At 48.2% G+C, this 56,356-nt stretch overlaps 2 protein-coding genes across 8 annotated transcripts in view; one reads left to right on the forward strand and one right to left on the reverse strand.

Annotated features, from left to right (window-relative positions):
- Positions 1-641, forward strand: part of LOC142498689 (uncharacterized) — a 73,234-nt gene extending 72,593 nt beyond the window's left edge. The window contains exon 6 of the mRNA XM_075606966.1: positions 170-641. Within this exon, the coding sequence (XP_075463081.1) occupies positions 170-307 (138 nt within the window). The 3' untranslated portion in view covers positions 308-641. The remainder of the gene's footprint in view (positions 1-169) is intronic.
- A 23,420-nt stretch (positions 642-24,061) lies between these two features.
- LOC142498690 (SERTA domain-containing protein 1-like) lies at positions 24,062-31,247 on the reverse strand. 7 transcript variants are annotated; one of them, XM_075606972.1, is made up of 2 exons: positions 31,098-31,247; positions 24,062-27,924 (listed from the first exon to the last, which is right to left on the reverse strand). In XM_075606972.1, the coding sequence occupies exon 2, from the start codon at positions 27,918-27,920 to the stop codon at positions 27,147-27,149; it is 774 nt and encodes a 257-aa protein (XP_075463087.1). In that variant the 5' UTR covers positions 27,921-27,924; positions 31,098-31,247; the 3' UTR covers positions 24,062-27,146. The 7 variants fall into 7 exon arrangements, with proteins under 7 accessions (XP_075463087.1, XP_075463091.1, XP_075463090.1 ...); XM_075606976.1 differs by lacking the exon at positions 31,098-31,247 and adding an exon at positions 30,760-31,072; XM_075606975.1 differs by lacking the exon at positions 31,098-31,247 and adding an exon at positions 30,543-31,072.
- Between the last annotated feature and the right edge of the window lie 25,109 nt (positions 31,248-56,356).

A 56,356-nucleotide genomic window follows, 5' to 3' on the forward strand; every position in this document is an offset into this window, starting at 1 on the left:
TTGCAGGCCTGTCTGAGACATGTAATGTGCTCCCAAGTGGTATTTTTATTTGCTGTACATGTATATAGTTACATGTGCATATGTACATAGGTGTGTATCTTCTGGGCGACGTATAAATGAGACACCAGCTCCATTCTCTCTCTCTGTCTCTCTCTGTCTCTCTCTGCAGGTTGCTGCTGTGTCAGTCCACGTGAGCGGATTCAGCCCCTCCCACCACCTGCAGTCGCTCTTCCAACACTGGACCCACCCCAATGGCAAGACACGGCTGAAAGTGGCCTATGACTTTAACCGCAGTTTGCTGGTCTGAGGAGTTTCTATTTTTAGAGAGGATAACAGAATATGGATTTTTGGTAATAATTGGTGTGCAGAGGTGGGGGTCTTTTTTCTTTTGTCACAGAAAAGTATATTTTCTACAATAAATGATAGTGGTCAATGAATGATCATCTTTCTTCTATCTATAGAATGCATCAAGCAGATCAATTAACTCACACAACACCCTAACCCTCCATACTACGTCACACACTGCCGTTCATTTGCTTGGCAACCCCGTTCTCTTAAGGCTGAGGACCCGCTGCGGTCGGCGACGCGTGTGGCCGCGTGCGCCACCAGCCCCTTACCTGCAATCTCTTGGTCCCCGCTGCCTCCTCCCTCCGCGGCTCACTACGTGCTGTGACGCGTCAGCCGGCCAGCGCTACCAGAAGAAGGTGTTCTGAAGCGTTGACGCGTCACGTGGTGCGCGAGTGAGCCAATGAGGAGGTAAGGAGGGGAGCAGGGAAGGAGCTACTGGAGGGAGGCGGGGGGAAGTGTGTGTGTGTATGTGTGTTGTGGGTGGAGGGAGACCGAGGGGGGGGGGGGGGGGCGGCCAGACCGACGGGGGACGGACGAACGGACCCTCCGCTCAAACCACGCCCCCCCGCTCCAGCTCCCGCTCCGTACAGACAGCAGGTAGCGGTCAATTGACTCTCAGCGCGCCACCTGCATGCAGTGCGGGCGCGCTGACTGAGGCAGCGGGGCCTCGGCCGAATTCATCTTCAGTCTTGTGGGCGGCGAGCAGCTTGGGCAGTGAGGGGGTTAAAAGCGCTGCAGGGGTTAAGCAAAAAGATCTGTGGACTGCCTCCCTCTAGTGGTTGCAAATTGAATTTCAATTCCCTTCCCATTAACATTACAGGCAGCAGAGGAGCGCGCTGCAAAATAAAGATCACTCTTTCGGTAATTACGAAAACATCTGGTTTGTTGAGGTGCAACATTCATATAGGGTGATGCGGAAGAGTTAGGGCGAGACACACCCAGGTGTTTGACTAATGCATACAGCTTTAAAGGCAGAAACCACTCTTGCACTTGTTCACAACATTTTGTATTTGCGGCACTCTGAACGGCGGGGGGTTTTTGTCACTTTTTTTTAACTTTTTTCCCCACCATAACGTTATTAATGTCTGGTTATTCCCACGTACCAGCGTCACTGTGCATAGCCAGTAACCAGCCTCGCACTGATGAGACCCAAAAGGCTGAAAAAGCTGTCTGTGATAAGGGTTACTGGCTTTGCACTTCTTTAACCCAGGCTGTGCTGGAAAGCTGTGTAAGGCCTCGGACACGCTTACCGCTGGCGCGCTGAGGCTCAGGGAAAGCGGGTGCTTTCCCTGGCCTTGCGGTTGCTTACCGCAAGCGCTCTCAGCAGGCCGTCAGGGGGCGGTCCGGGGGCGGGCGCGTCACTGGCCGGGGGCGGGCCAGTGACGTCACGGAGCTGGTTCGCCCTCATTGGGCGAACCGCTCACGTGACCGGCCTGTCTCGCCGGCACGCGGGGGAATTTTAAATTCCCCTAAGACCTGCGCTTCCGCAAGCGCGCGGAAGCGCAGGTGAGCCCCTACTAAAGCCGCTCTAATTGCGGCTGTAGGGGCTAGGTGCTGAGCGGGAGCACGCGTCAGCACGCTCCCGCCAGCAAGCACCTAACATGGCCGAGGCCTAACACGGCAGGCATAGGCTTATAGGGGTCCGTGTGCAAATGGTTGAGAAGTAAAGAGTGACACCTGTGCTCATTTGCATGTCATTACCCAGAATCCCTGGCTGCAGTGGAAGCGCTGTATGCTAAGAGATAATGGGGAAAGACAGGGTTACAGACATATCTGAGATATGAAAATGCACCCACAAGCGGTATATTTGTTTGCTTCACAAAATGATAAATATATGCTGTAATTAAAATGCTGCCTTTATAACTAAAAGCATGAAAACCTTCTGAATGAAACGTCATTTTCCAGGGGTTAAGTTAAAGATAAAATTGGAAATAGTTTTCTTTCTCCGTTATAAATGCCCTTATTTTTGCATCACACTGCCTGCTACGGCCGCTCGCTCCCATGCGCGCCTCCGCCGAGCGCTCCTGCACCCCAGCGATCTGTGCTTAAGCTGCAGGAGTAGGGCCGCGGCAGTTGTGGCAGACAGTTGCGGGTGCCGTCCCTCGTTCCCCCGGTGTCCCCGTCCCTCGTTCCCCCGGTGTCCCCGTCCCCCGTTCCCCCGGTGTCCCCGTCCCTCGTTCCCCCGGTGTCCCCGTCCCTCGTTCCCCCGGTGTCCCCGTCCCCCGTTCCCCCGGTGTCCCCGTCCCTCGTTCCCCCGGTGTCCCCGTCCCTCGTTCCTCCGGTGTCCCCGTCCCTCGTTCCCCCGGTGTCCCCGTCCCTCGTTCCCCCGGTGTCCCCGTCCCTCGTTCCCCCGGTGTCCCCGTCCCTCGTTCCCCCGGTGTCCCCGTCCCTCGTTCCCCCGGTGTCCCCGTCCCTCGTTCCCCCGGTGTCCCCGTCCCTCGTTCCCCCGGTGTCCCCGTCCCTCGTTCCCCCGGTGTCCCCGTCCCTAGTTCCCCCGGTGTCCCGTCCCTCGTTCCCCCGGTGTCCCCGTCCCTCGTTCCCCCGGTGTCCCCGTCCCTCGTTCCCCCGGTGTCCCCGTCCCTCTTTCCCCCGGTGTCCCCGTCCCTAGTTACCCCGGTGTCCCCGTCCCTCGTTCCCCCGGTGTCCCCGTCCCTCGTTCCTCCGGTGTCCCCGTCCCTCGTTCCCCCGGTGTCCCCGTCCCTCGTTCCCCCGGTGTCCCCGTCCCTCGTTCCCCCGGTGTCCCCGTCCCTCGTTCCCCCGGTGTCCCCGTCCCTCGTTCCCCCGGTGTCCCCGTCCCTCGTTCCCCCGGTGTCCCCGTCCCTCGTTCCCCCGGTGTCCCCGTCCCTCGTTCCCCCGGTGTCCCCGTCCCTCGTTCCCCCGGTGTCCCCGTCCCTCGTTCCCCCGGTGTCCCCGTCCCTCGTTCCCCCGGTGTCCCCGTCCCTAGTTCCCCCGGTGTCCCCGTCCCTCGTTCCCCCGGTGTCCCCGTCCCTCGTTCCCCCGGTGTCCCCGTCCCTCGTTCCCCCGGTGTCCCCGTCCCTCGTTCCCCCGGTGTCCCCGTCCCTCGTTCCCCCGGTGTCCCCGTCCCTCGTTCAACCGGTGTCCCCGTCCCTAGTTACCCCGGTGTCCCCGTCCCTCGTTCCCCCGGTGTCCCCGTCCCTCGTTCCTCCGGTGTCCCCGTCCCTCGTTCCCCCGGTGTCCCCGTCCCTCGTTCCCCCGGTGTCCCCGTCCCTCGTTCCCCCGGTGTCCCCGTCCCTCGTTCCCCCGGTGTCCCCATCCCTAGTTACCCCGGTGTCCCCGTCCCTCGTTCCCCCGGTGTCCCCGTCCCTCGTTCCTCCGGAGTCCCCGTCCCTCGTTCCCCCGGTGTCCCCGTCCCTCGTTCCCCCGGTGTCCCCGTCCCTCGTTCCCCCGGTGTCCCCGTCCCTCGTTCCTCCGGTGTCCCCGTCCCTCGTTCCCCCGGTGTCCCCGTCCCTCGTTCCCCCGGTGTCCCCGTCCCTCGTTCCCCCGGTGTCCCCGTCCCTCGTTCCCCCGGTGTCCCCGTCCCTCGTTCCCCCGGTGTCCCCGTCCCTAGTTCCCCCGGTGTCCCCGTCCCTCCCTTTTTTTTTATTATTATTATTATACTCTGTAGACCGAAGCCAAATTTTGGTGAATTTCATCGCTTGTGTGCGGGGACCGGAGAGCAGGGGGGGGGCATGTAGGACTAAACATAAACAAAAACGTGTGTGTGTGTGTGTGGCGTGTGGCGTGTGGCGTGTGGAGCAGGGAGCTGCCGAGTCTCTGGTCACAGCAGCCAATGCATTGATTGGCTGCTGAAACTGGCGTCACGCTGCTGCAGCCGGAGATCACAGATTGGATAGACTCCGGCGACTGCAGCAGCGGCGACGCCGCACTTTGCAGCCAATGGTAATTTCAATACTGAACACTACCATTGGCCGCCAGGAGTCTGTGACGAACACGCGCACGTAAGCGCTGCACGTCGTGTAGTGTGCTGTGTGAGCGGGGCCTTAAGCTGCCTGGTTCAAGAGTTTGGGGAAGGAGGTGGCAAATTCCAGTTCAACAGGTCAGGTTTTCAGGATATCCCTGCTTCAGCACAGGTGGCGCAAACTGTGGCTCAGTCAAAGGCTGAGTCACTGATTGAGGGAGTGATTGAGCCACCTGTGCTGAAGCAGGGACATCCTAAAAACCTGTCCTGTTGAGGGGGTCTTGAGAAGTGGAGTTTTCCACCCCCTGGTTTGGAGGATATTCACTAAGCAGCGACAGTGCAGGTCGGGAGGGCACAATGGCACGGAAACTCTTATAGAATTCCATGGGAGTTTCTGCGCGACAGTGACTTGGTCCGTGAGCTGCAGCGCATGTTATGTGTATGTGTACCCGTGAGCTGCAGCGCATGTTATGTGTATGTGTACCCGTGAGCTGCAGTGCATGTTATGTGTATGTGTACCCGTGAGCTGCAGCGCATGTTATGTGTATGTGTACCCGTGAGCTGCAGTGCATGTTATGTGTATGTGTACCCGTGAGCTGCAGCGCATGTTATTTGTATGTGTACCCGTGAGCTGCAGTGCATGTTATGTGTATGTGTACCCGTGAGCTGCAGCGCATGTTATTTGTATGTGTATCATTGAGCTGCAGCGCATGTTATTTGTATGTGTACCCGTGAGATGCAGCGCATGTTATGTGTATGTGTACCCGTGAGCTGCAGCGCATGTTATTTGTATGTGTACCCGTGAGCTGCAGCGCATGTTATGTGTATGTGTACCCGTGAGCTGCAGCGCATGTTATGTGTATGTGTACCCGTGAGCTGCAGCGCATGTTATTTTTATGTGTACCCGTGAGCTGCAGCGCATGTTATTTGTATGTGTACCCGTGAGCTGCAGCGCATGTTATTTGTATGTGTACCCGTGAGCTGCACCGCATGTTATTTGTATGTGTACCCGTGAGCTGCAGCGCATGTTATTTGTATGTGTACCCGTGAGCTGCAGCGCATGTTATTTGTATGTGTACCCGTGAGCTGCAGCGCATGTTATTTGTATGTGTACCCGTGAGCTGCAGCGCATGTTATTTGTATGTGTACCCGTGAGCTGCAGCGCATGTTATTTGTATGTGTACCCGTGAGCTGCAGCGCATGTTATTTGTATGTGTACCAGTGAGCTGCAGCGCATGTTATTTGTATGTGTACCCGTGAGCTGCAGCGCATGTTATTTGTATGTGTACCCGTGAGCTGCAGCGCATGTTATGTGTATGTGTACCCGTGAGCTGCAGCGCATGTTATGTGTATGTGTACCCGTGAGCTGCAGCGCATGTTATTTGTATGTGTACCCGTGAGCTGCAGCGCATGTTATTTGTATGTGTACCCGTGAGCTGCAGCGCATGTTATTTGTATGTGTACCAGTGAGCTGCAGCGCATGTTATTTGTATGTGTACCCGTGAGCTGCAGCGCATGTTATTTGTATGTGTACCCGTGAGCTGCAGCGCATGTTATTTGTATGTGTACCCGTGAGCTGCAGCGCATGTTATTTGTATGTGTACCCGTGAGCTGCAGCGCATGTTATTTGTATGTGTATCATTGAGCTGCTGCGCATGTTATTTGTATGTGTACCCGTGAGGTGCAGCGCATGTTATGTGTATGTGTACCCGTGGACTGCAGCGCATGTTATTTGTATGTGTACCCGTGAGCTGCAGCTCATGTTATTTGTATGTGTACCCGTGAGCTGCAGCGCATGTTATGTGTATGTGTACCCGTGGACTGCAGCGCATGTTATTTGTATGTGTACCCGTGAACTGCAGCGCATGTTATTTGTATGTGTACCTGTGAGCTGCAGCGCATGTTATGTGTATGTGTACCCGTGAACTGCAGCGCATGTTATTTGTATGTGTACCCGTGAGCTGCAGCGCATGTTATTTGTATGTGTACCCGTGAGCTGCAGCGAATGTTATTTGTATGTGTACCCGTGAGCTGCAGCGCATGTTATTTGTATATGTACCTGTGAGCTGCAGCGCATGTTATTTGTATGTGTACCTGTGAGCTGCAGCGCATGTTATGTGTATGTGTACCCGTGAGCTGCAGCGCATGTTATGTGTATGTGTACCCGTGAGCTGCAGCGCATGTTATTTGTATGTGTACCCGTGAACTGCAGTGCATCTTATTTGTATGTGTACCTGTGGGCTGCAGCGCATGTTATTTGTATGTGTACCCGTGAGCTGCAGCGCATGTTATTTGTATGTGTACCCGTGAGCTGCAGCGCATGTTATGTGTATGTGTACCCGTGAGCTGCAGCGCATGTTATGTGTATGTGTACCCGTGAGCTGCAGCGCATGTTATTTGTATGTGTACCAGTGAGCTGCAGCGCATGTTATTTGTATGTGTACCCGTGAGCTGCAGCGCATGTTATTTGTATGTGTACCAGTGAGCTGCAGCGCATGTTATGTGTATGTGTACCCGTGAACTGCAGCGCATGTTATTTGTATGTGTACCCGTGAACTGCAGCGCATGTTATTTGTATGTGTACCCGTGAGCTGCAGCGCATCTTATTTGTATGTGTACCTGTGAGCTGCAGCGCATGTTATTTGTATGTGTACCCGTGAGCTGCAGCGCATGTTATGTGTATGTGTACCCGTGAGCTGCAGCGCATGTTATTTGTATGTGTACCCGTGAGCTGCAGTGCATGTTATTTGTATGTGTACCCGTGAGCTGCAGTGCATTTTATTTGTATGTGTACCAGTGAGCTGCAGCGCATGTTATTTGTATGTGTACCCGTGAACTGCAGCGCATGTTATTTGTATGTGTACCCGTGAGCTGCAGCGCATGTTATTTGTATGTGTACCCGTGAGCTGCAGCGCATGTTATTTGTATGTGTACCCGTGAGCTGCAGCGCATGTTATTTGTATGTGTATCATTGAGCTGCAGCGCAAGTTATCTGTATGTGTACCCGTGAGCTGCAGCGCATGTTATTTGTATGTGTACCCGTGAGCTGCAGCGCATGTTATTTGTATGTGTACCCGTGAGCTGCAGCGCATGTTATTTGTATGTGTATCATTGAGCTGCTGCGCATGTTATTTGTATGTGTACCCGTGAGCTGCAGTGCATGTTATTTGTATGTGTACCCGTGAGCTGCAGCGCATGTTATGTGTATGTGTACCCGTGAGCTGCAGCGCATGTTATTTGTATGTGTACCCGTGAGCTGCAGCGCATGTTATTTGTATGTGTACCCGTGAGCTGCAGCGCATGTTATGTGTATGTGTACCCGTGAGCTGCAGCGCATGTTATTTGTATGTGTACCCGTGAGCTGCAGCGCATGTTATTTGTATGTGTACCCGTGAGCTGCAGCGCATGTTATTTGTATGTGTACCCGTGGGCTGCAGCGCATGTTATTTGTATGTGTACCCATGAGCTGCAGCGCATGTTATATGTATGTGTACCCGTGAGCTGCAGCGCATGTTATGTGTATGTGTACCAGTGAGCTGCAGCGCATGTTATTTGTATGTGTACCCGTGAGCTGCAACGCATGTTATTTGTATGTGTACCAGTGAGCTGCAGCGCATGTTATTTGTATGTGTACCCGTGAGCTGTAGCGCATGTTATTTGTATGTGTACCCGTGAACTGCAGCGCATGTTATTTGTATGTGTACCCGTGAACTGCAGTGCATCTTATTTGTATGTGTACCCGTGAGCTGCAGCGCATGTTATTTGTATGTGTACCGTGAGCTGCAGCGCATGTTATTTGTATGTGTACCTGTGAGCTGCAGCGCATGTTATGTGTATGTGTACCCGTGAGCTGCAGCGCATGTTATTTGTATGTGTACCCGTGAGCTGCAGCGCATTTTATTTGTATGTGTACCCGTGGGCTGCAGCGCATGTTATTTGTATGTGTACCCGTGAGCTGCAGCGCATGTTATGTGTATGTGTACCCGTGAGCTGCAGCGCATGTTATGTGTATGTGTACCAGTGAGCTGCAGCGCATGTTATTTGTATGTGTACCTGTGAGCTGCAGCGCATGTTATGTGTATGTGTACCCGTGAGCTGCAGCGCATGTTATTTGTATGTGTACCCGTGAGCTGCAACGCATGTTATTTGTATGTGTACCAGTGAGCTGCAGCGCATGTTATTTGTATGTGTACCCGTGAGCTGCAGCGCATGTTATTTGTATGTGTACCCGTGAACTGCAGCGCATGTTATTTGTATGTGTACCCGTGAACTGCAGTGCATCTTATTTGTATGTGTACCCGTGAGCTGCAGCGCATGTTATGTGTATGTGTACCCGTGAACTGCAGCGCATGTTATTTGTATGTGTATCATTGAGCTGCAGCGCATGTTATTTGTATGTGTACCCGTGAGCTGCAGCGCATGTTATTTGTATGTGTACCCGTGAACTGCAGCGCATGTTATTTGTATGTGTATCATTGAGCTGCAGCGCATGTTATTTGTATGTGTACCTGTGAGCTGCAGCGCATGTTATTTGTATGTGTACCCGTGAGCTGCAGCGCATGTTATTTGTATGTGTACCCGTGAGCTGCAGCGCATGTTATGTGTATGTGTACCCGTGAGCTGCAGCGCATGTTATTTGTATGTGTACCCGTGAGCTTCAGCGCATGTTATTTGTATGTGTACCAGTGAGCTGCAGCGCATGTTATTTGTATGTGTACCCGTGAGCTGCAGCGCATGTTATTTGTATGTGTACCCGTGAGCTGCAGCGCATGTTATGTGTATGTGTACCCGTGAGCTGCAGCGCATGTTATTTGTATGTGTACCCGTGGGCTGCAGCGCATGTTATGTGTATGTGTACCCGTGAGCTGCAGCGCATGTTATGTGTATGTGTATCATTGAGCTGCAGCGCATGTTATTTGTATGTGTACCCGTGAGCTGCAGTGCATGTTATTTGTATGTGTACCCGTGAGCTGCAGCGCATGTTATTTGTATGTGTACCCGTGAGCTGCAGCGCATGTTATTTGTATGTGTACCCGTGAGCTGCAGCGCATGTTATGTGTATGTGTACCCGTGAGCTGCAGCGCATGTTATTTGTATGTGTACCCGTGAGCTGCAGCGCATGTTATTTGTATGTGTACCCGTGAGCTGCAGCGCATGTTATTTGTATGTGTACCCGTGAGCTGCAGCGCATGTTTTGTATGTGTACCTGTGAGCTGCAGCGCATGTTATTTGTATGTGTACCTGTGAGCTGCAGCGCATGTTATGTGTATGTGTACCCGTGAGCTGCAGCGCATGTTATGTGTATGTGTACCCGTGAGCTGCAGCGCATGTTATTTGAATGTGTACCCGTGAACTGCAGTGCATCTTATTTGTATGTGTACCTGTGGGCTGCAGCGCATGTTATTTGTATGTGTACCCGTGAGCTGCAGCGCATGTTATTTGTATGTGTACCCGTGAGCTGCAGCGCATGTTATGTGTATGTGTACCCGTGAGCTGCAGCGCATGTTATGTGTATGTGTACCCGTGAGCTGCAGCGCATGTTATTTGTATGTGTACCCGTGAGCTGCAGTGCATGTTATTTGTATGTGTACCCGTGAGCTGCAGCGCATGTTATGTGTATGTGTACCCGTGGGCTGCAGCGCATGTTATTTGTATGTGTACCCGTGAGCTGCAGCGCATGTTATGTGTATGTGTACCAGTGAGCTGCAGCGCATGTTATTTGTATGTGTACCCGTGAGCTGCAGCGCATGTTATTTGTATGTGTACCAGTGAGCTGCAGCGCATGTTATGTGTATGTGTACCCGTGAACTGCAGCGCATGTTATTTGTATGTGTACCCGTGAACTGCAGCGCATGTTATTTGTATGTGTACCCGTGAGCTGCAGCGCATCTTATTTGTATGTGTACCTGTGAGCTGCAGCGCATGTTATTTGTATGTGTACCCGTGAGCTGCAGCGCATGTTATTTGTATGTGTACCCGTGAGCTGCAGCGCATGTTATTTGTATGTGTACCCGTGAGCTGCAGCGCATGTTATTTGTATGTGTACCCGTGAGCTGCAGTGCATGTTATTTGTATGTGTACCCGTGAGCTGCAGCGCATGTTATTTGTATGTGTACCCGTGAGCTGCAGCGCATGTTATTTGTATGTGTATCATTGAGCTGCAGCGCATGTTATTTGTATGTGTACCCGTGAGCTGCAGTGCATGTTATTTGTATGTGTACCAGTGAGCTGCAGCGCATGTTATTTTTATGTGTACCCGTGAGCTGCAGCGCATGTTATTTGTATGTGTACCCGTGAGCTGCAGTGCATGTTATTTGTATGTGTACCCGTGAGTTGCAGCGCATGTTATTTGTATGTGTACCCGTGAGCTGCAGCGCATGTTATTTGTATGTGTACCCGTGAGCTGCAGCGCATGTTATTTGTATGTGTACCCGTGAGCTGCAGCGCATGTTATGTGTATGTGTACCCGTTAGCTGCAGCGCATGTTATTTGTATGTGTACCCGTGAGCTGCAGCGCATGTTATTTGTATGTGTACCCGTGAGCTGCAGCGCATGTTATTTGTATGTGTACCCGTGAGCTGCAGCGCATGTTATTTGTATGTGTACCCGTGAGCTGCAGCGCATGTTATTTGTATGTGTACCCGTGAGCTGCAGCGCATGTTATTTGTATGTGTACCCGTGAGCTGCAGCGCATGTTATTTGTATGTGTACCCGTGAGCTGCAGCGCATGTTATTTGTATGTGTATCATTGAGCTGCAGCGCATGTTATTTGTATGTGTACCCGTGAGCTGCAGTGCATGTTATTTGTATGTGTACCAGTGAGCTGCAGCGCATGTTATTTTTATGTGTACCCGTGAGCTGCAGCGCATGTTATTTGTATGTGTACCCGTGAGCTGCAGCGCGTGTTATTTTTATGTGTACCCGTGAGCTGCAGCGCATATTATTTTTATGTGTACCCGTGAGCTGCAGCGCATGTTATTTGTATGTGTACCTGTGAGCTGCAGCGCATGTTATTTGTATGTGTACCCGTGAACTGCAGGGCATGTTACGTGTATGTGTACCTGTGAGCTGCAGCGCATGTTACGTGTATGTGTACCCGTGAGCTGCAGCGCATGTTATGTGTATGTGTACCCGTGAGCTGCAGCGCATGTTATTTGTATGTGTATCCTTGAGCTGCAGCGCATGTTATGTGTATGTGTACCCGTGAGCTGCAGCTCATGTTATTTGTATGTGTACCCGTGAGCTGCAGCGCATGTTATTTGTATGTGTATCCTTGAGCTGCAGCGCATGTTATGTGTATGTGTACCCGTGGGCTGCAGCGCATGTTATTTGTATGTGTACCCGTGAGCTGCAGCGCATGTTACGTGTATGTGTACCCGTGAGCTGCAGCGCATGTTATTTGTATGTGTACCCGTGAGCTGCAGCGCATGTTATTTGTATGTGTACCCGTGAGCTGCAGCGCATGTTATGTGTATGTGTACCAGTGAGCTGCAGCGCATGTTATCTGTATGTGTACCAGTGAGCTGCAGCGCATGTTATGTGTATGTGTACCAGTGAGCTGCAGCGCATGTTATTTGTATGTGTACCAGTGAGCTGCAGCGCATGTTATTTGTATGTGTACCCGTGAGCTGCAGTGCATGTTATGTGTATGTGTACCCGTGAGCTGCAGCGCATGTTATTTGTATGTGTACCCGTGAGCTGCAGCGCATGTTATTTGTATGTGTACCTGTGAGCTGCAGCGCATGTTATTTGTATGTGTACCCGTGAACTGCAGCGCATGTTATGTGTATGTGTACCCGTGAGCTGCAGCGCATGTTACGTGTATGTGTACCCGTGAGCTGCAGCGCATGTTATGTGTATGTGTACCCGTGAGCTGCAGCGCATGTTATTTGTATGTGTACCCGTGAGCTGCAGCGCATGTTATTTGTATGTGTATCCTTGAGCTGCAGCGCATGTTATGTGTATGTGTACCCGTGAACTGCAGCGCATGTTATTTGTATGTGTACCAGTGAGCTGCAGCGCATGTTATGTGTATGTGTACCCGTGAGCTGCAGCGCATGTTATTTGTATGTGTACCCGTGAGCTGCAGCGCATGTTATTTGTATGTGTACCCGTGAGCTGCAGCGCATGTTATTTGTATGTGTACCCGTGAGCTGCAGCGCATGTTATGTGTATGTGTACCTGTGAGCTGCAGCGCATGTTATTTTTTATGTGTACCCGTGAGCTGCAGCGCATGTTATTTGTATGTGTACCCGTGAACTGCAGCGCATGTTATTTGTATGTGTACCCGTGAGCTGCAGCGCATGTTATGTGTATGTGTACCTGTGAGCTGCAGCGCATGTTATTTGTATGTGTACCCGTGAGCTGCAGCGCATGTTATTTGTATGTGTACCCGTGAACTGCAGCGCATGTTATTTGTATGTGTACCCGTGAGCTGCAGCGCATGTTATGTGTATGTGTACCCGTGAGCTGCAGCGCATGTTATTTGTATGTGTACCCGTGAGCTGCAGCGCATGTTATTTGTATGTGTACCCGTGAGCTGCAGCGCATGTTATTTGTATGTGTACCCGTGAACTGCAGCGCATGTTATTTGTATGTGTACCCGTGAACTGCAGCGCATGTTATTTGTATGTGTACCCGTGAACTGCAGCGCATGTTATTTGTATGTGTACCCGTGAGCTGCAGCGCATGTTATTTGTATGTGTACCCGTGAGCTGCAGCGCATGTTATTTGTATGTGTACCCGTGAGCTGCAGCGCATGTTATTTGTATGTGTACCCGTGAGCTGCAGCGCATGTTATGTGTATGTGTACCCGTGAGCTGCAGCGCATGTTATTTGTATGTGTACCCGTGAGCTGCAGCGCATGTTATGTGTATGTGTACCCGTGAGCTGCAGCGCATGTTATTTGTATGTGTACCCGTGAGCTGCAGCGCATGTTATTTGTATGTGTACCCGTGAGCTGCAGCGCATGTTATTTGTATGTGTACCCGTGAGCTGCAGCGCATGTTATTTGTATGTGTACCCGTGAGCTGCAGCGCATGTTATGTGTATTTGTACCCGTGAACTGCAGCGCATGTTATTTGTATGTGTACCAGTGAGCTGCAGCGCATGTTATTTGTATGTGTACCCGTGAGCTGCAGCACATGTTATGTGTATGTGTACCCGTGAGCTGCAGCGCATGTTATTTGTATGTGTACCCGTGAGCTGCAGCGCATGTTATTTGTATGTGTACCAGTGAGCTGCAGCGCATGTTATTTGTATGTGTACCAGTGAGCTGCAGCGCATGTTATGTGTATGTGTACCCGTGAGCTGCAGCGCATGTTATTTGTATGTGTACCAGTGAGCTGCAGCGCATGTTATTTGTATGTGTACCCGTGAGCTGCAGCACATGTTATGTGTATGTGTACCCGTGAGCTGCAGCGCATGTTATTTGTATGTGTACCCGTGAGCTGCAGCACATGTTATGTGTATGTGTACCCGTGAGCTGCAGCGCATGTTATTTGTATGTGTACCAGTGAGCTGCAGCGCATGTTATTTGTATGTGTACCCGTGAGCTGCAGCACATGTTATGTGTATGTGTACCCGTGAGCTGCAGCGCATGTTATTTGTATGTGTACCCGTGAGCTGCAGCGCATGTTATTTGTATGTGTACCAGTGAGCTGCAGCGCATGTTATTTGTATGTGTACCCGTGAGCTGCAGCACATGTTATGTGTATGTGTACCCGTGAGCTGCAGCGCATGTTATCTGTATGTGTACCCGTGAGCTGCAGCGCATGTTATTTGTATGTGTACCAGTGAGCTGCAGCGCATGTTATTTGTATGTGTACCCGTGAGCTGCAGCGCATGTTATGTGTATGTGTACCCGTGAGCTGCAGCGCATGTTATGTGTATGTGTACCCGTGAGCTGCAGCGCATGTTATTTGTATGTGTACCCGTGAGCTGCAGCGCATGTTATGTGTATGTGTACCCGTGAGCTGCAGCGCATGTTATGTGTATGTGTACCCGTGAGCTGCAGCGCATGTTATGTGTATGTGTACCCGTGAGCTGCAGCGCATGTTATTTGTATGTGTACCCGTGAGCTGCAGCGCATGTTATGTGTATGTGTACCAGTGAGCTGCAGCGCATGTTATGTGTATGTGTACCCGTGAGCTGCAGCGCATGTTATTTGTATGTGTACCCGTGGAGTCTCCCTCCTATGAATAGGAATATTTCCTTTAAAATGTTCGGGATTTTTTTGGAATGGGACCTTTTGCCGCAGCGTATCTGCGGCTAAACATCGCTGGCAGAGTATCTGCGGCTAAACATCGCTGGCAGAGTATCTGCGGCTAAACATCGCTGGCAGAGTAACGTCGCTGGCAGAGTATCTGCGGCTAAACATCGCTGGCAGAGTATCTGCGGCTAAACATCGCTGGCAGAGTATCTGCGGCTATACGTCACTGGCAGGGTATCTGGCTAAACATCGCTGGCAGAGTATCTGCGGCTAAACGTCGCTGACAGAGTATCTGCGGCTAAATATCGCTGGCAGAGTATCTGCGGCTAAACATCGCTGGCAGAGTATCTGCGGCTAAACTTCGCTGGCAGAGTATCTGCGGCTAAACTTCGCTGGCAGAGTAACGTCGCTGGCAGAGTATCTGCGGCTAAACATCGCTGGCAGAGTATCTGGCTAAACATCGCTGGCAGAGTATCTGGCTAAACATCGCTGGCAGAGTATCTGCGGCTAAACATCGCTGGCAGAGTATCTGCGGCTAAACATCGCTGGCAGAGTATCTGCGGCTAAACATCGCTGGCAGAGTATCTGCGGCTAAACATCGCTGGCAGAGTATCTGCGGCTAAACATCGCTGGGAGAGTATCTGCGGCTAAACATCGCTGGCAGAGTATCTGGCTAAACATCGCTGGCAGAGTATCTGGCTAAACGTCGCTGGCAGAGTATCTGGCTAAATATCGCTGGCAGAGTATCTGCGGCTAAACGTCGCTGGCAGAGTATCTGCGGCTAAACGTCGCTGGCAGAGTATCTGGCTAAACGTCGCTGGCAGAGTATCTGGCTAAACGTCGCTGGCAGAGTATCTGCGGCTAAACATCGCTGGCAGAGTATCGCTGGCAGAGTATTTGCGGCTAAACATCGCTGGCAGAGTATCTGCGGCTAAACGTCGCTGGCAGAGTATCTGCGGCTAAACATCGCTGGCAGAGTATCTGGCTAAACGTCGCTGGCAGAGTATCTGCGGCTAAACATCGCTGGCAGAGTATCTGGCTAAACGTCGCTGGCAGAGTATCTGCGGCTAAACATCGCTGGCAGAGTATCGCTGGCAGAGTATCTGCGGCTAAACATCGCTGGCAGAGTATCTGCGGCTAAACGTCGCTGGCAGAGTATCTGGCTAAACGTCGCTGGCAGAGTATCTGCGGCTAAACATCGCTGGCAGAGTATCTGTGGCTAAACGTCGCTGGCAGAGTATCTGCGGCTAAACGTCGCTGGCAGAGTATCTGGCTAAACGTCGCTGGCAGAGTATCTGGCTAAACATCGCTGGCAGAGTATCTGGCTAAACGTCCCTGGCAGAGTATCTGGCTAAACGTCGCTGGCAGAGTATCTGCGGCTAAACGTCGCTGGCAGAGTATCTGGCTAAACGTCGCTGGCAGAGTATCTGGCTAAACATCGCTGGCAGAGTATCTGCGGCTAAACATCGCTGGCAGAGTATCTGGCTAAACGTCGCTGGCAGAGTATCTGGCTAAACGTCCCTGGCAGAGTATCTGCGGCTAAACATCGCTGGCAGAGTATCTGGCTAAACATCGCTGGCAGAGTATCTGGCTAAACGTCCCTGGCAGAGTATCTGGCTAAACGTCGCTGGCAGAGTATCTGCGGCTAAACGTCGCTGGCAGAGTATCTGGCTAAACATCGCTGGCAGAGTATCTGCGGCTAAACATCGCTGGCAGAGTATCTGCAGCTAAACATCGCTGGCAGAGTATCGCTGGCAGAGTATCTGCGGCTAAACATCGCTGGCAGAGTATCTGCGGCTAAACATCGCTGGCAGAGTATCTGCGGCTAAACATCGCTGGCAGAGTATCTGGCTAAACATCGCTGGCAGAGTATCTGCGGCTAAACATCGCTGGCAGAGTATCTGGCTAAACATCGCTGGCAGAGTATCTGCGGCTAAACGTCGCTGGCAGAGTATCTGCGGCTAAACGTCGCTGGCAGAGTATCTGCGGCTAAACGTCGCTGGCAGAGTATCTGGCTAAACGTCGCTGGCAGAGTATCTGGCTAAACGTCACTGGCAGAGTATCTGCGGCTAAACATCGCTGGCAGAGTATCTGCGGCTAAACGTCGCTGGCAGAGTATCTGGCTAAACGTCGCTGGCAGAGTATCTGGCTAAACGTCCCTGGCAGAGTATCTGCGGCTAAACATCGCTGGCAGAGTATCTGGCTAAACGTCGCTGGCAGAGTATCTGCGGCTAAACGTCGCTGGCAGAGTATCTGGCTAAACATCGCTGGCAGAGTATCTGCGGCTAAACATCGCTGGCAGAGCATCTGGCTAAACGTCGCTGGCAGAGTATCTGCGGCTAAACATCGCTGGCAGAGTATCTGGCTAAACATCGCTGGCAGAGTATCTGGCTAAACATAGCTGGCAGAGTATCTGGCTAAACGTCGCTGGCAGAGTATCTGCGGCTAAACATCGCTGGCAGAGTATCTGGCTAAACATCGCTGGCAGAGTATCTGCGGCTAAACATCGCTGGCAGAGTATCTGCGGCTAAACGTCGCTTGCAGAGTATCTGCGGCTAAACGTCGCTGGCAGAGTATCTGGCTAAACATCGCTGGCAGAGTATCTGGCTAAATATCGCTGGCAGAGTATCTGCGGCTAAACGTCGCTGGCAGAGTATCTGCGGCTAAACGTCGCTGGCAGAGTATCTGCTGCTAAACATCGCTGGCAGAGTATCTGGCTAAACGTCGCTGGCAGAGTATCTGCGGCTAAACATCGCTGGCAGAGTATCTGCGGCTAAACGTCGCTGGCAGAGTATCTGGCTAAACGTCGCTGGCAGAGTATCTGCGGCTAAACATCGCTGGCAGAGTATCTGCGGCTAAACATCACTGGCAGAGTATCTGGCTAAACATCGCTGGCAGAGTATCTGGCTAAACGTCGCTGGCAGAGTATCTGCGGCTAAACGTCGCAGGCAGAGTATCTGGCTAAACGTCGCTGGCAGAGTATCTGGCTAAACGTCGCTGGCAGAGTATCTGCGGCTAAACGTCGCAGGCAGAGTATCTGGCTAAACGTCGCTGGCAGAGTATCTGGCTAAACGTCGCTGGCAGAGTATCTGCGGCTAAACATCGCTGGCAGAGTATCTGTGGCTAAACATCGCTGGCAGAGTATCTGGCTAAACATCGCTGGCAGAGTATCTGTGGCTAAACATCGCTGGCAGAGTATCTGGCTAAACATCGCTGGCAGAGTATCTGTGGCTAAACATCGCTGGCAGAGTATCTGCGGCTAAACATCGCTGGCAGAGTATCTGGCTAAACATCGCTGGCAGAGTATCTGGCTAAACATCGCTGGCAGAGTATCTGGCTAAACATCGCTGGCAGAGTATCTGCGGCTAAACATCGCTGGCAGAGTATCTGGCTAAACATCGCTGGCAGAGTATCTGGCTAAACATCGCTGGCAGAGTATCTGGCTAAACATCGCTGGCAGAGTATCTGTGGCTAAACGTCGCTGGCAGAGTATCTGCGGCTAAACGTCGCTGGCAGAGTATCTGGCTAAACATCGCTGGCAGAGTATCTGCGGCTAAACATCGCTGGCAGAGTATCTGTGGCTAAACATCGCTGGCAGAGTATCTGCGGCTAAACATCGCTGGCAGAGTATCGCTGGCAGAGTATCTGCGGCTAAACATCACTGGCAGAGTATCTGCGGCTAAACGTCGCTGGCAGAGTATCTGCGGCTAAACGTCGCTGGCAGAGTATCTGGCTAAACATCGCTGGCAGAGTATCTGCGGCTAAACATCGCTGGCAGAGTATCTGTGGCTAAACATCGCTGGCAGAGTATCTGCGGCTAAACATCGCTGGCAGAGTATCTGTGGCTAAACATCGCTGGCAGAGTATCTGGCTAAACATCGCTGGCAGAGTATCTGCGGCTAAACATCGCTGGCAGAGTATCTGTGGCTAAACATCGCTGGCAGAGTATCTGGCTAAACATCGCTGGCAGAGTATCTGCGGCTAAACATCGCTGGCAGAGTATCTGTGGCTAAACATCGCTGGCAGAGTATCTGCGGCTAAACATCGCTGGCAGAGTATCGCTGGCAGAGTATCTGCGGCTAAACATCACTGGCAGAGTATCTGCGGCTAAACGTCGCTGGCAGAGTATCTGCGGCTAAACGTCGCTGGCAGAGTATCTGGCTAAACATCGCTGGCAGAGTATCTGCGGCTAAACATCGCTGGCAGAGTATCTGTGGCTAAACATCGCTGGCAGAGTATCCGGCTAAACATCGCTGGCAAAGTATCTGTGGCTAAACATCGCTGGCAGAGTATTTGGCTAAACATCGCTGGCAGAGTATCCGGCTAAACATCGCTGGCAAAGTATCTGTGGCTAAACATCGCTGGCAGAGTATTTGGCTAAACATCGCTGGCAGAGTGTAGAGGGAGAAAGGGGTGGCCCGGTATTAAAGGGGTTGCACCCCATTTGGCCATCCCCAGACCTCACCAGGGAGACAAGGGGTTAACTGGGCTGAGGTCCAGAAATGTGATTTAACCCTTGTTATGACATGAAAATGTGTATTCCCCTGTTCCCATGCTTTACTGTAATATCTGGTTTAATCAGTGTCTGCATCACACACACACTAGGATCCATCCGGGAGTACAAGGGTTAATAGTTCTTTAGTGATTATAGCCCTTTGTGTAATTTTCCCGCCTTTTCAGGCACCATTTTGCAGGGTCCCATAGGCCGCCATTGGATCTCCATGCGTTTCAATGGCGAATCTTGCTGTTTTGGTCCTGTTTCCTGTGAAGACCAGCAGATGGCGTCCGAGAGGAGGAGCGGCGGTTTCCCATTGTAAGTCAATGGGCCCATTGACTTCAATGGAGATTCATCGAAGGAGCTTTCCAGGAACGAGTTGGCTGCCGTCAAACCGCAAAACCGCAAAACGGATACTTTTTCAATAAGAGAGCTTTGATCACTTAGCAGTCAAGTTCAACGACAAGTGGCGTGGGAATAAACAGTTCTAGAGCACCTAGAAATAAAATTCTTTTTGCCCCTAGTCCCTAGGCCTCCCCCCACTCGACCACCCTGAATCCTGGACCCCCGATAAGGGTCGAACCGAGAAGAGCGGGTCGCGTCATAGATTCCAATGGCGGCAGCAGAAACAGCTCAAGAAAACGGCTAAGTGTAAAAAGCTGAAATTTAGGGATCCATATCTCCGGTTCCGGAGGGTCCAAAGGGCCAGGGTTTGGGATACCTGTAGTTACTGCTCCGGCATCGCTGCAGAACCATCCTTGACCCTCTTGGACCAACCCGACGGAGTATGGACCCCCTTGAAAGTTCGGGACTTTTCCCATAGACTACAATGGCGGCCAATCTCCATTGACCGGCTATGGTGGAAAACCCCATTGACTTCAACGGCGGCGTAGCCCCGTTGAAAGTCTATGGCGGCGGATTCCCATAGCCGCCAACGGCGGCGGTTTGCCATTGAAAGTCTATGGCGGCGAAGCCCGTTGTTTTCAATGGGGATTTAGTGAAAAATCGTGATTTAATTTACAGCGGAGTTTATTGTATTAAAATAGGAAACGGTTTAAGGTGTATTTGTATAACTCCGGTTCCGAGGGTCGTAGCAAGTCTCAAATTGGACCCCAGGGTGTCCCAGTTCCGGCATTGAGAACCGGGAAGTTTGGACCCGCTGGACCCAACGGAACCGGATATTTTAATATGTTTGTGTTTTATCTTTAATACTGTGTCCCAAGGTATGGACAGGAACCAGAGGAAATTCCCTTGGCCATAAGGCTGCAGATGGTCAGGGAAAGCGTCCCAATGTCTAGAATTTAAGTTCTGTTCAAAGGAGTTTATCACCTACACTGTTTACAGGAGGGCGGAGATGACTCAAACCAGAGCAGTCTATAAGTGTCCCATTTAACACCTCACAACAAAGGGTATCCTGCCAGAAATTCCATTTAGTAGACTGGCTGGCATTCCTGATGCAAATGTGGGGCTGCAGAAATGAGACCCCAGAGTCCAACTGAGCATGTGCCAACTAGCAGGGGGGCATGTATCAAAGTGTGTTCCCACGTTAGAGAGTGGCTACAGGTAATTACTGACCAATCACCTGTACTTAATGTTAAGGATAGGGTTACAAAAGGTATATAATCTGTGGTCAACCCTTTATCCTGTGTTCTTCTATACCATCTGGATTGCTGAGAGAAATGCTATGCAACATACTTCTCATTCCCCATCCCCCAAAGTAAGTGTACTTCTTGCCTGTTACTGTACTATGTCGTGTGTTCACCTATCCAAAGGAATAAATATACTTTATTATATCTAAGCCTCGTTCAGTTCAAACCCAGTTATTTGATGTAAATTACAACATGTCATAAGCTATCATCACACAGAGTATCTGGCTAAACGTCGCTGGCAGAGTATCTGCGGCTAAACATCGCTGGCAGAGTATCTGCGGCTAAACATCGCTGGCAGAGTATCTGGCTAAACATCGCTGGCAGAGTATCTGCGGCTAAACGTCGCTGGCAGAGCATCTGCGGCTAAACGTCGCTGGCAGAGCATCTGAGGCTAAACGTCGCTGGCAGAGCATCTGCGGCTAAACGTCGCTGGCAGAGCATCTGCGGCTAAACGTCGCTGGCAGAGCATCTGCGGCTAAATGTCGCTGGCAGAGTATCTGCGGCTAAACGTCGCTGGCAGAGCATCTGCGGCTAAACGTCGCTGGCAGAGTATCTGGCTAAACGTTGCTGGCAGAGTATCTGCGGCTAAACGTCGCTGGCAGAGTATCTGCGGCTAAACATCGCTGGCAGAGTATCTGCGGCTAAACATCGCTGGCAGAGTAACGTCGCTGGCAGAGTATCTGCGGCTAAACGTCGCTGGCAGAGTATCTGCGGCTAAACGTCGCTGGCAGAGTATCTGTGGCTAAACGTCGCTGGCAGAGTATCTGCGGCTAAACATCGCTGGCAGAGTATCTGCGGCTAAACATCGCTGGCAGAGTATCTGCGGCTAAACATCGCTGGCAGAGTATCTGTGGATATAAGGAGCAAGAACGGGTTAGGGAGGAGTTCTAGGGAGCGGGTCTATGCAGCAGTAGGAAGAAGTTACATGTAGATGAGGTTGAAAAAAGACGTACGTCCATCAAGTTCAACCTATGCTAAATTTAGACAACAGATACTTTATTCTATATCTATACTTACTTATTGATCCAGAGGAAGGCAAAGAAAACCCCCCAGTGTTATTTCATCCAATGATATCTCATAAGGGGAAAAATAAATTCCTTCCTGACTCCAAGAATCGGGGGCGGGCCAGTGACGTCACGGAGCTGGTTCGCCCTCATTGGGTGAACCGCTCATGTGACTGGCCTGTCGCGCCGGCAAGCGGGGGAATTTTAAATTCCTCTAAGACCTGCGCTTCCCCAAGCACGCGGAAGCGCAGGTGAGTCCCTACTAAAGCCGCTCTAATTGCGGCTGTAGGGGCTCAGTGCTGAGCGGGAGCGCGCGTCAGCACGCTTCCGCCAGCAAGCAGGCAACATGGTAGAGGCCTAAGCCTGCTGTCTACAAGCACTCCTAAATCCTTCTCCATCAAGGATTCCCCCAATTTATCCCTTTAACGTGTAAGTCGCCTTTTTATTCGTGCATCAAAAATGTATAACCTTACATTTATCTGTATTAAACCTCCTCTGCCATTTACCTGCCCACGTTTCCAGTCTCTCCAAGTCCTTCTGAAGAGAAATTACATCCTGGTCTGATTCTATTACCTTACACAATTTAGTATCATCAGCAAAGATGGAGACTTTGCTCTCGATGTCAACCTCAAGGTCATTAATAAATAAGTTAGAAAGCAGGGGTCCTAATACCGATCCCCGAGGTACTCCACTCACGACTTTAGCCCAACCTGAAAAAGTTCCATTTATGACAACCCTCTGTTGTCTGTCCTTTAACCAGTTTTCAGTCCAGGTGCAAATATTATTACGGAGTCCAATTTTCTTTATTTTTTACACCAACCTCGTGTGAAACCGTATCAAAAGCCTTGCAAAATCTAAGTAGATTAGATGGAGTGATTATATGCAGCCATTAGAGGAGTTACGTGATGCACATATTGTAATAGGACGTATCAAATTCTGTCTTTCAGTCCATATTTTCAATTCGGCATAATCCTTTTTTAAAGAGGCAATCCAAGCAGCACTTCAAAAATATATATTTTAATATATGCAGTCTTTAATTACCTGTATTGAAAACAAATGACCTAAGCTGCCGATCGATTCATTCTCCCGTGATCGATCAGCAAAGATCCTGCTTCCCAGGGTTCACTAAATGTCTGCCTTTCAGTTTCCATCAATCCTTCAGTCAGGTTCACTCAGCAGCTACAATGTATTCTTATGTTCCCAAGGTAACATTGTCTATTGTTCCAGTTTGCAGCTCAAATTGCTGGGAACATTGGCAACAAATGATCACAAACAGGAAAGTGCTGCAGAGATCTGGCACCGCTGGGGAGGTGGCTAAAACCTGCTATAGAAATCAAAGGATGCTCTGTATATTAACACTCATTAAAAATGAAGTATAAGCTATCCGGGTTTAAAAAAAAAAAAAAAACACACACACCTTGTAGGATGGATTGTTACCTATGATGTGACAGGAGCCATACACAGAACATAATGGCATGTTGAAGCACAGAGCCTTTAGTGTTACTATTAACTCGGCCGTTGCTTTCCACTAAAGCGAATAAAAAGAATATGCAGCATGAATGACATCAGGGGCCAGCAGAGGATAAAAAAGTGTCCCATGAAGAATTCAAAGCACGCCAGTCTCGTGCCAGTGTCAGAGAGAGCAGGCCTAGGCCCCGCCTCTGCCAGGCCTGTGCTGATCCCATACAAGGCAAGCACTGACATCCTGGGCAGGAGGAGGGGTGGGGGTGGGGGTAAGCTCTCCCTTACACATTTCATAACCAGTGCACACAGCAGGAAACAACTTACTTTCCACTGACAGTCCCTCATTCTCTTCAGTCGCTACCTGCACGGCAAACAAATGTGCAGCAACTGCAAAGAAAGAGCTGCCGAGTTGAATTATACATTTTAATTGGCTCTGCTTCGAGGGCAGAGGCTCAAACAAGTGCCTAACAGTTTGAGCGACCAGACACATAAACCCATGTTGTAGTTTCTTGTAACCGAGATAGTGGGAAGCAACCATAGCTTGTCGGGCTTGGGTTCCGTCCTTCTCTGTGTCACCCCATTGAAGGGGAGGGACATACTCATGCCTTCTGTGTCCATACAGTGGGAGGGACAGGTTCAGCACGTTATAGGTCTCTGTGTGACAGACTTGGGCTGTAGGTCCCTCCAGTATCACACAAACTGTGGTAGGAGTAGATGAGTAGTGTGGCTTCACTGTCACCGTGCTGATTCAATAACTTATAATGTGCTTCGTGCCGGTGTCACTGTTTTACCCACTATTTTGATCGCCGAAATGAGATCAGGCACCTGAATTGATAGGGAAAGTGTGTGCGTGTGTGTGTGTGTGTGGGGGGGGGGGGGGGTGCACGCGAATGTCTTGGGGTTATTTTAGGTGTAAAATTATAGTTATATTTGTTAGGGAACAGGGAAAGCAAAAAACACTCGTGACTCCAGTTATAAAACCCCTTTTTTATTTCAAGCATAAATATTCACAAAAAAGGATAAATAAAACAATTAAAAAAAAAAATTTAAATTAGGAGAGTAAAACAACTGAACGACTGTTAGATGCGTATTTGGACACCATCAATAAATAATACCAACCCCAGACTTGAAGCAGAGATTTTACAACAAAGTTAATTAAGAACAGATGAAATAACAGTTCTCCAGAGGCTGTTGTAAAATCGGCAAAATACCCTCATATATAGTGTTGGGGAGGACTAGGTTACAATATCACAGATGATAATCCATCACACAAACAATTCCATTCTGATGTCTTTATTTAGCAGATAGTACAATGTTTCAGGGCTCCTAGCCCCTTTGCCAGGTGTATATAGTGCACAGCTGACAAGAGGGCCTCGACCCCCTGAAACATTGCGCTCTCTCAGCTAAATAAAGACATGAGAATGTACAAGCTTTTTTAGCAGAAGTTACTGTTCGTGCGCAACGGGTTATCATCGGTGTCACTGCTGTGCATCGGGGATCCTGGCACATATTCAGTCTGGACCGAGTGCATATCATTTGATCGCAGACCGCTTGAGGCCGGCTCACATACGCTAAAGTGATCGTTTCTAGGACTATTGTTTATCAAAAACAGTCCTGATTCTTGAAGTCAAGCAGATGTAAAAGAAAAATATATACATAAAATTAAAAAAAAAAAAAGTTAGACAAACTTAAAGCACTGGCCTTTGAAGTGGAAATACACACCCAACACACCCGGTGTGTATTCCGTTCATAAGATTGCAAGCTCTTCAGAACAGAGGATCAATTTGCTTCTATGATTGAGGATTCAGCTATAATATATGCGGTGATGTGCTCTGGTAACCATAAAGAAAATGAAAATTGTCATTCTTAACTCTGAATAATAATAAAAATTACCAGAGTACATCAGCTACTACAAATAGATCCCATTGACATTTAAATCAGGTTTTATTAAAAAAACAATTACCTTTTTGTTGCCATCAGTTCTTTAACTAAAATAATCTTTGATGGTTTAAGGAATACGAGTCAGTATTACTGTATACAATCACACAATGGGCTCCAAGTACCAAAGGGCAAGTTCCATCACAAAGTAATTATTTTGCCTCAACCCGCGCTATAATATACCTGTGGCAGGTGGCACCTATATATTAATCTTGGTTGCCCCATTTTTTGCGACATCTCCGGGTGGTATTTGCATATTGGCAAAGGTCTATGCATTAAGGAACATGCGGCTTGGGTAACTTTTCTCAGTCACCTTAAAATGGTGACGCAAGTTTTTTGAAGTGAAACTTCTTTTCCGGCACCAATAGGGTTTTTATGGGGAAAATTTCCTTCGTTGTCACAAAAACGCATGACGGAACAGACGTCATGACGCAGAAACGGCCACGGGCCGTGGCGCATGCGTGAAAGGATCTGCGGCCCTCCGGCGCATCACGCATGCGCAGAAGTGCTTCCGTCACACATCCAGCCAGCGCAGACCTCAAAGCGCACACGCAGGTTGGAGCCAGCGATATGCTGTGGCGGCTCGACGCGCATGCGCAGGAGCATCTGCAACCCAGCTTGGGAGACACACACACCAGTATAAATATAGAAGTGCAAATAGCTAAAACAGAAGTGTGTGCCGAGCCCACGCGTTCCAAATCAAACTTCTTTGCGTTTTGCCACTGACATTGTGTTTTGAATTTTCATTAAAAATATCCCCATCACAAATACAATATCTGTGACAAAACAGTGACCAAAGACAAAGAAGTTTCACTTAAAATGCGCCTGCTCAGCACACAACTTTTTTTGTAGCGCAGCAGTCGCTAAATTCGTCACTTCATAAATACATCGCGTTTAAGACCGAAGAAGAAAAAATGGATCATTTTCATCAGCGCACGTTTTTTTGATAGAGCCCATGCATTTAAAAAAAGGTTGATCCAGAGCATAAAACAGATCATTTCATATGGCTTTAACATCCATGCATCCATTTCTTTGGCTGAGGAAAGTTCAGTGATATGCCTCACAGTTTAAATCAAGCAGTACTTTATACAATTATAAAAAAATATAGGTGTTGGCCACCTAACTGCTTTGACTTTTTCCAATTTCTAGAATCCCAGAGATTTCCTGGTTGGAGAGTGTACTACAGAATTAAGAGGCCAGATGCTTTGACTATGGATGCAGCTCATCAGATTGCATGAGTAGCTGTAACAGCAATGCTACAAACTACGTGTGCACGTTTGTGGTGCATGCAGAATTTGGTAGACCCCAAAAATGCTGCACACGGGTGATGTTCATAGTATTTTCATTTCTTGTTTGATTCAGAAACAATAAATAAAAGGCAAGACCGTATGAAGATGACTTGCCTTTGGAAAGCGTACTGCTCAGAAAGAAAGACAGCACACATTAGGCCATGTGAAATATACAAGCTTAAAATTAGTGATCTGTACAAAATATTTTTTTTTTTTTTAAATTAGTATATGTATGTACATTATTTTTGTGCTGGGTTTGCTCAGTCTAAAAGGTCTTCCAGTCTTTTTGTATACTCTTTATATTAAAGCGTATTTCAACAGCCTATTTAGTAAAAAGAAGAAGTTGCACACAACTTGCATGGAAACATTCGTCCATCTTTTTGTGTGGAAGACTTATTAAAAAAAAAATGTAAAAAAAGAAGGGTAATGATTTAAAAAGTAGTGAAATTAACCTCTTGCATGCTGGAAGGACCTGAACTGGATTGGTTTTCAGGCTTCGTCAGCAGTAAGAGAGTTGAAGACAAAGAATAAGTTGAGACCATTTCTATTGTTCGTTTTTTTCCCCCCTCAGCAACACCAAACATATTGCACATCTTTCTTAAGCCTGTGATATCAAAGACACCAGACCTTTCTACAGATGGGTATTATGGATAGGATTTACAATGGTCTTATGCAACTAAGAATTCTTAGGAATTATCTTTTCCTGATATTCTTTGTTTCTTTCCATCCGTAATCACAGAAATAAATTAATGTCTGGCGTGTCCTTATTTACTATATAGTGTCTTGCTGCAAGATACTTCATTGTGTTCCAGGAGTCCCTGCTGATGCTATCAGCAGTTCTGAGCTCCCACCAAAACATCCATCAGATAGTCTAACTCGTTCAGCTCCAGCATGGAGCTCTGTCCTTCTATTAATGTCTTTCCTTCAGCCTCCTCCACGTTGGAAAAAGCTTTGAAGTTCAACAAGTTGTTGCTAGCCCAAGGGTCGCTGTCGTACATAGAAGTGTCAATGTCTTCAAATATGCCCTCCAGATTGTCCCCAAGGAGGTATGTGGAAGAATTGAGAAGGCCTGACGAGGGTGGCAGCTTCCCGGAATCCTCTCTGCTCCCATCGCAGGCGTTGTCTTTCGGGCAACACAGCTGGTCGTCATCCATCTGCGGAAGTGGGGAGCTGCTCAGCCCCTCAAAGTTGTTTAAGTCCTCCAGTATGGTGGAAATGGAGGAGTACAGTGAAGTGTCCATACTACAGAGCAGGGGATCGTCTCCCTGGTTATCTATTGCTGGTTTCTTGCATTCAGTGGCTGGTGCTTGGGCATAATCTTTTCTGGAGTGGTCCTCTGTAGCTCTCCACCCTCCTGGCGTGCTTGGCTCTGCCTGCATGTTGTCCTGAAGGCGCCGTAGAGTGTTGGCCACCAGCACTAGGTGTCTCAGGTTAGGTTCGACATTACGCAGGCTTCGATGTAGCTTTAACAAGGAGATGTTCATCAAGCAGTGAGACTGTACTGCAGGCACTGAACTTGGGCACACCGCCGCTGCCGTCTCGGGGATGCTCCCCACACCTCCATCCACCTCCGAGTATTTCCGTTTTACGCCTTTGGACAACATGGGTCTAGAAGGAAAGAAACCGAAATGAAGAAACAATAGAATGAATTCTAACCCCTGGTATGCACCAGATTGAGGAAGAAATGCTTCAGAGGCCACGTTAAAATTAACATGCGACAAAGACAGATTTATTGCTACCGTAGATTAAATATGAACAATTGTAATATGTACTCCAAAATCTCAACCCTATTTGTATGAATGTTAGCCAGAAATCTTCTGAATTACAGTTTTTCAACTCTTTCCTTTTTAATATAAATGAAGAGTATCCCCCCCCCCCTCATATTTAAGACTTCAAGCCAAGATAAGGATACATACAAAAGGTATATTTTCATTGCTGGTGTTAAAAAGTACTACGGTAACTGGAATGCACCATGCAGAGATTTGTTTTTATCTTGTGGGTACCAAGCCCTGTAACCTCTATCTAACCCACAGTTATCAATTTAAGCATTTTCTCCAGTAGGAAAGTGAAGATTATATAGCACTTTGACACACTTTATACAGTTACTCTAAAATGGGCCAAATTGCTTAACAGGCTAATTTTAAACATTAAAATCCAACTCAATGTCTCAATAAATGTATTTAATGTGACGATTATTTTGAAAATCATGGACACTCCTGTACTCCAAATAAAACATTATGGACGTTTTTATTGCTTAACATGGAGCTCAAATGTGATTTTTTTTTTTTTTTAAATCAACCAAACAGAAAGTAGCTGGTGCTTATAATCAGTGGTCGACAAATCACCCAAAAAAAATCTACTCGCCGAACAAAACAAAAAAATCTACTCGCCACCTAGTACCACAAGTGTGCTGCTTGGGCCAATAGGAGCTCGCCACGATGTTAAATCCACTCGCCCGGGGCGTGCAAATGTATAGGTTTGTCGAACACTGCTTATAATATACTCTGTGCCCAGGAGGACATACTTGAAAACCAGAGGTAATTCAATGTGTGACAGTACTTCCTGGTAAAACACTAAATAAATAAAATAAATACCCAAGCCTTTTCTGATTGGTGATGCCATTCCCTGAGTGACAGAAGGGAAAATGTGAATTACTTCACTTAAAATATTCTCTTTAGTTTAGGTTAAGATGTCACTCCAATTAAATGTACAGAGTGATTCTCTTGGCTAACGTACACATTTTAGAAAAGGATCAGATTTGTTTTAATTTTTACACCCAAGGAGATGTGTTGATGCAATAGAACCTTAAATATCTATTCCTAGAAGGGCAAAAACTTGTGTTTATTTAACTTACACTCACTTATAGAAAGGTTGGTAAATGAGATACAAATATCAGTTGATAACTGATATTTATTAACCAATTCAATAAAAAGTGTTATATGGACATGGTTTAAGTAAACGTAAAATGAGAAACTAAGACTGACACTTAGCGCATTACGCTAAAAAAAAAAATAACTAACTATGCATTTGAAATGTATGCAAAGATGTATTATCATCACTTATTGCTATATGTAAAATGTTTCTCAATAAAAATGATCACAAAAAAAAAGTAATACAATAGGCAATGCTATAAGATCACTTGTACAGAGAAAGCAAGCAATTAGTATTTCATGTCATTAGCTGACTCACTAGTTTCAGTACTAGCACCAAGTTAGGATTCAACTAAAAAAAATACTGTATTCATAATATACCGAATTAACAATATATAGAATAAATGTATTTGCTTCTTGGCAAAGCACATTCTGAACATATCACCTTACTCTATATTATGGTCCCCAGCTCTGTGTTAAATTACCACTCTGCTTCTCCAGCGTATAAAGCAAATGTCACCTAAGTGACTGCCAAGGTATTTACTACACCTTCAGGAACCCTGTTAAACAAGTCACCTACCACCTACTTGTATATAGGTTACTGAATCCCTCAGTACCCCTTATTGCAGCGGTGCGCAAACTGGGGGTGTGGGATTTTCTAAGGGGGGCGAGCGGTTGCAGAGCCCCCACGCATGTAAATTAAATGCAGGGGGAGGCGCGAGGCCTCTGCAACTTCACTTACCTGCTCAGTCTGCTCTTCGCTGACGCGTCACCATGACAACGTGGCATCAAATAGCGCAGCAGGGTCAAATGGCAATGCGTCACATGACATCATTTGACGAGTGGAGCACGAGAGCAGGTAAGGAGGGCAGTAGACAAGGGGGAGTGAACTTAAGTTTGCGCACCCCTGCCTTATTGTATGACAGTCATTGCCTCATACTGTATGTGACCTTGTATTTGAATCATATTGGGGTTTCTGCCTCCTCCGTACCCTACAACTAAATATGTCATTATACAGATGAGATACTACCCACATCCCCTCATAAATATAGAAGTATCCACTCAAAAAGGAAGCCCCCTAACTACATCAGAGTCCCCTCTTAGTGTCCCTTTATACCACTTGCCTAGTTCCTTATTGGAGGTGTTGATATACCCTGTACTGGAGCCCCATTATACGCCGATGCATCATTACTCTCACATTTCATTTAGATTGCAAGCTTCTCAGAACATGGGCCACAGTACCTAGTTTCATTATGTTTTAAATTTAAAACATAAAGGTGTATGTAGTTTAGGTTTTTGTTCTTGCCCCACCCACATTGTACTGCACCACGGAATATGTTGGAGCCATACAAATACCTGATAATGAGACTTACAAATCCCTCAACGCTATGGCGTGTTGTATGCAAGTTACTCGTGTACCTCCTTTTACGGAAACGCAGCCTCCCCCCCTAGATAGGTTAGCTACCCCAGTGCTTCATTATATGGGGGTTATTGACCGCTCACTGCTCGGTTACATAACCCCCAGGGTGGTGTTTTTTTTCATATTGCAACACGGGGTTATTATTCCACAAACCTCCTGTGACAATACGGAGGGCTTCTGTCTGCCAATTAGTTCCCTGCTTGGATTACCTAACCTCTATTTAGCCAAATCCTTTGGGTTAAGGGCTATTACTTCCGTATATAGGGTTTCTACCGCCAGCACCACAATATCATTGGGTTTCTGAGCCCCAGCTGCCCCGGGGAGGGCGGGTTCTGTTCTCCGCTACTAGCAGGAAACATTACACGGGGGTGAAGCCAATGCCACCCCAATCCCCGAGACTCGCCACCACGGCCCTACAGGGGGAGACGAAGAGCGACCCCCCCCCCTCAGCCACAGTCCGCCATTTCTGCTCCCCCCTCCTACGCACATACCTGCCCCGTAGATCAGCAGCCAATCAAAAGCGTCTGTGCCACACCAATCACCGCGCAGCATCGCCCAGCCCCCGTAGCCAGCGCCGCACACAACCACCCAGTCGCCTAGCTCTCGGCAGAATGCTGCGCTGCTCAGCCTGCCTGAGCTTCGTTTCCTCACTGAGCACGCCCACCTACGTTCCAATTGGGCGGGAGATGCAGGGCTCCCGCCAATCCGACAGCAGGAGAGGGGAAGAGGGGCGGTTTGAAGTATACGCCCACGCCACTTGACGGCCCACTTTGGGGACGTCGTGACTAAGCGGGCGTGGGCGGGAGGGGTGATTCATTGGCCGACGTCACGATGGAGTGGGCGTGGTTTTAGTGGGATTGACAGGGCAGGGCTGGAGATGCGTTGTCATGGCAGCGGCTCGGCAGGGGCCTGCGTGACTGCGACTCCTGTCAGCATTTAAGAGGAAACAAATAATAATAATAATAATAATTATAATAATAATATTATAATAATAATAATAATAATAATAAATAACCTCCAGCAGCACTCATGTAAACCCGCAGTACAGGAAAAGAAGCAGCAAAGAATATAACAATGCATTTATTTAGTTACACTTTCAATATTTTACATCATACAACAAATATGACAATACTGTTCTGAATATAGTATATGTATAGATTTACATAATATATCGGCCATTATATATCATTTAGAAAATAAATAGATAATATACCAGTAATATATATTATATTCTATCATCACTGATATTTCTATACCCTATTATGTATTATATAGGAAATATATCAGTAATAATAAGTTATATAGAGCTAAAGTAAGAGCATGGGCAACTAAACTCGGCGTTTTGGTGCCATATGAAAATAATAGTTTGGTTGTTTGTAATTATCAAACAGAATGGGCTGCATATATTAATATTAATATTATAGTTTATTTGTGAAGTGCCAACATATACCAAGTACTATAACTCAAAAATGTTTTGCAATTGATTTTACTTAAAGCAGCAATTCCTTCAACCCCTCAGCCACCTCCCCCAGAGGCCGGTATGAGTGTAACTCATATACTGTTAGTATCTTGCTCCCTGAGCATGTCCTACTCTTCTTTTTTAATGTAAAAAACTGATGTCTTTCTTAATCTTTGGTTTCTGAGGTTACCATGGTAACCTTTAGAGTGCACTGGGCTCTGGGAGATGTCTATTTTAACCTCCCAGACACTTAAAACGCTTATATCTGGTGAACGGAGCATCGTATTTTAAAGTAAGTGAAGCAACAACAAAAAACGCCGATCCATGCAGACTGCTGCTTTAACATCTTGCTATCAATTTCACTGTGGTGCCTAAGGCCTCGCCCAGGGTGGCGCTGAGCGGGCGGGCGCGCTCACGCTGGCCGCGATGAAACACATTGCGGCAATGTGTGTGGCCAGCACCAGCATTACCCTCTTACCACACATCAGTTACCCCAAAAGACATAAATAGGATCACCCTATTAACCCTTTGAATGCCCTAGGACATAGCTACTACGTTCCTGGTTCTGGTACCCTGGGTGCCCAATGACATAGTAGCTATGTCCCCCTCCAAAAAAAGGCTAGTTTTATTAGGGGGGGGGCGGGACCTGTCCTGCTCCCCTATGGAGTGCAGGACATGATCTGAACTGATGGCGGCTGGAGGTGGGATGACTCCTCCCCTTATATTCCATTATCAGCGACTGAGCGAACACGTGGCCGCGAGAGCCTTATGGGCCGCGCCCCCTCCTGCACTCAGCGGGCTGAAGGCCTTATTCTGTATCTGCTAAAGTGGCAAATCGGCTCGTTTTCCTTTGATTTTCCCCATTTAAGTCAATGGGGAATTTCGGCTGAAACGGGCCCGATCTGACGCATCAGCTGATATAGAATAAGCCGGCAAAGAGTCTGACATTTCTCTTCTTTGTGAATCACTAGGCTGAGAGATGTGTACATTTTTTGATTTGGTACATACAAGCATCAAGTGGAACAAATGTAAAATGATGTATCAGTATCAACTTGTTTTGTTTATCTTTTGTGTCATATAAAGGGGTTATATTCAAAGATGCTAAATCAGCAAAAGATTTTATAAAAGGAAAAAAAAATCCACATGGAAATCTATGGGATGCTTCAACTTTGGTAAACGTGGTGGCTTTTTATTTTATATTAGTGGTAGTTTTGTAAGTCTTGCATGCCGCTACTTTTTTTAACCCCTTGGTTGCCAGAGGGGTTGCAATATTTACGTACACTGCTGCTTTATAAAAGTTATTGTACAGTATGTGAGTTTGATTCTAGCCTCAGACACTTACAGTACAGTCTGGGCTGACAGGATTCCACCCCAGAGCTGGCTGCATTCATGCTTCTGAAGTGCAATTTGGTAAGGGCTTTAAGATTTAAAACAGCACTATAAAATGCAAGATATTATTTAGGATCCCATTACAAAGCCGGCTGCACTACTTACTCTGAATATGTACTGTAAAATGCTTTTGTATTGTATGTCTCTTTATTAATAGAACATAAATTGCAGCATTCAACCTCACAGGTGGCAGCCCTAGTGCTTGTAACAAATCAGGCATAAACGTATAGGGATCCATGTTAAAATGGATGAGAAGTAAAGAGTGACACACCGAGTGCTCATTTGCATGTCATTACCCAGAATCCCTGGCTCCAGTGGAAGCACTGTATGCTAAGCGATAATGGGGAAAGACAGGGTTGCAGACCTATCGAAGATGTATATACACCCACAAGTGGTATTTTTATTTGCCGATTTATAATTGTAACACATTTTTTGAAATGTGTGTATGCAGGGGCGGATTGCAGACAAATAACGGCCAGGGCGATTTGTCTCATACCAGCTCTCCTCTTCCTACGACGCGGCATCATGTGATGTCACATTGTCATGGCAACGTGTGGCCATGTGACATCGCGGCGGCATTTGACGTTGGGTTTCCATGACTACGTGATGCTGCAGGAGGAGATGCTGCTCTGTAGAAGGTAAGCAACAAAGGGGCCCCGCATTCTCTGTCCCAGCAGTTTAATTGATGTGGGGGAAAGCGCAGGACCTCTGTAATCAAGCCCCCCTTACACTCCCCCATCTCTCTCTCTTCCCCCATACACTCCCTCCTCCTTACACTCCCCCATTCTCTCTGTTCACCCCTTACATTCCCCCCCTCTCTCTTCCACTGACTCCCCAACAATCTTACCTTGGGATGAGGAGGTCTCGCAGCAGGATCCAGGCACACGGTCTTGCAAAAGGGCGATTTATTAGCAATTCCAACATTTCGACCGCATAAGCAGTCTTTGTCAAGCCCTCACCTGCTCCGTGACCTCTCTGGGGTAGTACAGGCTCTCCCCCATCTCCACGAGCACCGGCAATTCACTTATATTGCTGCTATTACTGTGTGTGCCTGTAATCCTCTCTGCGTTCTTCTGATGTGGAGGTCTCCTCAATGCTCCTGTGGTCTTGCACTGCTGGGAGCCAATGGGACCGGCCTGCAGTAGGGGCCCACCGGTGCAAGCCCGTACGCCCGATAGGCCAATCCGCCCCTGTATGTATATCTTTATTTATATAGTGCCATCCACGTACTTAGCGATTTCCAGCAGTAACACACGCGATATAATAGGAATAAGCACTTCATACCTAAAAGTAGGCATTGGGAAAAGGAGTCCCTACCCCAAAGAGCTTACAATCTAAGTGGTAAATAGGGGGGAATGAAGTAGGGGGGAATGAAAAGGCAATGTATAAATGCAAGATATTATTCGGGATTGCACCTAAGAGGTGACTGCATACACATGTGTAAATTATAACAGTAATGTTCTCTGACATTAAAAGGTGGTGCATAATATCAGTGCTAATCCTCTAGTACAGTGGTTCCCAACTTTTTATACATTGTGCACCCCCAGCTAGAAAATATGTATTTAGCAAACCTCTGATTAATAAATCTTATTGCCGACTCATCAGACAGTTGCGAACAAAAGTGTGTGACCGATCCCAGGCAGTATAGTGTCCTGGGCTCGTGGGGGGAGCAAATGCTTAATAAGGCCCCAAACTGCAGCTCAGTGTGTGCACGCAGCATGCATGGTACAGCTGTCACTCACCGCAGGAGCTTCCAAAGTCACGCCCCACAATGCCTTGCTGTTGTGAATGCAAAGCATTGTGGGGAGCGACTTTGTATGCTCCTACTGTAATTGACAGCTATGCCACCCACGCAAAGGTGCAGTTTGGGGCTTTACTAAGTGGCTAGTTCCCACACAGGCAGGAACCCACTACCCTCAGGACCGCCAAGAGATTTCACGGGGAACCGGACTAGGGTTTTCAATGGGGGCCCCCATTTTCAGGAGCCTTGCTAGCCCTTCCCCCTCTTTCTCTTACACACCTCACTCACATCCCTCCTTGCTATCTCAACCCCCCCTCTATTTCTCCCTCATCCTTTCGCTTCCCCCATGTATTTGCCCCCTTCTGTCTGTCACTCCCCCACTCTCTCCGTTCCCCTCTCTCACTTTTCCTCCCCCTTACACCCCACCTCTCCCTCTTATACCCCAACCTCACCCCTCCCTCTCTTAAACCCCCACCTCACCCCTCCCTCTCTTACACCCCCATCTCACCCCTCCCTCTCTTACACCCCCACCTCACCCCCTCGCTCTCTTACCTCCCCACCTCTCCCCCTCCCTCTCTTACACCCCCACCTCACCCCTCCCTCTCTTACACCCCCACCTCACCCCCTCGCTCTCTTACCTCCCCACCTCTCCCCCTCCCTGTCTTACACCCCCACCTCTCCCCCTCCCTCCCTTACACCCTGTAAGAGATGTGTGCAGAGGTATGCAAAATGGAGACCGTTTATAGGGTGAAATTAATATAAGGCTTTATTGCCTGTTCCTTTAAATAACACAACAAACAAAAATATACATAAAACAACAAAGACCTATCCCTGTGTAAGGGCTAACTCACTCCCCAGTCACTATCTATAAGACAGGGGGGGGGGGAAGCCCCTTAGCAGTATACCAACCCCAAAGTCTCAGCGGTACCTTAAAGCAGGTGGCCCTTCAGGTCAGTGGTGTCCAGGTGTCTTGGTGTCTTGGTGTTTTGGAGGGTCCAGCCTCTGGCAGGTTCCTGGGTCCGGTGTCCAGGAAAAGAGGTCTGGTCCCTTATGTCTTGTTTTCAATGCCCAGTCCTTTTTTCTCTTGTCAGCACCATTGTGTACTGAGGAAAATCTCTTTCCTGTGTCTCACATGACACTCTTTCACAGAGCTCTCATTAGGCAGGTGGTGTCTGGTCAATTGCCTGGCTGCACTTAACCAGGATTTAGAGGCAGTTTCTTCAACAGGGATAAGTCCCTGTTACACCCCCACCTCTCCCCTCCCTCTCTTACACCCCCACCTCTCCCCTCCCTCTCTTACACCCCCACATCTCACTCTCTTGCTCACTCACTCACCCTCATTCTTCCTCCCCTCACACTCCTTTTCCCCTTCCCTCTCTTACACCCCTTATCCCCCCTCCCTCTCAAATCACACTTGCTCCTCACACTGAATTCCCCCCTCCTAACATTAAATTACCCCCCACACTCAATACCACCTCCCATTCACACACTCAATACACCCCCCCCCCGCCCTACACCTACTCAATACTCACCCCTCCCTACACCCACTCAATACTCACATGACACTCTTTCACAGAGCTCTCATTAGGCAGGTGGAGTCTGGTCAATTGCCTGGCTGTACTTAACCAGCTCCCTGCTGGATTTAGAGGCAGTTTCTACAACAGGGATTGAGTTTCTTCACACACACACACACACATACACACACACACACACACACACACACACACACACACACAATACCCCTTCCCCCCCCCCCACACACACACTCAATACCCCTCTCCCCCACACACACACACACACACACACATACACACACATAATACCCCTCTCCCCCCCCCCCCCCCCACACACACACACAACTCTTTGGAATAGAGCCTACGGTGCACGCTGATCCCGCGAGCGGATATGGAAGTTTGAATCGACTTCTGAGCGGGCCCAACATCTGGCGCCGAGCAGCATGCATGGGGGAGGGGCTTGGGGTGAAGGCCGGGCCACAGCTGGGGGGAGAGCTAGGGCCCGGCAGCCGGACGTGGAAGTTGGGCAACTTCCAGCGCTGGCTGGGGTTGCGCTGCAGCCGCCAGGCCCGGGACAGTAGTCCCAGCCTCCCCTCCTCCCTGTCAGCGGCCATGACTACACTGCCTGAGATCCCCCATTATATATTATTTGGGGCAAACCCCTTGGAGACCCCTGAAAAACACCTAGGGCTTCCCAAACACCCTGTTTGAAATCACTGCTGTAGTATGTAATTCTTGTAGCCTTACACTTCCTGGAGAATATGCTTTGCAGGTTCATTATAAAAAAAAGTATCCCAGGCTACAACATTTCCAGGTTTACTGATAATCTTATTGATTACAGTCAAACCCCTTAGAATTATGACCAGCGCACACTGGGACGGCAGACTGGATGCGACCGATTCCTAGTCCCTAAATGCTTTTGAAAGACAGGGACATAAAATAATAGGTCCCTCCTCAGCTGTTCCTGCAAGGTCAAGCTGCAAGCACCTGTCCAGGCCTCTCATCGGGAGACACGGCTCATGGATAAAAAGCAGGCATGAACATCAGGGGCTTCCAGCGACCGGGGTCATGAAAAGCTTGTCCCTTCATGAGACGCCTTTAACTCCTTCAGAGATGGAAGCGCCAGCAAGGCGTTGCTGGTCACCAGTGGCTGAAGGGCCTTAACCCCTCTGAATGCAAAAAAAGCACCAGATTTATTAAAGAACAGATATGTCACGGCTAGATCTCTCCCCCATGATAAATCTAATGCAGTTTTTTTTTCACACCGGGTCTTGCGTCCTGCAGACTTTGATACACAGCTCTGTAAAACGCTGGAAAGGAGTGCAGTCATACTCTACAACACATTCTTTTTAAGGGAGGATGTTTCTTGAGCAGGAAATGTAGGGATATTTAACCTCTTCCCTGTTGGAGAGGTGAGCAAAGTATTTCACTGCAGTGCCATGCTCAGCATGCATAGGAAAGATTAACCTGAAATTTGTACACATGACTGCACACAGCCTTCTGCTGAAACAGGGATAGACTGACAGCTCTAAACAGTTTGTTGGTTTAGTTTTATGTTTGCCGAAGCCAGGTAGCTGGTGCCTCCTCTCTCCTCCCCACCCTTTCCCCCTCCTCCCCTCTCTCTGGTATTGTGCTGTCCTTTCACTTCTAGAGCTCACTGAGGGAGGGAGATCATTTTGTGTGTTAATTATTCATAGGGCTCTTAGCCTGGTTGTTTCTCCTATTGAACAGCTACGGTGACCATCAGAAAGCAGGGACTTTATTTACATATTATCTAGCTGTGTTGTATATGCTACTGACAAATATTTATCTTCTGTATCTGCTTATCTATCTCCCTATCTCTATGTGTAATCTGTCTATCTATATATCATCTATCTGTCTACCAGGTAATAGTGGCCCTCCAATAAAATTAAATGAACTGCCTGGGTGCAGACTGCAGCAAAGGTTGGTACAAAAGGGTGATAGGGAGCAGGCACACCAGTTCTTGCAGAAAAAATATGTTATGTATTTAAACATCTCAACGTTTCGACTCACTTTGGAGCCTCTCTCAAGACCTGGTGTGCCTGCTTCCTAATATCTGCCGGTTTATCTATCTCTGTGTGTATCTATTGATGTATCTATCCTATCTAAATCTATCTACCTATCTTTGTCTGTATATAAATGTATGTATCGGTCTGTCTGTCTGTCCAGCTACTGTATCTATTCATCGGTCAGTTGTCTAGATCAGTGCTTCCCGACAGGGAATTCCTAAACCGTGGGGATTCGTGAGGGGTCTCCAAAGGGGCTGGCCAAAAAAATGATGTAATGGCGAATCCAGGCAGTATATAGCGGGTTCCTACATAAGTGGTATACAGGGTTGCCACCTTCTACAGAAGGCGAACCCGGGGGAAAAAAAATCCCTTACTTTGTGTTGCGTGATGGGAAGAACGGAGAATGCCAGAGACGCCACTGCACCCCGCCACCACCCAAAGATTGGCGACGGCAACCCATAGCCCGGAGGTAAGTGCCCGAAACCCTGGAGTCTCCGGGTCAAACCCGGAGAGGTGGCAAAGCTGTCAATTACAGTAGGTGCTTCCAAAGTCGCTCCCCACAATGCTTTGCATCCACAGCGGCAAGGCATTGTGGGACATGACTTTGAAAGTTCTCACAGTGAGTGACAGCTGTACCATGCATGCTGCCTGCACACACTGAGGTGCAGTTTGGGGCCTTATTAAGAGTGGTTACCCCCCACAAGCTCAGGACAGTATACCAGGGGATATATATCAAAGTGCCTGTTAACCCTCTGGGGCCATGTGAGTGGGTGATTTGAAGATTTTCATCTGTCACCATCAATATTTAACCAATCAAACTATTTTGCACTATATTTCTGTTTTTTTCTTATTTTCGGTCTATATCTGCGCTCCTCACATTCATAAGAAAACAGCGAAAAAGAACTAAAGAGGACGGTTCATCTGGGTTCAGATCTGCAGACGGGGTCTTTCGTTTTCATATATTATTCATGGTTTTTTTTTAGTACATATTAATTTGTGTCCGTTTTTATATTTTTGGGGCACTTCCCATGACAATTTTTATTGTTATTGTACTGTGTCATTTCACACATTTATATTTGCACAAAGAGCGCCGGGCGATTGTTTGTTCACGTTACTTTAGGACACTATACTGCCTGGGATCGGTTACACAGTTTTGTTCGCATTAGTCTGATGAGTCGGCAATAAGATTTATTAATTAGGGGTTCGCGGAACAAATATTTTCTAGCAGGGGGTGCACAATATAAAAAAAGGTTGGGAACCATTGGTCTATATGTATATACAGTGTTGTATACACTGTATTATTTATCCCAGTGTCCCCTGTCCACCTCATAGTAACCATCCCTTTTCTCTGTCACTTCCCCTGTTTCTATCTCCTCTACTCATTCTCACAGCGCCTGTTCTTTTCTCTGTAACTGTCCTTCTGTCGCTGTTTCCTAATCTGTTTTGTTTCCTGACTGCCCCTTTTCTCTGTCTTTGCCAACTCTTTCCCTGCTGGCCACACTCACATAAAAAAGGGCTGCAAAGACTAAGCGACCATCCGAGCTGAAACGAGAATTTCATGGTTTTGGTTTTAAAACTCCGGCATTGGAGGATCAAATGGTTGAATGTTATGAGTCAGAATAGGAATTTTGGCCTGGTCTATATTTAGATGACACATCAGGAGGTCACGTGGCTTATTAACTCACAAATTCTACAAGTGCTTGTTGTTCCTTCAAATTCAGATTTCAGGTGAGCGAAAGGAGAATGTCTTCAGCATATGTATACATTATGCTTATTTAGTGTGAATAAAGCGCAGTGATTCTGGCAGCGATGAGGATAAAATGACCTCCTGACTGCAGATTATCAGGGACAGGCTCACACAGTGCTGGGTTTATAGCTAATGTACGGTATTTTTTATTTATAAAAAACAAAACATATTTACAAACATATCAATACAAAAGCAACAAACTTAATTTAAAATATACAATTTTTTCAGAATATTCACACTGTATACAGAAAATATTTCCACACTTATATCTGAACACCCGCCCATCTTCTCTCCCAGGACTTTGTATCCCACCTGCCTCTCTCCCCCTGCTTTATTTTCTTTACCTGCTCTATAACCTGTCCCACTGCACAGGTAACAGGCACAAGAACCTTTTCTGTGGGGAGAAGACTGCGGGTAATCCACAACCTGTATTTCACAAGTGCATTGATTAACACCACTGTGCTACCGCTGTAACCCTGCAAGTGATCCCTAAACACACCGTACACCATTTCACAATAGTTTTGACCCTTTAAATCTGGCCTCCGTAATGAGGCGGCCAGGCCCCCCCACATCTCCACTGCGTAGGGGCACTCCAGGAGGAGGTGCTCCATCGTCTCCAGGATCCCAGCACAGGAACCTCGGGGGCAGTTCCTATCCGCTATGTTTTTATATTTTAAATTTGCTCTTACATAAAGACGCCCACGGAAAGTCACCCAGACGGTATCCTGAACCCCAAGAGGGATTCTTGGGTCTAATAGATTCTGTAAGGCCTCTGTCTGGTCGTCTATATCGCAGTGTTTCAGATCTAATCGTGAGACACATATTCTGCTCAATACTACCCAGTACAATTTTTTCCTGGGAACAGAAGTAATTTCCAGAGCAGTTTTTTTACATATATTTAAGAATTTGTACATAATCCTCATATATTCTGGCATATATACCCTTTTACAATAATTCTTTTAACAGGTTTGCCATCTAGCCAGTTTTTAAGGGGGGACACCCACTTCCTAAAATATATATGCCAAAACTGGTCATCTCTGTTGAGAAAATTCTGCAAATTAAAACATACAAAAATGAGAGAAAAAAATAATACAGGGTTCACCATTCCCAAACCGCCTTTCTCTCTCGGCAAATAGGTAATGTCTCGCTTTAACACGTTCAAACGATTTCCCCAGAGCAATTGGAAAAAAAGGCTATATAAAGTAACAGTAATTTCCGCAGGGGGAGGAAATACAAAACTTAAATACACAAAAATAGGTATCAAAAAGATCTTAATCATTTTAACTTTTTCTCTAAAAGAGAATTTCCACTTCCACCGTTCTACCGTTACCTTACAGATGTTCAGTTTCTCTTTCCAGTTGTGAACACCAGAATTCTCTTTTCCAAAATAAATCCCTAAAACTTTAAAAGAGGCATTGTCTATCTGAATATCCTCAGGTAGACTAAAGGGGGTTTCCACTTTTCCTAACCAGCAGGCCACAGACTTATCCTGATTCACCAGGGAGTTGGAAACATTTGAGTATTTATTTATTTCCTGGTTAACACCTTCAAATGAACTTTTTGAGGCAACATAAATACAAACGCCGTCTGCATACGCCTGGCACTTAACTCGCCCCTCGTGTTGGGAACCCTCACAGGGTACGGCTTGTATGTGACTATTCTGCTCCAGGTGTCTTAAAAAGGGGTCTATGGAGATGTATAATAGGGGGCTCAGCGGGCAGCCCTGTCTAACACCCGACTTTATGGGAAAAGATTCCCCTACCCAGCCATTAATGACCGGTCTTCCATAAGCTCCTTCATACAGCAGAGCTAGTTTCTCCACAAAAGTATCTGGGAAACCATATCTTTCCAGAGTTTTAAAACGATAGACATGATCCACCCTATCTAAGGCTTTGGCCTGATCAAGATTTAACAGGTACCCCGATAGACCTCCATTCCTGCCCATCTCAAACATCTCCCTGATGTTAATTAAGTTATTAGCGATGTTCCTTCCCTTAATGGCTCAGGATTGGGAACTCGTTATCACCGTCTCAGCAATGTTACTCATCCGATTTATAAGGATCTTCGCTAAGATTTTATAATCATTGTTTAGTAAGGCTATTGGTCGCCAACTTTTTAATTCTTTCGGATCCCCTTTCTTATATAATAAGGTTAACAGGGATTCACGCTGGGAGTGAGAGAGACCTATCCCTCCCAGAGAAGCATTATAAACGTTTGCCAATATTTCAGCTAAAACCTCACGGAAAACTTTATAAAATTCAGCAGTGATTCCATCTGCCCCGGGGGTTTTATTACCTAAGAGGGTCTTAACTGCGCTAGACACGTCCCTTGCTGTGATTGGGGAGTCTAAGCCCATCAGGTCATCCTCAGAAACTGATGGGACGTTAATAGATCCCAGATAATTGCCCATTTCTACAGGATCAATGGGTTTTTTGCTAAAAAAACTCTGCATAGTATTCAGAGACAACGTTAAGCATCTCATCTTTACTAGTTACACACACACCCTGTGCATCTTTTAGGCCACATATAACCTTCTTTTTAGTTCTGGTTTTACAATTTTCAAAGGGATCTGGAGAATAAATCCCACAGCCACCAAAATCCTTCTCATTTGTTAAAGAGGATAACCGTTCATATTATAATAACCTCATACTTTACTTAACACACCTATACTGCTCAGAATTCACTTCTTGACCATTCTGCATTACCGTATACAATTGCAATTTAGAACGGAGGACCAAATATTTCTTGTACCTCGCCTGGTTTGTTAGACCTGAGGTTTTCTTAAAAAATCTTTTAATGTCTTTTTTAGTGACCTCCCACCAATGCACTATATTCGGATACAGAACTTGTGTGGATACGCAGTCCTTGAAGAACTGTAGGAAACTTTCTCTTACAGTCTCCTCCTGTAACTGTGAGGTCCGGGGGAATACCTCCCTCTAAATGGGTTCCCCCCGTGACTGTACTCACCGCCGCTCCTGCTGTGCCTCCACGCCGCCGCGGGCGGGATCTCTCCTCCCGCGGCGGCTGCTGACCTCGCGCATGCGCGCGCACGGCAGGGGACCTTTGCGTCCTCCCTCGGGGGGAGTTCCCGCCCCCAGCTGAGGCCGCGCGCGTCTCTCCCGCGCGGCGCACACGCCTGATGCGCGTGCACCGCTCACAAGCTGCACATCTAACACAGCTGTGGTAAGTCTCCCTACCAATCCCTATCTTCCCTGGGGCCGCTCCCTCGTTACTCCCCCTCTCCCTATTGGTCCTTCCTCCTACTTATACCTTGCTCAGCCATTCATTCTTTGGCTGAGCATAGCTTTGTATGACCTGTGTTAACCATGGTCGTGCCTGCCTCAGTTCCTGTCTCTTTGTCTCCTTAGTGATCCTTTGCGTACCGAACCGGACTGGCTGTGGATCCGCTCTGGTCTTCTACCCCTGGTCTGTATCCTGACCTCCTGGACACCCCGACCCCTTTACCTCGGTTTGCGGATTCCGACCTACCTCCCGGCTCTGGACCCCAGGCTCTCGGTACCACCTATCTTCTGGAACCTCCTTTCTCGTCTGGCGAGTATCTTACTTTATCTTATACTCCCAGACGGTTCCAGACGCCTATTTTCCACTTTCCAGGGGTATCCCCGTAGCTGTGGGTGCAGTTTGTTACCCATCTCACCTCAGTTTCGGGGTCCCTCCTTGTCCGTGGTGACCAGAAATGTCAGTCTCACCACATTCCTTCTTCTTAAAGGATTTCTTATGGGAATAATGGGAAAGAATCTCAAACCTTTCAGTGATTTCCATGCATTTTGCTGTGAATCACTGGGTTTTGCTGGTTCTGTATTTTCCTGGCAGTCTGAGCCCCCAGCAGCTGAAACCTGATCCAGACTATCAGTGCTGATTGCAGGCACTTGGTACAGCTGATAACGGCCTAGAGGGCCTACTGCGTGGTTTGCCTACCCCACCATACAAACTTAGACGACACAGTTTTTTGTGGAAGTAAAAATGGTCACAGCTTTATTGCTTAACAATACTATCAAATAACTGTCAGCCATAAATGATGACACGCGTCAACCGGGAGACACAGTCTCCGCCGCGAGGGGCACTCTCACCCCTTACCACGGCCCCGTCATCCGTACACCCTAGGTCCCCCTTTTCATGGCCGCCTGGGCCTACCCGCATAGGATAGAGCCCAGCTACCTAAGATTGGTGCCAGGGGTACAGCCACCGACCGCCTGCGTCGGCGCCTCCAGCCCGCACGATCTTCTCCGGGGGACCGTTACCTGGCGGCCCATCCGCATCGGGTGGAGCCCCATTTCGGGTATTTACGGTGTCCTTACGATGACTGGCCTGACAGATCCGCCCGCCAAAGCTGTAACAATGGATCTGTTAACAGATTCATAAATGGTTAGACATAACAACATTCTTCATATGGGAAAAAACAGCATTAGGGAACTCTCCTCGCGCGCGACGGCTTTAAATAGCCCGCCCTCCTCCTCCCCCCGCTGCTGCGCGCGCAACTCCACAGGCCCCTCGTGGTGAGGGGGAGGGGAGGAGAAAGCCAATCAATGCAAACTCCGGAGGACCGGCGGCCATTATGTGGGTGACGGGTCCATTTTGGATCCTCTGCCCTTCTTAACGGCCTAGAGGGCCTACTGCGTGGTTTGCCTACCCCACCATACAAACTTAGACGACACAGTTTTTTGTGGAAGTTAAAATGGTCACAGCTTTATTGCTTAACAATACTATCAAATAACTGTCAGCCATAAATGATGACACGCGTCAACCGGGAGACACAGTCTCCGCCGCGAGGGGCACTCTCGTCCCTTACCACGGCCCCGTCATCCATACACCCTAGGTCCCCCTTTTCATGGCCGCCTGGGCCTACCCGCATAGGATAGAGCCCAGCTACCTAAGATTGGTGCCAGGGGTACAGCGACCGCCCGCCTGCATCGGCGCCTCCACGATCTTCTCCGGGGGACCGTTACCTGGCGGCCCATCCGCATCGGGTGGAGCCCCATTTTGGGTATTTACAGTGTCCTTACGATGACTGGCCTGACAGTTCCGCCACCCGGAGGACCCATTACGGCCACTTACTGGGGACTCACCCCACACACCAAGCTGTGACCCTAAACCCTGACTGCTGATCGCTTGCCAAGGCCTGCGCATGTTATTAATAAACTTATCCAGGCACTCGTCCGTTACTTCTCCCACTGTGAAGACAGAAACATGTTAGAAAACTGCACGGTCATCTAATTACTCCCCTGCTGGGACCTAATGTACCCTTTGTAGGCGTTTGACTTCCACCTCCCCATTTCCTTAATCTGCGCTATCGGCAGCCCCTGCTCGGAGGCTACCGTTGCAGCCCCGATCCGAAACGAGTGGGTCCCAAAATTGGTGGCATCTATGCCTCCTGCCTCCAGGCAACGCTTAAAAATCCTGTTAAACTGAAACTTGGTTAGGGGAGTGGAATCTTTATGTCAGGAAAACCTCGCCCCCTTGCGATCGCTGCCTGGCGTAGCGCTTTGCCGCCCTCACCGGGCACACCCTTCTATTCTCGTGCCGTCTCGGGTGCACCCAGGCCCCTTTCCCTGCTTGGTCAGTTTTTGACCTGTGTATGCGGCATGCCACTGTATCCTCCCCTATAATCACGTTTCCCAGCAATAGGCCAGTGTCCCTGCTAGTTTTTGACGCTGCTACCAGTTCCCCTACTCTAAAGGTTCCAAAAAAGGCAAAAGTGAAAGCCGCTTTAAATAAATCTATTTCGAAAGGTCCTGCGCATACTGACTCCGCTGCCTTGTTCAAGCTCTGTAACCTCTCCACCGTTACCGGCTCCCTCTTATCTCCCCGCTTGCGCTCCCCTCTGCCCCACCCGATCAGTATTCGCCTGAGGAGAAAGTCCTTGGTGATGTCTGTCTGCCCCCCCAACTTCAGGAAAAAAGCAATGCCCGCTAGCGTACCGCCCGCCTTAGCCCGTGACATGCCCGCCCGCTTCTGGGTAAGTAAAAAATTGATTAGCTGATGGGTTCTGCTAACCTTACCACTCCCCTTAGAGGTCTTCCTGAAACTGCGGCATTGCCGCCATGCGTTGTTATACGTCTTCCACGTGCGGGGGGCTAGCGATTGCTGCACCAAAGCCATCACTCCCTCAACCCTAGCTGGTACAGATAATTTGGGCAGGTCAAACCTCTTTCCTGCGCGTCTGGGGCTGCCCGCCTAAATGCAGGCCAGTTAAAGCGGGATAGTGCATCTGCAATCACATTAAGCTTCCCGGGGATGTGCTTTGCCTTAAAGTTTATGTTCCCCTGCATGCACTGCAGGACCAGTCTGCGCAACAACCTTATCACTGGTGGTGACGTAGCCGTTCACTGCCTCCACCACCCCCAAATTGTCTGACCAGAATATTATGTGCTTGTTTGCTAATTCCTTGGCCCATAGCTCTACTGCTACTACAATGGGGAACCACTCCAGGAAAGCCATGTTCTTAGTTAGCCCCGTCTCCAACCAGTCAGCTGGCCATGGACCCGCGCACCACTCCCCTCTAAAGTATGCCCCGAACCCGTGCCCCCCTGACGAGTCAGTGAATAATTGCAGGACGTCGCTGGTCTCGCTGTCCGTAACCCACAGCCTTCTCCCATTAAACTCCCTGAGAAAAAAACCCCATACCTCCGGGTCTGCCCTAAGCTCCTTGGTGATTCGGATATGGTGTGGGGGATTTTTTACCCTCGCAGTGGCCCTTTCCAACCTGCGGTTAAATAACCTGCCCCTGGGGATTACTCTGCAGGTGAAGTTTAGCAGACCCAGCAGTGACTGCATTTGTTTCAGGGTCACCTTCCTGGCCTCCCTGACCTGACCTAGGCTCATTCTAAGCTTCCTGACCTTGTCTGCGGGTAAGCGTGATTCCCTCGCCAGCGTGTCAATCTCTATACCGAGGAATGACAGGATTTCTGTTGGGCCCTCGGTTTTCTCCTCTGCTATGGGAACCCCCAATTCCCTCATGATCCCCTTAGTACTCTCCAGCAAACTGTTGCACTGCAGTGAACCCGGGGAACCCACCAGCAGGAAGTCATCCAGATAGTGCGCAACTGTGCTAGTCCCCGTCTTACTGACTATGCACCAGTGCAAGAAATTACTAAACGCCTCAAAGTAGGCGCATGAAATGGTGCAACCCATGGGGAGACATTTATCAATGTAATACGCATCCTCAAATTTACACCCTGTGAATCTGAAGCTGCTGGGGGCCAAAGGTAACAGCCGGAAGGCTGATTCTATGTCGATTTTTGCCAATTGTGCTCCCTCCCCATGTTTTAATTATCCCTATGGCGGTGTCAAATGATTGGTATTGTACCCGGCATAGCTCCGGGTCTATGGCATCATTCACAGACCCCCCTTGGGTATGACAGGTGTTGTATTAGCCTGAATTTGCCCGGGTCCTTTTTTGGCACCACACCCAGCGGGAAATAATTAACTGGGCGATAGGGGGGGATGTGAATGGGCCCGCCATACGCCCCAATTTGATCTCTTTCTCTATTTTTTCTTTAACTGTGTTTGTGTGTTGTAGCGGATTTCAAGTTTCGGCTAACTCCCCTAGTTTGTACCACCCCCCCCCCCCCACTGGTATGTGAAACCCCTTTCTAAACCCCCCTTCCAGGAACCTTGCTTTCTCCCGGTCAGGGTACCCTTTTAACCAATAGCGCAGGCCGCTAAGGCTGACCGGTGTTGGGGCCTGTGTTAGGTGACTCCCTTCCTCTCCCCTGGCTGCGGTTTCCCCGGGCTTTGAAGCATTTCTTAACAGGGTGGCTACCCCCGCACTGGCTACACACATGTTTGAACTTGCAACTCGCCCCCCGTTTGCAGTATTTATCGTTAAACGCCCAACACTCCCCTTTGCTTGCTGAATGACTCCCGGGCCGACCGCCCGGCCCCTTGCGAAAGGGCGCATTACCCCCGTGTTTCGTGTTTCCCACTAGCTTCATCCACAATTCCATGTCCATCTTCCCCAGACTCAACCGTGTATCCCCCTGCCACCTATGCCTGAACTGCTCATCATAATCCCGCCACGCTGACCCCCCGTGTTCGTCATGTATGGTCTGTATCACATTCAGGTATTTCATCACATTATGCAATTGCTTGGGATGCTTTGAAATGAAACAGTCCCCGAACACAGTGAAACCCAGAATCCAGTTTGCGTTACTCCTCACTACCTGCCCTTTTACGCCCGCGTTTCCTCTCTGCTCGCCCCTTTACAGACAGCTTAAACATATCCACATACTTCCTATTACCTATGTCTCTCTGTGTTCTCCTGGGCAGGTGTGTGTACAGGGAGCTAGTCTCGACTGCAAACGAATCCTCCCCGCTGTGGGTGGAAACCGCCGTGCGTTCAGGATTAGTGAACTCTCCTCGCGTGCGACGGGTTTAAATAGCCCACCCTCCTCCTCCTCCCCCCGCTGCTGCGCGCGCAACTCTACGCCCCTCGTGGTGAGGGGGAGGGGAGGAGAAAGCCAATCAATGCAAACTCCGGAGGCCCGGCAGCCATTATGTTGGCGACGGGTCCATTTTGGATCCTCTGCCCTTCTTTTTCCTCTCTTGCCATCAATTCGCCAGTCAGAAAAGTTTATAAAATGAATTTATTGGAAAAAAGTTATCCACAACTAACATAAACAGACCACACACATACTCACAACTCGGTTAACCCATAGTTCTAGGCACAGGGACCTCCTTGCATAGATTTTCCCTGTTCTCTATTCCCTGCAATGTCCTCTGAAACAGGATAACAGGCCTGACACCAGCACAGGAGTGGATACTGCAGCTTCTCTCAGTTACAGCAACAACTTCTGGAACTCTTATGGCTAGCTAGGGGTCTCTCTCACCACCTTTTTATACACTAAACCCACAACATTGAAACATTCAGGGCCAGGTGCTGTCTATACAGGCGACGACCCGGGCTGCTGGGCTACGTTGCCCAGCCCCTGCACCCTGGGGCGGCAGAAACTTGGGACAGTCACGTTTCATGTGTCCTGTCTGGTTGCACCTGAAGCACCGCCGTTCATGGACGAACGGTAGGTGCTGTTGCTGGCTGCCAGGAGCTCGTGGTGGTTCGGTCAGGATCAGCCTGTCAGGGCGGGAATGGCACTGCAGGTTTAAGGGGCGCCGTGGGCCGCCTCCAGAGCTGAGGTTGTGCGGCCACGAAGTCATCTGCCAGGACAGCTGCTTGCCATGCGCTAGCCGGTTTGCAGTCGGTGACCCACTCGACCCTCCAGTAAGCATTTTAGCATGAACTGTTCCTTGACCATCAGGTCATGGAGGGCTTTAAAGGTTGTCACTACACACCCAGTGATCCACCGTTTAGACTGGTGCTCTAGCAGGGACATGAATTTGAGGTGTGTATCCTAGGACCCTTTGTTCAGGGCTCTGAACTGGGATCCGGTAGGTCTCCAGGGTAAAAGCATACCATGCCAGGAGAATCTCCTTCACAACCGGGTAGTCCTTCGCATCCTCCCGATCCATCTCAGGGTGTACCACAGTTGCTTTGCCACCCAGCTGAGGGGCCAGATATTTGACCCAGCCCTCCTCAGGTAGGTCGTGCATTTCGCAATAGTTATCAAAGGACCGCAGATGTCCATCGATGTCCTCACAAAATGCGGCGAAGCTGCCATACTTGAGTCAGGGTGCTCAACTGGCCCAGGACCTCAGACTTCAAGAGAACGATCGGGAGGGTGCGCGAGCAGTCAGGAGCCTAGGACTTCAAGTGAACAATCGACTTCTGCTAGCATGGCCACCTATGCTGCGGGCGGCTTCGCCGAATCCTCCGACTCCTCGCCTGAGTTAGCTGGTGATTCCTGTAGTTTGGAGGGGCCCGGAACTACCGGTGTTCAGCGGTTTCTTGTTGCGGTTCCTGCTAGGTACTCCGCACTCCTCACACCGGAGTACGATCCAGACCTTGGTCCAGGACCGATACTTGGCCAACATCCTTGCAGACTTATCTGTACGTTGACTAAACTACTGGTACTGGTAAGGGTGTGTGTCCGAGTACTGTACAGTTGTAACTCTGAGTTCTGTGGTCTTCAAAATGGAGACCTCACTCAGGATAGATATTCCCTGAAGAATATCGATGTTTAGCTTGGCGATCCCACCGCTGTCACCAGAAAATAGATGGTCACGGGAGACCAGGACTAATACCAGGGATCAACTCACCAGACAGAAACACAAAAGTTTATCAAATTAATTTATTGGAAAAAAGTTATCCACAACTATACATATAAACAGACAACACATACCCAACTGGGGAAAATTGGGGTAACCCTGCAAACCTAGTTGCAGGGAACGCCTTGCAGGATTTCCACAGTTCTTCTTCCCTGCGGTGCCCTCTGGAACAGGATTCCAGGCCTGGCACTAGCACTGGAGTTGACACTGCAGCTTCTGTCAGTTACAGCAACAACTTCTACAACTCTTACTAGGGGTCTCCCACGCCACCTTTTTATACACTAAACCCACAACATTGAAACATTCAGGGCCAGGTACTGTCTATGTGCCCAGCCCCCGATTGGTAGGTAGAAATGCAACATAAAAAGAGTAACATACAAAATGCTACAGGGAAAGGTCACAGATACATTTGCAACATTTTTCCTGCAAATAAAATTAACCCCTGGTCCCTGAGGTGCTGGAACCAGGTTAAGACGTAATACATTACACATACACAACATAATACCAGTGTATTATTGACAGGTAGGGATAATGGCGGGCTTGACCTTTATTAACAGCAGCCATATTTACCCTTACCGTCACAAGGCATTCCAAGCCACACTATGTTTTTTTAATTTTTATAATAGGATAGAAGCAGGGTGTCTCCGGAGCAGAACCGTTGATTTCAGCTACAGGGACCCCCTGCTGCCAATTGGAGCCCTGGCTGGGTTCACAATATGGCGGTTTAAAAGTCCTGCGTCCAGCAGACCAATAGGAAGCCATAATTTTATCCCTTGTGTTTTATTATTGGCCCACGTGACACGGGAGCTTTAAACTGCACCGAGATACCGGCACCCCCAATGGAGGTAAGTGTCCCGGGAAGCAGGGGTCCCCGGAGCTGAAATCCACGCAGTTCAGCTCCGGAGACCCCCTGCTTCAAACCTGTTCAAACATTTTTTGTAAAGCATAGTGTCGCCTGAAGTGCTCCTTTAAAATGTAAGTATTTTTGGTTGCCTTTACCTAATATATAGAAAGCCAGGGTATTCCAGATCTGATATCACTTTGTACAATGCATACAAATAAAGTTGGCAACTATGAAATATTAATTTAAGTGACTTACGTCGCTAGCTCCCATTGGCCCATTGGAATCATGGCGACAGAGTTAAGCATGCACAGAGCATGACCTGCTGCTATAACAACAAGAAAAAGTTAGGTTCTGCAGCACAAAAGAAACTAAAAGAAGAAGTTTCTGTTCTCCTTTCTGGCGTCTGCAGCGAGCAGGATTTTGAGACGCTACCATGTTGTCGTGGTAACAGAATGCACAGAGGCAAGATTACAGTACACCCACGGAATGGGCGAGAAAGGCCTTATGCACTTTCAAACTATCAAATACATCAAGGTGCTATAAGGAAATAGTGAGCATTCTCCTTTGCAGCAGCCCACCTCTGAAACTCCCTGCCAATCTCCGTCTTCACAGACCCACCGTTTCAATACAACCCACTGAATACGCCCACCCTCCCCTATCTCAGAGCTGCGTATGTTACACTTTCTCCATCTCCTTTCATTCACACTCATGGATTTGCTCTATATAAAGCAGGCTCTTTTTGCTTGTGCAAACATACACTGGTACATCTTGTTATCTTGCATGATCTCTTATTGTATCTTTTCATCTCCCTTTACACTGCTTGGGATCCGAGTGAACTCAATTGATAATCGGCCCCATCCCGAGTCCCTGTTACACAATAAATCAAGGCACATTTTCAGAAAACTGCCTGCCGAAGTCCAGGTACGGTGGCCTCTGAACGCCAAAAGACCCTACGCGTTTCGCACATGCCACACCATCCCATATCCCTGAGAGTGTGGGGATCAATTAGGAGAGCCGTGTGCACAGAGGATGAACAGCTGTGTCTGAAACCGGAGCCTGGTTGGAGCGTGCCTCAAGTCGCTCACTGCCTTAACCAGTGGGGAGAGTGTGAGTGTTTCCTTTCCCCCCTGTGTTGTATGTGACCCCTAGTAAAACGTTAATCTACTATCTGCTTTTTCTACATGTGTTTCTTGATGCACGAGGTCTTACAATACACACAAGAATAAATGATTCCACATTGTGAAGTCATGGAGAGAACCGCTGCAGGAGATCAGTGACATGTTTGGTTATACCGTCTTTATTTGCACATTTTTTTGTCACTGTTTATTCACTTATTTAACTAGTGTGCGCCGCACATACATACTTAAACATTTCACTGTCTTTAGGCCACTTTGCTCCTACGTGACACTGACCCTATATGCCGGGTAGTGCTGTTTTTTTGTTTGTTTTTTAACTATTGATAAACCATTTTTGTGGCTTGGCAGCTAAATCATATAAACAGTGGCTCTTTAGTAAAAAAATATATAAATAACTGCATAAATAAAGCAGAGGACCATAATTCTGATGGCTTCTGACGAAGTTTAAAAAACACATGGGTCACCTTCTCTGATTCAGACACAAAGCAATAGAGCTAAACAAGATATCTATGATTCAAGCTTAGCCTGCAGGGGCGGACTAGTTTAGCAGCTCACAGCTTCTGTCTGGTGACTGACACGCACACGCACACGCACACTGACACATACACACACACACACACCAGCTGCCCTCTCCATCCCACACACCCAGGCAACCTCCCAGCTTTCATGTCCCCTCCCCACCTCCTAATCCTCTCCCTGCTACTGTTGATCATTTATTTAACATGGCAGAAAGTTGCCGTCTTGGTCTTGCAGGTGTTTGTTAACAAATGCGCTTTGCAAGTCTCTTCTTTAGACCTGTGCAGCGAGAGAAAAGCACAGTGACAGTGAAAATAAGCATTAGGGAGGGCAGATAACAAGGGAAAGAGGATATGCAGTGTCTCAGTATGCAGATTTCTTTCCCCCCCTTTTCAGCACAAGAGCATTGACTAACCCCTCTATTATCCACACTGCTAGCTCAGTACTAGTGCCATAGAAAAAATAAAATAGGTACTGTCATGATACAGCAATTAGTGTATGCGTGGGATAGGAACCTTGTATAATTGGGGGAAAAAATAACCAGAAAAGATTTTACGGCAGCAGCATGTATGGCTCAAACTGCCCTCATCTGCAGTCAATATATAAAGTATTATATCATTATTTTTATTAATATATTCTCAATACCATTAATAATATTTTTAACAGACCTGCCAAATCACTAGTTACAAATGCAAGTCATCTTTTGGGCCAAAACCCTCAAAGTTCACCGATTTGATTTTACAGGCTGATATCTCTATTCATACATTCAGGCACAAGATAGTTGTGTATGTTTAGGTTTATTGAAGTGGCACCAAAATTGTACGTAAAAGAGAGAATACAGGGAATTGCAATATAATAAGTGCAACAAACAAAGATTCAGGCAATAGGAAAGGAAACAGATGCAAAAAGATACTGTTGTGCGCTCAGGTATAGTCTATACACCCATAGGTGTCAATGTGTGCCGTTGAGAGCGGAGTATGAAGGGCAGATGCGGACCACTATAACAATCGGTATATGGTGAAATGGGTGCTCCAGAGATGGTGGAACCTCAAATATAAGTGTCCATAATCACTGAGCAGGACTGACGGGCAGAGTGAATGACGGAGTGGGTATAAAGATAAACTGTGATGCGTGAGTCACTAAAACACCCGTCTCCTGAAGGTAACAAATAGGAGTGCTAAAATAGCACCCTAAAGTGACCTCATTGGAGACCTCACAGTGTAATCAATAGTACTCATCTATAGAGATCACAATTAAATAATGAAACAAATCTTACCCACTCCATCTGTCCTTAAAAGTCCTGCTTCTGTAAGGTGTAGTCCAGCGAGAGAAGAAGAAAGCAAAAACAGTGCGCTGCCAGGGAGTCAGGTGGTGGAAAAGTATAAAAATCTATTTATTCAGTAACACTCAAAAAGCATGACCCCAATAGGGTGAGACAAAAACTCCTACGCGTTTCGGACCATAAGGGTCCTTGATAAAGAGTGTTACTGAATAAATAGATTTTTATACTTTTCCACCACCTGACTCCCGGGCAGTGCACTGTTTTCACTATAACAATCGGGGCTGGGAGGGAAATTCCCTTACCTCTATGTGCTCCTCGATCTGGGTCCTGCTTTCTTCTATTCCCCGTTTCTCCCGCGTGCGTCCGTAGAGAGTGTATGAGCTGGAGTAGGAGAGAGTCTGGCGCTACTGCGAGCGGCACAAATCCAGGCGGAAAAGAAACCCCTACCCCAGAGAACGTACAATGTAAGTGCTGTGTGAGGAGACTTAGAGCCAGCAGAGTAAGTGCAGTGGATGGCAGTGCTTGCCCGAACGTGACTGACATTAGCCTTGAGTCCAGGATATATACTGTATGTGTGTGTGTGTGTGTAAATATATGTATACAGGCATAACCCGCATTGGCGTACGCAATGGGACCGAAGCATGTATGTAAAGCGAAAATGTACTTAAAGTGAAGCAATACCTTTTTCCCACTTACCGATGCATGTACTGTACTGCACTCGTCTGATACGTGCATAACTGATGTAAATAACACATGTGTAACAGGCTCTATAGTCTCCCTGCTTACGCACAGCTTTGGTACAGGTAGGGAGCAGGTATTGCTGTTCAGGACGTGACGACAGGCGCGTGCGTGAGCTGCAGTTTGCCTATTGGGCGATATGTACTTACTCGCGAGTGTACTTAAAGTGAGTGTCCTTAAACCGGGGTATACCTGTATATATATATATATATATATATATATATATATATATACCATACGATACAGGTTGCAACACGACATCAAGGGACAGCACGCAGGTAAGTAAATCATAAATTTTCTATATTTGAAAGAAGATACAAAAACCGACGTTTCAGTCCCCCAGTGGGACATTTCTGAAGGTTCTGTTTTTTTTGTCTTCTATCAAATATAGAAAATGTATGATTTACTTACCTGTGTGCTGTCCCTTGATGTCGTCGTGTTGCAACCGGTATCGTATGGTCTGTTATTGCTTTATGGGATATGCACCAAAACTTATTTACTTGCAAATGGTGTGCCAGCTGTGCATTGGATTCTCATTCTTTCTCTCTCTTTCTCTCTCTTTCTCTCTCTTTCTCTCTCTCTCTTCTCTCTCTCTCTCTCCAAAAAGCACTCCGTAATAATAGTCACTGGTGTGGGTTCAGATCCTATAATGAAGAATAAGCAATACGATACCGTTTGGAAACGAAATCAGCAGGCAAACAAGTGTATTGAAAAAATAAACACAAAACCAACGTTTCGGTCCACGAAACTTTGTTGATGCATGAAGGCCTCCCCAAGGATCTATAGTTATATTTAAAAAAATATAGGGGGGGAGGGGGGCCAGAAAGAAGTGGGGGGGGGCGGAAGAGTGAGAGGAGGGAAGGAAAAGGGGAAGACTGAGACGAGGGAGGGGGGAAGGCAGGAAGGAGGGGGGGAAGTGAGAAGAGGGATGGGGGGGAAGAGTGAGAGGAGGGAAGGGGGGAAGAGTGAGGGGAGGAAGGGGGGGAAGAGTGAGGGGAGGGAGGGGGGGAAGAGTGAGGGGAGGGAGGGGGGGAAGAGTGAGGGGAGGGAGGGGGAAGAGTGAGGGGAGGGAGGGGGAAGAGTGAGAGGAGGGAGGGGGGAAGAGTGAGAGGAGGGAGGGGGGAAGAGTGAGAGGAGGGAGGGGACAAGAGAGAGGAGGGAGGGGGGAAGAG

The sequence above is a fragment of the Ascaphus truei genome, chromosome 7 (genome assembly GCF_040206685.1).
Source record: "Ascaphus truei isolate aAscTru1 chromosome 7, aAscTru1.hap1, whole genome shotgun sequence".
NCBI classification, from domain to species: Eukaryota; Metazoa; Chordata; class Amphibia; order Anura; family Ascaphidae; genus Ascaphus; species Ascaphus truei.

Excerpts from the sequence above, each read along its gene's own strand:
- LOC142498690 (XM_075606970.1), bottom strand. The coding sequence starts at position 29,975 with ATGCCACGTTGTCATGGTGACGCGTCAGCGAAGAGCAGACTGAGCAG. Across the intron at positions 27,925-29,928 it reads GCGAAGAGCAGACTGAGCAG|ACCCATGTTGTCCAAAGGCG; the intron begins GTAAGTGAAGTT and ends CTTTCCTTCTAG.